The sequence below is a fragment of the Oncorhynchus kisutch genome, linkage group LG9, assembly GCF_002021735.2.
Source record: "Oncorhynchus kisutch isolate 150728-3 linkage group LG9, Okis_V2, whole genome shotgun sequence".
Taxonomy (NCBI): domain Eukaryota; kingdom Metazoa; phylum Chordata; class Actinopteri; order Salmoniformes; family Salmonidae; genus Oncorhynchus; species Oncorhynchus kisutch.
In genome coordinates this window covers 22,853,349-22,925,437 of record NC_034182.2, presented here as the reverse complement: position 1 = coordinate 22,925,437, position 72,089 = coordinate 22,853,349, and the positions used below count along the sequence as shown (strand labels likewise).

Sequence of the window (72,089 nt, the reverse complement as noted above, 5' to 3'; positions counted from 1 at the left end):
TAGTGGTTGTGGTCACTGGGGTGCCTGCAAATTTTCGCAGCCACGCAGATCCATGTCCCTGGCAACACTGGCAGAATTCTCAAAAGCTTCCCACGCTCATGCTTGTAATGAAGTTGCTGCTCGGGCTCATGCTTGCGGCTGCTCCATTACATAGTTACATAAGTAGGTAGCTGGTTGGTCAGCGGCATCGTTTCAGTCAAAGATGATTTCAGTGACTGGGTCAACTGTTGGATAAATTTATGCTAGCCAAACTTCCAAAATTCTGCTCATTGAAGCACAATAATGGGGTTCAGCAAAAGATGTTACCTAGGAAGACAGATTACTTTTGATCTATCACATTACCCTTTGCAATATAGGAGACAGATTGGTGCAGGTGGAATCGACACACTATCTAGTCTAAGACAATTGTAGGAGGACTGTTATTTGAGCAACACACATTCGGATAATGAAGTGGGAGTGGAGAGGTCGGCGTCGGTGACATTAACAACATGGACGTATGGATGGACCGTTCCAAAAGCTACCGGTTAAATAACTGATAAATGGTTTTATGGTTTTTTTTTATAGCCTTGTGCACGCACTCGCATGCACGGCCACACACACACACACACTGCACAGCTCTTTTTGTGTAACTGACACAGCTCTTTTGTTGACATTAGTGATTGTGCAGGGACTTGGCAAACTCGATGCTTTTTCCATTGTTGAGTTTCATACTGTTTCCAGTGAACGATATATGACCTGACCTGTGAGGGATGGGACACTCCCCTAAAATACACACACATTCCACTTCACACACTAACACACACTCTATGGCTGGGCGATATGGCCAAAATATCATATTACAATATTTTCTGGATGGTATTTGACAGTGTTATATAATAAAAGTTCTACATTTGCTTTATGAGTTGTGCATGACAAAAAGTTGATCTTATTTGAGATCATTGCCACACTGCCACATCGGGCTGCACAATATGGGCAAACAATCTAGGCCTTATTTATTTTTAACCAAATATTGCAACTGAGATTTGACTTGCAATTTAGATCAAAACACTTGGGTGAACTGTTGGAATCATGGAAACAGAAAGATTATTCTAATTCTATAGTTCAAATGTAATAGTGTTGTTTGACATGACAATTAATGAAAAGGCCTGGGAGGTGTTCATAGAATTAGGAATAAGAATACTAACATGATCTCTATGTAGGCTTTATTGTGACAGGGTAGAAACCAAAGTGTTGTTCGGTGTTTCCCAGGGGAGTGGGACCATATATTTGGTTATATAAAATCAAAGACAGTACAGTACGAAGATAGAAACCCAACAGAAATCCCTGATAACGCGGATCACACACGCAGGCAATGTCATGGCGATGTTGGCTAGCGAAACACATAACATGTTCAACTATTTAAGACATTGGCTCAAATATAGGTTTTGCCTTTAGATTGTTAGAAAATTAACTTGACTTCTCAAACCCTGGGCTGGGCTGTTTGGGCTGTTTCGCAAGCATGTTTCGCAAGAAATGTTATCTCTTACTTCATGGAGCTAACATAGTCATGCTTCGCCTATTCCTCTCTGATATAGAAGATACTGTTGCACCAACAACATGATGATGTAGGCCTACGCTAGAACTGGTTGCCTCGTTTCTAGTCCTTAGGAAGTCCTTCTAGTCCTTTGCATTATTTCATTTTTTTATGTATAATTTCTTACATTGTTAGCCCAGAAAATCTTAAGTGTTATAACATACAGCGGGAATAACTATTGGATATCAGAGTGACGTGAACTTACCAGCACTATGACCAGGAATACCACTTACCCAAAGTCGATCGTTTGTCCTCAACACCCAGGGCATTTAAATTTTTGGAAGAGGTCGACCCAAAACAACTCCGCCGGAGGAGAGGGAGTCAAAGTGGTCTTCTAGTCAGACTTCGGAGGCGCAAACACCACACACCGCTTCTGAGTATATTACTAGCTAATGTCCAGTCCCTAGATGACAAAGTTGACGAAATCCGGGCAAGGGTGGCCGAACCAGCGAGACATCAGGAATTGTAACATACTCCGTTTCACGGAAACATGGCTCTCTCGGGATATGCTGTCAGAGTCGGTACAGCCACTGGGATTCTCAGTGCATCGCACCAAAAGGAATAAACATATCTCAGGGAAGAAGACGAGCGAGGGTGTATGTTTCATGATTAACGAGTCATGGTGTAATTGTAACAACATACAGTAACTCAAGTCCTTTTGTTCACCCGACCTAGAATTCTTCACAATCAAATGCTGACCGTATAATCTCCCAAGAGAATTCTCTTCGGTTATTGTCACAGCCATGTACATACCCCTCAAGCCGATACCACGACGGCCCTCAAGGAACTTCATTGGACTTTGTGCAAACTGGAAGCCATACAGTGGGGAGAACAAGTATTTGATACACTGCCGATTCTGCAGGTTTTCCTACTTAAAAAGCATGTAGAGGTCTGCAATTTTTATCATAGGTACACTTCAACTGTGAGAGACGGAATCTAAAATAAAAATCCAGAAAATCACATTGTATGATTTTAAAGTAATTAATTTGCATTTTATTGCATGACAAGTATTTGATCACCTACCAACCAGTAAGAATTCCAGCTCTCACAGACCTGTTAGTTTTTCATTAAGAAGCCCTCCTGTTCTCCACTCATTACCTATATTAACTGCACCTGTTTGAACTCGTTACCTGTATAAAAGACACCTGTCCACACACTCAATCAAACAGACTCTAACCTCTCCACAATGGCCAAGACCAGAGAGCTGTGTAAGGACATCAGGGATAAAATTGTAGACCTGCATAAGGCTGGGATGGGCTACAGGACAATAGGCAAGCAGCTTGGTGAGAAGGCAACAACTGTTGGCGTAATTATTAAGAAGTTCAAGATGACGGTCAATCACCCTCGGTCTGGGGCTCCATGCAAGATCTCACCCCGTGGGGCATCAATGATCATGAGGAAGGTGAGGGATCAGGCCAGAACTACACGGCAGGACCTGGTCAATGACCTGAAGAGAGCTGGGACCACAGTTTCAAAGAAAACCATTAGTAACACACTACGCCCTCATGGATTAAAATCCTGCAGCGCACGCAAGGTCCCCCTGCTCAAGCCAGCGCATGTCCAGGCCCATCTGAAGTTTGCCAATGACCATCTGGATGATCCAGAGGAGGAACGGGAGAAGGTCATGTGGTCTGATGAGCCAAAAATAAAGCCTTTTGGTCTAAACTCCACTCGCCGTGTTTGGAGGAAGAAGAAGGATGAGTACAACCTCAAGTCCTGTGGCGGACTGCAATAGCATCGAATAGTCCCCGTGATATGCAACTGTTCAGGGAAGTCCGGAACCAATACACACAGTCAGTCAGGAAAGCTAAGGCCAGCTTCTTCAGGCAGAAGTTTGCATCCTGTAGCTCCAACTCCAAAAAGTTATGGGACACTGTGAAGTCCATGGAGAACAAGAGCACCTCCTCCCAGCTGCCCACTGCACTGAGGCTAGGTAACACGGTCACCACTGATAAATCCATGATTATCGAAAACTTCAATAAGCATTTCTCAACGGCTGGCCATGCCTTCTGCCTGGCTACTTCAACCTCGGCCAACAGCTACGCCCCCCCCGCAGCTCCTCGCCCAAGCCTCTCCAGGTTCTCCTTTACCCAAATCCAGATAGCAGATGTTCTGAAAGAGCTGCAAAACCTGGACCCGTACAAATCAGCTGGGCTTGACAATCTGGACCCTCTATTTCTGAAACTATCTGCCACCATTGTCGCAACCCCTATTACCAGCCTGTTCAACCTCTCTTTCATCTCGTCTGAGATCCCCAAGGATTGGAAAGCTGCCGCAGTCATCCCCCTCTTCAAAGGGGGAGACACCCTGGACCCAAACTGTTACAGACCTATATCCATCCTGCCCTGCCTATCTAAGGTCTTCGAAAGCCAAGTCAACAAACAGGTCACTGACCATCTCGAATCCCACCGTACCTTCTCCGCTGTGCAATCTGGTTTCCGAGCCGGTCATGGGTGCACCTCAGCCACACTCAAGGTACTAAACGATATCATAACCGCCATCGATAAAAGACAGTACTGTGCAGCCGTCTTCATCGACCTTGCCAAGGCTTTCGACTCTGTCAATCACCATATTCTTATCGGCAGACTCAGTAGCCTCGGTTTTTCGGATGACTGCCTTGCCTGGTTCACCAATTACTTTGCAGACAGAGTTCAGTGTGTCAAATCGGAGGGCATGCTGTCCGGTCCTCTGGCAGTCTCTATGGGGGTGCCACAGGGTTCAATTCTCGGGCCGACTCTTTTCTCTGTGTATATCAATGATGTTGCTCTTGCTGCGGGCGATTCCCTGATCCACCTCTACGCAGACGACACCATTCTATATACTTTCGGCCCGTCTTTGGACACTGTGCTATCTAACCTCCAAACAAGCTTCAATGCCATACAACACTCCTTCCGTGGCCTCCAACTGCTCTTAAACGCTAGTAAAACCAAATGCATGCTTTTCAACCGGTCGCTGCCTGCACCTGCATGCTCGACTAGCATCACCACCCTGGATGGTTCCGACCTAGAATATGTGGACGTCTATAAGTACCTAGGTGTCTGGCTAGACTGCAAACTCTCCTTCCAGACTCATATCAAACATCTCCAATCGAAAATCTAATCAAGAGTCGGCTTTCTATTCCGCAACAAAGCCTCCTTCACTCACGCCGCCAAGCTTACCCTAGTAAAACTGACTATCCTACCGATCCTCGACTTCGGCGATGTCATCTACAAAATGGCTTCCAACACTCTACTCAGCAAACTGGATGCAGTCTATCACAGTGCCATCCGTTTTGTCACTAAAGCACCTTATACCACCCACCACTGCGACTTGTATGCTCTAGTCGGCTGGCCCTCGCTACATATTCGTCGCCAGACCCACTGGCTCCAGGTCATCTACAAGTCTATGCTAGGTAAAGCTCCGCCTTATCTCAGCTCACTGGTCACGATGGCAACACCCATCCGTAGCACGCGCTCCAGCAGGTGTATCTCACTGATCATCCCTAAAGCCAACACCTCATTTGGCCGCCTTTCGTTCCAGTACTCTGCTGCCTGTGACTGGAACGAATTGCAAAAATTGCTGAAGTTGGAGACTTTTCTCTCCCTCACCAACTTCAAACATCAGCTATCTGAGCAGCTAACCGATCGCTGCAGCTGTACATAGTCTATTGGTAAATAGCCCACCCTTTTCACCTACCTCATCCCCATACTGTTTTTATTTATTTACTTTTCTGCTCTTCTGCACACCAATATCTCTACCTGTACATGACCATCTGATCATTTATCACTCCAGTGTTAATCTGCAAAATTGTAATTATTTGCCTACCTCCTCATGCCTTTTGCACACATTGTATATATACCCCCCCTTTGTTTTCTACTGTGTTATTGACTTGTTAATTGTTTACTCCATGTGTAACTCTTTGTTGTATGCTCACACTGCTATGCTTTATCTTGGCCAGGTCGCAGTTGCAAATGAGAACTTGTTCTCAACTAGCCTACCTGGTTAAATAAAGGTGAAATAAAAATAAAAAAAAATAAAAAAGAACACCATCCCAACCATGAAGCATGGGGGTGGAAACATCATTCTTTGGGGATGCTTTTCTGCAAATGGGGACAGGAGCACTGCACCATATTGAGGGGGAGAAGGGGCCATATATCGTGAGATCTTGGCCAACAACCTCCTTCCCTCAGTAAGAGCATTGAAGATGGGTCGTGGCTGGCTCTTCCAGCATGACAACGACCCGAAACACACAGCCAGGGCAACTAAGGAGTGGCTCCGTAAGAAGCATTTCAAGGTCCTGGAGTGGCCTAGCCAGTCTCCAGACCTGAACCCAATATAAAATATTTGGAGGGAGCTGAAAGTCCGTATTGCCCAGCGATAGCCCCGAAACCTGAAGGATCTGGAGAAGGTCTGTATGGAGGAGTGGGACAAAATCCCTGCTGCAGTGTGTGCAAACCTGGTCAAGAACTACAGGAAACGTATGATGATCTCTGTAATTGCAAACAAAGGTTTCTGTACCAAATATTAAGTTCTGCTTTTCTGATGTATCAAATACTTATGTCATGCAATAAAATGCAAATAAATTACTTAAAAATCATACCATGCAAAACAAATTTAAGGAAAGGCAAACCAAATTGTATCATCATATTGATTGTAGCACTCGCACTGGAAAACACTGGACCATTGTTACTAACTTCTGCGATGCATACAAGGCCCTCCCCTCCTTTCGGCAAATCTGACCATGACTTCACTTTGCTCCCTCCCTTCCTGTAGGCAGAAACTCAAACGGGAAGTACCCATGCTAAGAACTATTCAATGTTGACCAATCAGAATCCACGCTTCAAGATTGTTTTGATCACGCGGACTAGGATATGTTCCGGGTAGCTTGAGAATAATATCGACGTATATGCTGATTCGGTGAGTGAGTTTATAAGGAAGTGTAAAGGAGATGTTGTACCTACTGTGACGATTAAAACCTACCCTAGCCAGTACCATGGATAGATGGCAGCATTCGCACAAAACTGAAAGCACGTACCACCTCATTTAACCATGGCAAGGTGACTGGCAATATAGCAGAATACAAACAGAGTAATCATTCCCTCCACAAGGCAATTAAACAAACAAAATGTCAGTATAGAGACAAAGTGGAGTCGCAATTCAACGGCTCAGAAACAAGCTGTATGTTGCAAGGTCTACAGACAATCACGGACTACAAAAGGAAATCCAGCCACGTACGGACACAAACGTCTTGCTTCCAGACAAACTAAACACCTTCTTTGCCCACTGTTGTCACGCCCTGACCATAGAGAGCATTTTTATTCTCTATTTTGGTTAGGTCAGGGTGTGACTAGGGTGGGTAATCTAGGTTGTTTTATTTCTATGTTGGCCTGGTATGGTTCACAATTAGAGGCAGCTGTTTAGCGTTGTCTCTGATTGGGGATCATATTTAGGCAGCCATTTCCCCACTGTTTTTTTGTGGGATCTTGTTTATGTGTAGTTGCCTGTGAGCACTCCATAGCTTCACGTTTCGAATGCTTTTTTATTTGTTTTGTGCGTTTCACTAAATTAAAGATGGAACCCATATCCTTGGTCCGAATGTTATTTTGACGATTGTGACAACTGTAGGATAATATAGTGCCACCGACAAGGCCCGCTACCAAGGATCGTGGGCTCTCCTTCTCAGTGGCCGACATGAGTAAGACATTTAAACCTGTTAACCCTCGAAAGGCATCCCTAGCCGCGTCCTCAGAGCATGCGCAGACCAGCTGGCTGGTATTTTTACAAACATATTCAATCTCTCCCTATCCCAGTCTAATGTCCCCACATGCTTCAAGATGGCCACCATTGTTCCTGTATCCAAGAATGCAAATGTAACTGAACTAAATGACTATCGCTCAGTAGCACTCATTTCTGTCATCATGAAGTGCTTTGAGAGACTAGTCAAGGATCATATCACCTCCACCTTACCTGTCAACCTAGACCCACTTCAATTTGCTTACTGTTTCAATAAGTCCACAGACAACGCAATCGCCATCGCACTGCCCTATCCCATTTGGATAAGATGAATACCTATGTAAGAATGCTGTTCATTGACTATAGCTCACCATAGTACCCTCCAAGCTCATCATTAAGCTCGAAGCCTGGGGTCCCAACCCCTTTGCAATTGGGTCCTGGCCTTCCTCACGGGCCTCCCCCGGTGGGTAAAGGTAGGAAACAACATCTCCACTTCGCTGATCCTCAACACTGGGGCCCCACAAGGGTGTGTGCTCAGCCTCCTCCTGTACTCCCTGTTCACCCATCACTGTGTGGCCATGCATGCCTCCAACTCAATCATCAAGTTTGCAGATGACACAACAGTAGTAGGCTTGATTCCCAACAACGTCGAGACAGCCTACAGAGAGAAGGTGAGCTCTCTGAGTGTGTTGTCAGGAAAATAACCTCTCACTCAACATAGACAAAGCAAAGATGATGATTGTGGACTTCATGAAACAGCAGAGGGAGCACCCCTCTATCCACATCGACTGGACAGCAGTGGAGAAGGTGAGGTTCCTCTGAGTACATATCACTGACAAACTGAAATGGTCCACCCACACAGGCAGTGTGGTGAAGAAGGCACAACAGCGCCTCTTCAACCTCAGGAGGAGAAATTTAGCTTTTGACCTAAAACCCTCACAAACTTTTACAGATGCACAATTGAGAGCATCCTGTCGGGCTGTATCACTGCCTGGTATGGCAACTGCACCACCCACAACCGCAGGGCTCTCCACAGGGTGGTGCGGTATGCACAACACACCACTGTGGGCAAACTACCTGTCCTCCAGGACACATACAGCACCTGATGTCACAGGAAGGCCAAAACGATCATCAAGGACAACAACCACCTGAGCCACTACCTGTTTACCCCGCTACCATCCAGAAGGCGAGGTCAGTACAGGTTAGAGGTCGACCGATTTATGATTTTTTTCAACGCCGATACCGATTATTAGAGGACAAAAATGCCAATACCGATTAATCGGACGATTTAAAAAAAAATTATGTGTTAAACAGCCATCACTAGCACAGTGAGGCTGCTGCCTACATACAGACTTGTAATCACTGGCCACTTTAATAACTGGAACGCTAGTCACTTTAATAATGCCACTTCAATAATGTTTACATATCTTGCATTACTCATCTCACATGTATATACTGTATTCTATACTATCTATTGCACTTTAGCCTATGCCGCTCTGACATTTCTCATCCATAGATTTATATTTATATATTCTTATACCATTCCTTACTTAGATTTATGTGTATTAGGTATTTGTTGTGGAATTGTTATATATTACTTGTTAGATATTGCTACACTGTCAGAACTAGAAGGACAAGTATTTCCCCATACTCGCAATAACATCCGCTAACCATGTGTATGTGACCAGTAAAATTTGATTTGACCTATGTTTGCTCTGATGCAGTACATGTATTAGTTAGCTAGCTAGCTAGTCAGCTAACAAGCGATTAGTATTAGCGGCTAACACAATTTATTTTAGCCAGACAAACTAGCTGTTTGCAGACAGTAAGATAAACAAACTAATAGTGTATAATTATAGAACGTTTGTAGATTTGTATTAAGAAGCTAAATGGAAAGCCGCATCGTTGTCATCAACATATTGTTGCATCTGCTGCATTGACCATGCAGACTGAAGAATGAACGGTCAAGCAACAACAAATGGTCTCGTGGTCGACCAACGACAACTGTGCTCCTTGAGTGACAGGGGGCGGGCTTGATGAGAGAGATGACTCAAGTAGCAGAGTAAACTATAAAAACTGAGTTGCGTATCACATTTAACAAACAAAACATTGAAATGCAATTATATAAGGTCAAGTAAAAAACCAAACTGGTCTGTGCATCAATACCGGTATATAGTAAAATACGATAAACCGCCCAGCCCTTACACACAAACACTCCACTTCATGCAAACACAAACGCACACATTGAGTGCTAAGCATGGTGCTGTATTGTATGGCTGCCGTCTTGAGAGCTCCAACACCGACTTTGCTATTTTGTGCCTCTTTTGGCGTTTTATCTGAATAATTGGACTAAATGTAACCACTATCATTGTCTATGATCAACAAAAATTGGCAGTACTAACCTCAATTTAGGCTTTGACTTTGACTCATCGCCCTGCGCTCTTTATGTACCTCCAATTCAATCTTCGGGCTACCTAAGAGGAAACACAGATGAAGAAGAGGCAAAAGATCAGGTGGCCTGTCGAGTTTAAGGCGAAGGGAAAACCGCTCCCCACTTCCCTCCATTCTATTGGCGAATGTACAGTCACTTGATAACATGATGGATGACTTCCAATCGCAGATTTTCTATCAACGGGACTCTTGTAACTGCAATATTCTAATATTCTGAAACATGGCTTTGGGCAGGATATCCCTCATTGCTATCCAGCTTTATGAATTTTCCATTTACCGAGCGGACAGGACTCGGATTCATGGAAATCCAGAGGGGGAGGCGTATGTCTCTTCATCAACAACAACAACGGATGGTGTGCAAACTCTAGGAATACTTGGTGGTCAATCGCAGACCCTTCTACCTCAGTTTTCATCTGTTATTGTGATTGCTGTATATATATATATCCACCTCAGGACAACAACAACAATCTGACACTTAACGAACTGTACAAGGCTATAAACAAGCAGGAAACCATGCACCCGGAGGCTGCTTTTCACGATGACATGATGGCCAACTTTTATCAACACACCGCCTTTGCCGCAAGGGGCTAGGCTGTAACACAACAATATGTGGAAAAACTCAAGGGATGTGAATTGTGTACTGTGTATTCGGAAAGTATTCAGACCCCTTGACAATTTTTCCACATTTTGTTACGTTACAAACTTATTCTGAAATGTATTAAATGAAAATAAATCCTCATGAATCTGCACAAAATACCCCATAATGACAAGCAAAAAAACAGAAATACCTTATTTACATAAGTATTCAGACTCTTTGCTATGAGACTTGAAACTGAGCTCAGGAGCATCCTGTTTCCATTGATCCTCTTTGAGATGTTTTTACAACTTGATTGTAGTCCACCTGTGGTCAATTTAATTGATTGGACATGATTTGGAAAGGCACACCAGTCTATATAAGGTCTCACAGTTGACAATGCATGTCAGAGCAAAAACCAAGACATGAGGTCGAAGGAATTGTCCGTAGAGCTCCAAGACAGGATTTTGTCGAGGCACAGATCTGGGGAAGGGTACCAAAAAATATTGGCAGCATTGAAGGTTCCCAAGAACACAACGGCCTCCATCATTCTTAAGCGGAAGAAGTTTGAAACCACCAAGACTCTTCCTAGAGCTGGCTGCCTGGTCAAACTGAACAATCGAGGGAGAAGGGAGGCTTAGTCAGGGAGGTGACCAAGAACTCGATGGTCACTCTAACAGAGCTCCGGAGTTCTTCTGTGGAGATGGTTGTCCTTCTGGAAGTTTCTCCCATCTCTGCAGCACTAGAGTGGCCAGATGGAAGCAACTATTCTGTAAAATGCACATGACAGCCCGCTTGGAGTTTGCCTAAAGGACTCTCAGACCATGAGAAACAAGATTCTGTGGTCTGATGAAACCAAAATTGAACAATTTGGACTGAATACCAAGCGTCACAACAGGAGGAAACCTGGCACCATCCCTACGGGGGAAACATGGTGGTGGCAGCATCTTGCTGTGGGGATGTTTTTCAGCGGCATTGACTAGGAGACTAGTCAGGATTGAGGAAAAGATGAACGGATCAAAGTACAGAGATCCTTGATGAAAACCTGATCCAGAGCGCTCAGGACCTCAGACTAGGGTGAAGGGTCACCTTCCACCAGGACAATGACTCTAAGCACACAGCCAAGACAATGCGGGAGTGGCTTTGGGACTAGTCTCTGGATGTCCTTTAGTGGCCCAGTCAGAGCCCGGACTTGAACCCGATCGAACATCTCTGGAGAGACCTGAAAAAGCTGTGCAGCGACGCTTGTAGCGTCCTACCCAAGAAGACTCAAGGCTGTAGTCGCTGCCAAAGGTGCTTCATCAATGTTCTGAGTAAATGGTCTGAATACTTAAGGAAATGTGATATTTCTGTTTTTGTTTGAAATAGATTTGCAAACATTTCTAAAAAAACAACTGTTTTTGCTTTGTGTGTAGATTGGTGAGGGGGGAAAAAATGATTTAATACATTTTAGAGTAAGGCTGTAACATAACAATATGGAAAAATTCAAGGGGTCTGAGTACTTTCCGAATGGACTGTTTATAATATATTTATAATTATATTATAACTCTAATGGACTGTCAGCCCCTTCATCTCTGTGTATGTGTTTGAGTGGTTACATTTCTCAGTTGCTGTTGTTGAAACAAATCTATGTCACACTTATAAAACAAACCTATTTTTGTATTAGTTTAGAGCGGTGCATCGTAAGCCTACCACACACACACTATACGATGCATTTATTAAACATAAGAATGACTGAGTTTTTGTCACATCCCGGCTCGTGGGAAGTGACGAAGAGCTCTTATTGACCAGGGCACAAATAATAATATTATAATAATCAAACATTTTGCTCTTTATTTAACCATCTTACATATAAAACCTTATTTGTTCATCGAAAATTGTGAATAATTGTGAATAACTTCTCTAATGAGAAGGGTGTGCTTGACAGGATGCACATAACTCTTTTTTTAATTTAACCTTTATTTATCTAGGCAAGTCAGTTAAGAACAAATTCTTATTTACAATGACGGCCTAGGAAATGAACTGCCTTTTTCAGGGGTAGAACAACAGATTTTAACCTTGTGTCACACCCTTATCTGTTTCACCTGTCCTTCTGATTGTCTCCACCCTCTCCAGGTGTCGCTTATTTTCCCAAGTGCATTTATCCCTGTGTTTCCTGTCTCTCTGTGCTAGTTTGTGTTGTCTTGTTTCAAGTCAACCAGTGTTTTTCCCGTGCTCCTGCTTTTGCTATTCTCTCTTTTGCTAGTCCTCCCGGTTTTGACCGTTGCCTGTTTTCTGGAGTCTGTACCTGTCTGCCTGCCTGCCATTCTGCACCTCCTGGACTCTGATCTGATTTTGAACTTTTGCCTATCCACTACTATTCTCTTGCCTATCCCTGTAGGAACTAATAAATATCAAACACTCAAACCATCTGCATCTGGCCCTGAGCCCTTATACCTTGTCAGCTTGGGGATTCAATCAGCAACTTTTCGGTTACTGGCCCAACACTCTAACCACTAGGCTACCTGCCACCCCGATTGGAGAGAGGTCTTAAATCATTTTCCACACACAGTCTGTGCCTGTATTTAGTTTTCAGGGCTGAGAATCCACTCTCCAATAGGTAGTGGTTGCAAAGGGCATCAGTGTCTTAACAGCGCGATTTGCCAAGGCAGGCTACTCTTAGCGCGGCCCAATCCGGAAATATGGCAGTGGCTTCTGATTGAATAAAATTTGCACAGAACCGCTTGTTGCAATTTCGATGAGGCTCTCTTGTTCAGATATCGGGAAGTGGACTGGAGGTAGGGCATGAAAGGGATAATGAATCCAGTTGTTTGTGTCATCCGTTTCAGGAAAGTACCTTGGTAATTGCGCACCCAACTCACTCAGATTTTTCGCTATATCACATTTGACATTGTCCATAAGCTTGAGTTCATTTTCACACAAAAAAATCATACAATAAATCAAAGACCTGTGTGTTGTCCTTGTTAATGCAGAGAGAGAAAAGCTCCAACTTCTTAATCATAGCCTCAATTTTGTCCCTCACAATGAATATAGTTGCCGAGAGTCCCTGTAATCCTAGATTCAGATCATTCAGGTGAGAAGAAACATCACCCAGCTAGGCCAGTCGTTTGAGAAACTTGTCATCATGCAAGCGGTCAGACAAGGGAAAATTATGATCAGTAAAGTGAACTTTAAGCTTCTCTCTCAATTCAAAATAACGTGTCAATACTTTGCCCCTTGATAACCGATAAGAGGTCATACAATGTGTTTTGTAGTGATTCCTAAGTTGTTGATTTAAATAATGTTTTTGATTGCAAATATGCAGAGGGAGTCTAAAAGAGAACACACAGAAGACTGTATAAAACACCTGTCTCCGGATTACATCTTCAAACTAAGGGCAAAAATGGCATCTGTGACAGAGGGAGAAGTGTCCATCCATGTATTGTCTAACTAGCTACATTTTCATACATTAAATGTTTCTAATTTTGTCAGAAAGTTGTTTTCATTTCAAGTTAAAACATACAGTTAGGTAGCTAGCTAACGTTACGTGTATGATCTGTGTAGTAAAATTATTCTTATCTCAGAGCAATTTGTATTGCTAGGTATAGCCTAATGTTAGCTAGCTAACATTGAACCTGGTTGGTTAGCTACCTGCAGATTCATGCAAGGTAGTATCATTATGAGTTGGGAGTATGGTTCATTGTTTAGCTAGCTAGCTACATGTCTAAACAAAACACTCCACTATGCAAGTAACCATTTCAATAGAATGTTCATGATGGCACTGTGACAACTGTCAATAGACTGGTAAATTCCCTCTGGCTCGTGTGAGTATGCCAGAGCGCAGAATAACTGACAAATTTACGATCACTCAACCCTCATTGAATATGATAATAATCTAAAAAAACATAATTAAATTGTTTCCAGAAGCACAGTTACAGTTACCAACACTCTGAATAACATAAAAACAGCCTAACCAGCTCTGCTAGGGCGAGTAACATGGTCAGAGTGAGCTGTTTTCTCATGTGTCTGTAAGTAGCTAGCAAGCTAGCCAACGTTAGCCTGTTAGCTTGGGAGCTTGACTGCCGTTATTAGGTCAGAACGCTCGGATCAACCCTACTCCTCGGCCAGAGCATCCAGTGTGCACTCTGAACACTCCAAAACCGAAACACTCTAAATTTATGAACGGACAATCTATCAATGCTCTCTGGCGCTCCAGATTGAATTTACGAATACACCGATAGTATAAACCACTCTTGAGTCTTGAAATCTTTAGTTGTTTAGTGCATGGCCTCACATGTGAATCGTTAAAGAGGGGCTAAGGCTTAAGAGGGTGTGAACGATGCTGAGTGGGTGTACACAAAGACGAGCTCTCCAATACGTTGACCAAAACATTCAAGGGACATTTTCTCAAAAGTGAGGTTACAAGTTTATCAACTTTCAAAGCAGAATTACTTTCCCATTGTTCCTCAGCTGTAGTGTATGATATACCCTTTTCTAGCACTGAGTCTTTACTTTTATCCAATGTAAAAAAACACCATTGCAAATTTAGCTACATAAGACCGAATCGAGCCGGTCGGTCACATTTGTTGGTCTGTGGTGTGTAATGGGGAGGAACCAGACTCTGCACTTGACACATTTATGAAATGACTTATCCCAGTTATTAACAAGTATTCACCCATTAGGAAATTGACTGTAAAATCTGTTAAATCCCTGTGGATTGATGAGGCAAAAGGAATGGCAAATAAGTTTGGCTGCACAACCGATTGGCAAACATACTGCAAATTGAGAAATCATGTTACTATACTGAATAAACTACACTAGGAAACAAAGATAAATTAAATCAAGACTTATAGTAAGAAGCTTAAATGAACTTTTGGGTAAAAAGGCTAACTCAGCTCCATTATTCATTGAATCAGTTGGCTCATTCTTCACAAAACCCACTGATATTGCCAACTACTTCAATTATTTTGTTAATTGGCAAGATTAGCAAATTTAGGCATAACATGCCAGCAACAAACGCTGACACTATACATCTACGTATCGAAGTGTAACATTGCATTGTAATTTTGAATTCCGTAAATTGAGTGTGGAAGAAGTGAAAAAAGGATTGTTGTCTATCAACAATGACAAGTCACCAGGGTTTGACAACTTGGATGGAAAATGACTGAGGATAATAGCGGAAGATATTGCCACATCTTCAATCTTAGCCTACTAGAAAGTGTGCGCTCTCAGGCCTGGAAGGGAGCAAAAGTAATTTTGGTACCCAAGAATAGTAAAGCCCCCTTTACTGGATCAAATAGCCAACCAATCAGCCTGTAAACCAACCCTTAGTAAAGTTTTGGAAAAAAATGTGTTTGACCAGATACAATGCTATTTTACTATAAATAAATTGACAACAGATTTTCAGCACGCTTGTAGGGAAAGTCATTCAAAAACCACAGCATTTACACACATGACTAATGATTGGCTGCGAGAAATTGATGATAAAAAGATTGTGGGACCTGTTTTGTTAGATTTTAGTCAGGCTTTTGACATTATTGATCATAGTCTGCTGATGGAAAAACGTATGTGTTATGGCTTTACACCCCCTGCTATACTGTGGATAAAGAGTTACCTGTATAACAGAACACAGAGGGTGTTCTTTAATGGAAGCCTCTCCAACATAATCCAGTTAGAATCAGGAATTCCCCAGGGAAGCTGTCTAGGCCCCTTACTTTTTTCAATCTTTACTAATGACATGTCACTGGCCTTGAGTAAAGCCAGTGTGACTATGTATGCAGATGACTCAACACTAAACAGTGAGTGAAGTCACTGCAACACTTAACAAACCTGCAGTTAGTTTCAGAATGGGTGGCAAGGAATAAGTTAGTCCTAAATATTCCAAAACTAAAAGCATTGTATTTGGGACAAATCATTCACTAAAGTATGAACCATAGCTAAATCTTGTCATAAAACATGTGGAAATTGAGCAAGATGAGTAGACTTAACTGCCTGGAGTAACCCTGGATTGTACACTGTTATGGTCAAAACATGTTGACACAACAATAGCTAAGATGGGGGGGAGTCTGTCCATAATAAAGCACTTCTGCCTTTTTAACAACACTATCAACACTATCAACAAGGCAGGTCCTAGTCATGTCATCAGGTGCCACAAAGAGGAGGAGGCTCAGAACAGGGCAGCACGGCTGGCCCTTAAATGTACACATATAGCTAACATTGATAATATGCATGCAAATCACTCATGGCTCAAAGTGGAAGAGAGATTGACATCATCATTACTTGTTTTTGTAAGAAGTGTTGACATGCTGAATGCGCAGAGATGTCTGTTTAAAACTACTAGCACCCAGATTGGACAGCCATGCATACCCCACAAGACATGCCACCAAAGGTCTCTTCACAATCCCCAAGTCAAGAACAGACATGGGAGGTGCACAGTACAACATAGAGCCATGGCTACATGGAACTATATTCTACATCAGGTAACTGATGCAAACAGTAGAATTACATTTTTTTTTAAAGATACAAAAACACTTTATGGAACAACGGTGACTGTGAAGAGACACACACACACAAGCACAGACACATACAGTAAACATGACAACACATGCCCTCTACACACAAGTGCACATGGATGTTGTATGGTAAATATGTGGTGGCCTGAGGGAACACACTGAATGTGTTGGGTAAGGTGTTATGAAATGTAATGTCATGTAGTATTTTAAACTGTATGTAACTGGCTTATGTTGCTGGACCCCAGGAAGAGTAGCTGCTGCCTTGGCAGGAACTAATGGGGATCCATAATAGATAGAAATACAAATGGGATGTTGAATGGTTTGAAAGATGTAGGCTGCATATACTGTAGCTTCCCTTTTCCATGTGGTCTACGCTTCACGGTTGATCATGTTAATGGCCTGCAAATTCTAATGCATGGACATGACTTATGGATATCAAATTGAACCCTTTCAACCAAATCATTGCTGCTTGAGGCTGATAAGACCAGTTACAGTTTTTTTTAAAGTTTTTTTTTTTACAATTGCTAGGACCCATTTCTCAGTGCTTATGTAACTTTTTCAAAACTCTTCAAACAGTGAGCACAACAGCAGTCTATGTGGGTTAAACTGTGGATCATTTTACATTGCTTTGGCACAAAATGCATTCAATGACTACATCTTTCAAATTTCATGAATTCTTTTCTCACTCAGACACAACCACCACCAAAACTCTATGTACCTACAGGCCAATTTACACATGTTTACATACTCTTTTCAAAACCTAACATAACACAAAATTGAATAAGACAGCAATTTGCTACATTTCTACAGGCATACCGTATCGAAATATATTCCAAATCTAAAAAATGAAATACTATCAAAATAATTAGACCAACCACAGCTGATTCCCATTGTAGCTGAACACCTACCCAGGTGTTAGTCTTTCAATTTCATGACCATCTATACAAAAGGGGACATCTTCGGAATAATGCTGTACTGTAATGTAAACATGGACCCAGCCAGAGATAGAGAAGTGGCTGACAGAGGAAGAAGATTGCCAGGGATGAACCAGGCATGCCAAAAGATGATTTCCTAGGTGTATTGCCCAAGATGACATAAGACGTGATAAGAACCTGGAGAAGAACCTGTGGCCAACTGCAAAAGACAGGGTTGACTAGCAATGCTACGGTATCTGTATCGGTAGATGGTGTATATACAAATTATTGTATTTTGGAATCACTCAAAGCCAAAAAATGACATAAAACATATTGAAGCATATTCATTCCTGATTTATTCCTGTAACATATACTGCAGTGAATTCTAAACAGTAGAGGTGTCATTCTTGTTTTTGTAAAGACATTTTTACAAAAGAAAACATTGTAATGCTACCTGTTGTTAGGGTTGTTTAGGTCATTGTTGTATGAGTGACAAAGTGTGTGTAACAGCGTTCTTCGTTTGTAGAAAGAGAGTCGGACCGAAATGCAGCGTGGTGGTTACTCATGTCTTTAATGAAGAAAAGTGACGATACATGAAATAACTATAATAAATACAAAACAACAAACGGAACGTGAAACCTAATTACAGCCTATCTGGTGAAACTACACAGAGACAGGAACAATCACCCACGAAAGACAAAGTGAAACTCAGGCTACCTAAATACGGTTCCCAATCAGAGGCAACGAGAATCACCTGACTGCTGATTGAGAACCGCCTCAGGCAGCCAAGCCTATACAACACCCCTAATCAGCCACGATCCCAAATACTCCAAACCCCAATACGAAATACAATAACATAAACCCATGTCACACCCTGGCCTGACCAAAATATATAACGAAAACACAAAACACTAAGACCAAGGCGTGACAGAACCCCCCCCCCCCAAGGTGCGGACTCCCGGACGCACCTCAAAACCATAGGGAGGGTCCGGGTGGGCGTCTGTCATTGGTGGCGGCTCCGGCTCGGGACGTGGACCCCACTTCATTAATGTCATAGTTTCTCCCCTTCGCGTCCTGGGATAATCCACCCTCGCCGCCGACCATGGCCTAATAGTCCTCACCCAGAACCCCACAGAACTGAGGAGCAGCTCGTGACTGAGGGGCATCTCGGGACTGAGGGACAGCTCGGGACTGAGGGGCAGCTCGGGACTGAGGGGCAGCTCGGGACTGAGGGGCAGCTCGGGACTGAGGGGCAGCTCGGGACTGAGGCAGCTCGGGACTGAGGGGCAGCCCGGAACTGAGGGGCAGCCCGGGACTGAGGCAGCTCGGGACTGAGGGGCAGCCCGGAACTGAGGGGCAGCCCGGAACTGAGGGGCAGCCCGGAACTGAGGGGAAGCCCAGTACTGAGAGGAAGCCCAGTACTGAGAGGAAGCCCAGTACTGAGATGAAGCTCAGGTAGGTAGTAGGCTCCGGTAGATCCTGGCTGGCTGGCGGATCTGGAAGATTCAGGTTGACTAGCAGATCTGGAAGATTCTGGTTGACTAGCAGATCTGGAAGATTCTGGTTGACTGGCGGATCTAGCTGCTCTATGCAGACTGACAGCTCTGACTGCTCCATGCAGGCTGACAGCTCCTTGCAGACTGACAGCTCCTTGCAGACTGACAGCTCCCTGCAGACTGGCAGCTCCTTGCAGACTGTCAGCTCTGACTGCTCCTTGCAGACTGGCAGCTCCTTGCAGACTGACAGCTCCTTGCAGACTGACAGCTCCCTGCAGACTGGCAGCTCCTTGCAGACTGGCAGCGCCTTGCAGACTGACAGCTCTGGCTGCTTCATGCAGACTGACAGCTCCTTGCAGACTGGCAGCTCCTTGCAGACTGACAGTTCCTTGCAGACTGACAGCTCCTTGCAGACTGACAGCTCTGACTGCTCCATGCAGGCTGACAGCTCCTTGCAGACTGACAGCTCCTTGCAGACTGACAGCTCCCTGCAGACTGGCAGTTCCTTGCAGACTGACAGCTCTGACTGCTCCATGCAGGCTGACAGCTCCTTGCAGACTGACAGCTCCTTGCAGACTGGCAGCTCCTTGCAGACTGGCAGCTCCTTGCAGACTGGCAGCTCCTTGCAGACTGACAGCTCCTTGCAGACTGACATCTCTGGCTGCTTCATGCAGACTGACAGCTCCTTGCAGACGGGCAGCTCCTTGCAGACTGACAGTTCCTTGCAGACTGGCAGCTCCTTGCAGACTGACATCTCTGGCTGCTTCATGCAGACTGACAGCTCCTTGCAGACGGGCAGCTCCTTGCAGACTGACAGTTCCTTGCAGACTGACAGCTCCTTGCAGACTGACAGCTCTGACTGCTTCATGCAGGCTGACAGCTCCTTGCAGACTGACAGCTCCTTGCAGACTGACAGCTCCCTGCAGACTGGCCGCTCCTTGCAGACTGACAGCTCTGACTGCTCCATGCAGGCTGACAGCTCCTTGCAGACTGGCAGCTCCTTGCAGACTGGCAGCTCCTTGCAGACTGACAGCTCCTTGCAGACTGACAGCTCCTTGCAGACTGACAGTTCCCTGCAGACTGGCAGCTCCTTGCAGGCTGACAGCTCCTTGCAGACTGGCAGCTCCTTGCAGACTGACAGCTCTGGCTGCTTCATGCAGACTGGCAGCCCCTTGCAGACTGGCAGCTCCTTGCAGACTGACAGCACCTTGCAGACTGACAATTCCCTGCAGACTGGCAGCTCCTTGCAGGCTGACAGCTCCCTGCAGACTGGCAGCTCCTTGCAGACTGGCAGCTCCTTGCAGACTGGCAGCTCCTTGCAGACTGACATCTCTGGCTGCTTCATGCAGACTGACAGCTCCTTGCAGACTGGCAACTCCTTGCAGACTGACAGTTCCTTGCAGACTGGCAGCTCAGGCTGCTTCAAACAGGCAGGAGGCTCCGGCAGCGCTGTAGAGAGAGAAGGCTCTGATAGCGCTGAACAGGCGGGAGACTCCGACAGCGCAGGAGGGAAGGAAGGCTCTGGCTGTGCTGAACAGGCGGGAGACTCCGACAGAGCAGGAGAGGCGAGGCGCACTGTAGGCCTGATGCGTGGTGCGGGCACTGGTAATACTGGAGCGAGGACACGCACAGGAAGCCTGGTGCGGGGAGCTGCTACCGGAGGACTGGTGTGTGGAGGTGGCTCTGGATAGACCGGACCGTGCAGGCGCACTGGAGCTCTTGAGCACCGAGCCTGCCCAAGCTTACCTGGCTCGATGCCCACTCTAGCCCGGCCAATACGAAGGGCTGGTATGAACCGTACCGGGCTATGCACCCGCACTGGAGACACCGTGCGCTCACTAGCATAACACGGTGCCTGCCCGGTCTCTTTAGCCCCCCGGTAAGCACAGGGAGTTTGCGCAGGTCTCCTACCTGGCATAGCCATACTCCCTGTAAGCCCCCCCCCAATACATTTTTGGGGCCGACTCTCAGGCTTCAATCCGCGTCGCCGTGCTGCCTCTTCATACCAGCGTCTCTCTGCTTTAGCCGCCTCTAGTTCTTCCTTGGGACGGCGATATTCTCCAGGCTGAGCCCAGGGTCCTTTTCCGTCCAGTTCCTCCTCCCATGTCCAATTCTCCAAGTGATGCAGCCTCTCCCACTGCAACTGCTCTTCACGATTAGCAGGGAGAGTTGGCTCAGGTCTGACACCCGACTCAGCCACTCTCCCTCTGAGCCCCCCCCCCAATACATTTTTGGGGCTGCTTTTCGGGTTTCCTTGCCAACCGTGTTCCCTCGTATCGTCGACTCTTATCTTCGGCTGCCTCTGCTCTCCTCAGTGCTTCCACCTGTTCCCATGGGAGGCGATCTCTTCCAGCCAGTATCTCCTCCCAAGTGTAACAACCTTTGCCATCCAATACGTCTTCCCATGTCCATTCCTCCGTTCGCTTTTCCTGCGGTCGCTGGCTGTTTCCACGCTGCTCGGTCCGTGTGTGGTGGGTGATTCTGTAACGGCGTTCTTCGTTTGTAGAAAGAGAGTCGGACCGAAATGCAGCGTGGTGGTTACTCATGTCTTTAATGAAGAAAAGTGACGATACATGAAATAACTATAATAAATACAAAACAACAAACGGAACGTGAAACCTAATTACAGCCTATCTGGTGAAACTACACAGAGACAGGAACAATCACCCACGAAAGACAAAGTGAAACTCAGGCTACCTAAATACGGTTCCCAATCAGAGGCAACGAGAATCACCTGACTGCTGATTGAGAACCGCCTCAGGCAGCCAAGCCTATACAACACCCCTAATCAGCCGCGATCCCAAATACTCCAAACCCCAATACGAAATACAATAACATAAACCCATGTCACACCCTGGCCTGACCAAAATATATAACGAAAACACAAAACACTAAGACCAAGGCGTGACAGAACCCCCCCCCCCAAGGTGCGGACTCCCGGACGCACCTCAAAACCATAGGGAGGGTCCGGGTGGGCGTCTGTCATTGGTGGCGGCTCCGGCTCGGGACGTGGACCCCACTTCATTAATGTCCTAGTTCCTCCCCTTCGCGTCCTGGGATAATCCACCCTCGCCGCCGACCATGGCCTAATAGTCCTCACCCAGAACCCCACAGAACTGAGGAGCAGCTCGTGACTGAGGGGCATCTCGGGACTGAGGGACAGCTCGGGACTGAGGGGCAGCTCGGGACTGAGGGGCAGCTCGGGACTGAGGCAGCTCGGGACTGAGGGGCAGCCCGGAACTGAGGGGCAGCCCGGAACTGAGGGGCAGCCCGGGACTGAGGCAGCTCGGGACTGAGGGGCAGCCCGGAACTGAGGGGCAGCCCGGAACTGAGGGGAAGCCCAGTACTGAGAGGAAGCCCAGTACTGAGAGGAAGCCCAGTACTGAGATGAAGCTCAGGTAGGTAGTAGGCTCCGGTAGATCCTGGCTGGCTGGCGGATCTGGAAGATTCAGGTTGACTAGCAGATCTGGAAGATTCTGGTTGACTAGCAGATCTGGAAGATTCTGGTTGACTGGCGGATCTAGCTGCTCTATGCAGACTGACAGCTCTGACTGCTCCATGCAGGCTGACAGCTCCTTGCAGACTGGCATCTCTTTGCAGACTGACAGCTCTGACTGCTCCATGCAGGCTGACAGCTCCTTGCAGACTGACAGCTCCTTGCAGACTGACAGCTCCCTGCAGACTGGCAGCTCCTTGCAGACTGACAGCTCTGACTGCTCCTTGCAGACTGGCAGCTCCTTGCAGACTGACAGCTCCTTGCAGACTGACAGCTCCTTGCAGACTGACAGCTCTGGCTGCTTCATGCAGACTGACAGCTCCTTGCAGACTGGCAGCTCCTTGCAGACTGACAGTTCCTTGCAGACTGACAGCTCCTTGCAGACTGACATCTCTGACTGCTCCATGCAGGCTGACAGCTCCTTGCAGACTGACAGCTCCTTGCAGACTGACAGCTCCCTGCAGACTGGCAGTTCCTTGCAGACTGACAGCTCTGACTGCTCCATGCAGGCTGACAGCTCCTTGCAGACTGACAGCTCCTTGCAGACTGGCAGCTCCTTGCAGACTGGCAGCTCCTTGCAGACTGGCAGCTCCTTGCAGACTGACAGCTCCTTGCAGACTGACAGCTCCCTGCAGACTGGCAGCTCCTTGCAGACTGGCAGCTCCTTGCAGACTGGCAGCTCCTTGCAGACTGACATCTCTGGCTGCTTCATGCAGACTGACAGCTCCTTGCAGACGGGCAGCTCCTTGCAGACTGACAGTTCCTTGCAGACTGACAGCTCCTTGCAGACTGACAGCTCTGACTGCTTCATGCAGGCTGACAGCTCCTTGCAGACTGACAGCTCCTTGCAGACTGACAGCTCCCTGCAGACTGGCAGCTCCTTGCAGACTGACAGCTCTGACTGCTCCATGCAGGCTGACAGCTCCTTGCAGACTGGCAGCTCCTTGCAGACTGGCAGCTCCTTGCAGACTGACAGCTCCTTGCAGACTGACAGCTCCTTGCAGACTGACAGTTCCCTGCAGACTGGCAGCTCCTTGCAGGCTGACAGCTCCTTGCAGACTGGCAGCTCCTTGCAGACTGACAGCTCTGGCTGCTTCATGCAGACTGGCAGCTCCTTGCAGACTGGCAGCTCCTTGCAGACTGACAGCACCTTGCAGACTGACAATTCCCTGCAGACTGGCAGCTCCTTGCAGGCTGACAGCTCCCTGCAGACTGGCAGCTCCTTGCAGACTGGCAGCTCCTTGCAGACTGGCAGCTCCTTGCAGACTGACATCTCTGGCTGCTTCATGCAGACTGACAGCTCCTTGCAGACTGGCAACTCCTTGCAGACTGACAGTTCCTTGCAGACTGGCAGCTCAGGCTGCTTCAAACAGGCAGGAGGCTCCGGCAGCGCTGTAGAGAGAGAAGGCTCTGATAGCGCTGAACAGGCGGGAGACTCCGACAGCGCAGGAGGGAAGGAAGGCTCTGGCTGTGCTGAACAGGCGGGAGACTCCGACAGAGCAGGAGAGGCGAGGCGCACTGTAGGCCTGATGCGTGGTGCGGGCACTGGTAATACTGGAGCGAGGACACGCACAGGAAGCCTGGTGCGGGGAGCTGCTACCGGAGGACTGGTGTGTGGAGGTGGCTCTGGATAGACCGGACCGTGCAGGCGCACTGGAGCTCTTGAGCACCGAGCCTGCCCAAGCTTACCTGGCTCGATGCCCACTCTAGCCCGGCCAATACGAAGGGCTGGTATGAACCGTACCGGGCTATGCACCCGCACTGGAGACACCGTGCGCTCACTAGCATAACACGGTGCCTGCCCGGTCTCTTTAGCCCCCCGGTAAGCACAGGGAGTTTGCGCAGGTCTCCTACCTGGCATAGCCATACTCCCTGTAAGCCCCCCCCCCAATACATTTTTGGGGCCGACTCTCAGGCTTCAATCCGCGTCGCCGTGCTGCCTCTTCATACCAGCGTCTCTCTGCTTTAGCCGCCTCTAGTTCTTCCTTGGGATGGCGATATTCTCCAGGCTGAGCCCAGGGTCCTTTTCCGTCCAGTTCCTCCTCCCATGTCCAATTCTCCAAGTGATGCAGCCTCTCCCACTGCAACTGCTCTTCACGATTAGCAGGGAGAGTTGGCTCAGGTCTGACACCCGACTCAGCCACTCTCCCTCTGAGCCCCCCCCCCAATACATTTTTGGGGCTGCTTTTCGGGTTTCCTTGCCAACCGTGTTCCCTCGTATCGTCGACTCTTATCTTCGGCTGCCTCTGCTCTCCTCAGTGCTTCCACCTGTTCCCATGGGAGGCGATCTCTTCCAGCCAGTATCTCCTCCCAAGTGTAACAACCTTTGCCATCCAATACGTCTTCCCATGTCCATTCCTCCGTTCGCTTTTCCTGCGGTCGCTGCCTGTTTCCACGCTGCTCGGTCCGTGTGTGGTGGGTGATTCTGTAACGGCGTTCTTCGTTTGTAGAAAGAGAGTCGGACCGAAATGCAGCGTGGTGGTTACTCATGTCTTTAATGAAGAAAAGTGACGATACATGAAATAACTATAATAAATACAAAACAACAAACGGAACGTGAAACCTAATTACAGCCTATCTGGTGAAACTACACAGAGACAGGAACAATCACCCACGAAAGACAAAGCGAAACTCAGGCTACCTAAATACGGTTCCCAATCAGAGGCAACGAGAATCACCTGACTGCTGATTGAGAACCGCCTCAGGCAGCCAAGCCTATACAACACCCCTAATCAGCCACGATCCCAAATACTCCAAACCCCAATACGAAATACAATAACATAAACCCATGTCACACCCTGGCCTGACCAAAATATATAACGAAAACACAAAACACTAAGATCAAGGCGTGACAGTGTGCTTGTTGGGTGACAACCTTTGCTAATGTTATGGAAGAATGAGTTGATTTGAGACATATATGAAGTGTTTTTTGATAGTTTTAGTGCATTTTGGATGTGAAATGAACTGCTTTGCCAAGCTAAAAGTTGGTTAGGAGAACTATGTTTTGAAAAAGTGGCTTAAGTATTGAGAAATGGGTCCTAGCGACTGTAAAAAAAAAAAATTCAAACTTAAACTAAACGGTCCACATGGATTTACAACAGTAAGTGAACATTTACTGTGTTAGTTGTTTTTTATTGTATTCACTTTTTTGAGAACTGAAAGGATGTCTCGTCAGATGGTGCTGTTGGCTGGTGTTTGTGTTGCGCCCTGGAAACAGAACTGAGAGTATGTGGTGTGTCACTAACTTAATTGTGTGTGTGTGAGAGAAATGTCTTGGGTTTTGGTAACCCAACTGTAATCACACAAATAAATAATGTTTTCTCTCTCCAAGGAGAGAAAGGTTGTGTAGCCTAACCGTTAATACATGATCTCAAACTGTTCCGATACCACCACCACCTCTGTAGGCCTACTATCAGGCTGCGAATTATGGGGGATCCAAGGGGGGCTCAGCTCCCCTGAATGAGACATTAGCTCCCCTAAATGCAACACAAATCAAACTTTGGGGGTGGTCTCTAAATAATGCTAATTTAATCATTCTCCTATTTGTTTAAATGCAGTGGTAAATATGTTTTACAGTGGTAAATATGTTTTACAGTGGTAAATATGTTTTACAGTGGTAAATATGAAAATAAAAGCTTCCAGATTAAACAAACACACCCCCACCTCTCTGTCATGTGATAACGATTTTCTTTTTTTTAATGGTCGCACAAACGTCTTCCCTGTCCACCATCCTATCCATTCAGTAGTGCTGAATTTCGGCCTTAGCGGAGCTCCTTTAAACGCATAGATTTCCCTTCGTACTTGCTTATTTTTGCCACTTGTTTGCCAAGCGCCCTTGATAAAAATAGCCTTTTTCCAATTTATCCGTTGATTTATCATTGTTTGCTCGTCCGTCAACTGTTTAGCACGCTCATTGCTTTGTTTTTCACGTGCGCACGCACGGGTATTGGTGTTCTCTGTTCCGTGGCCAGCACTACTAAACCATTTATTTATCTTTATTATTTTCTATCAACATTTGTTTTCTTTCCTGGATCAGCTGATGATGGTTGACAACATCGCTAGAGAACTAGCCTACAGCCAGACACCAATGCTCATCTAATCCATCCAACATTAATGACAGTAGGCCTATAGTTGACTCTCTCGGTTAGAAGGATTCGATTTTGCAATGGCATAGCCCGACATTAATTGGGATTTGTTTGCCCATGAGAACTGTTTTCACGGCAGAACATAATTACATTTTATGTAGGCATAGTTACACTTACAGTGCATGTTCAGAGTTTTTCAAGATCCAGGAATCATACAGGGTTTAAGTTCAGTGTTCTGATTAAATTGTTAAATGCTTAATAATTACAAATAACTCAGTCATAAATGTAATTTATGTAAGGAAAGAAAGGTAGTGTTTTATGTCACATGATCTGTGAAGACTCCAAGCATTGAACTCATGAATTAGGGTGTAAACATGTTTTGATTCAACTCGTGCCTTGATTGTATTACTCTTGTATTACTCTTTCTCAGATTATCACCAATCCCACAAGGTATGACTCCAAACACCCAGAAAAGGCTACTCTGCTCGATGTTATCCTCACAAATAATCCTGATAGGTATCAGTCGGGTGTTTTCTGTAATGACCTTAGTGATCACAGTTTTACAGCCTGTATTCGTAATGGCTGCTCAGTGAAACGACCTGTCCTGGTTTGTCATAGACACTTGCTAAAAAACTTGAATGAGCAAGCCTTCCTTCATGAACTGGCCTCTGTAAAATGGTATAGAATCAGCTTGATCCCCCTTGTCGAAGACGCTTGGATATTCTTTTTTGATATTTTCAGTGAAGTAAATGAGAATTAAAAACAAGTTCAGCCCCTGGTTCGACCGTGATCTTGCAGAGTTACTCCACCTCAAGAATTGCATTTGGCGAAAGGCTCAGCACATGCTGACTGGCTATCGTTCAGGCAAATGAGAAATAAGTGCACTCAGGCTATCCGGAAGGCCAAAAGTAGTTACTTTAAGGAGCAGTTCTCTCTCTGTGGCTCTAACCCTGAGAAGTTCTGGAAAACGATTAAAACCTGGAGACTAAACCCTACTCCTCACAGCTGCCCATGTCCCTTAATGTTGATGATGTGGTTGTTACTGACAAGAAGCACATGGCTGAGCTCTTTAATCGCCACTTCATTAAGTCAGGATTCCTATTTGACTCAGCCATGCCTCCTTGCCCGTCCAACATTTCCTAATCTCCCACCCCTTCTATTTTTTAAAATCCCAGGCCCCCGTCCCTGCAGGAGGCCTTTTGGTAGGCCGTCATTGTGAATAAGAATTTGTTCTTAACTGAATTTCCCAGTTAAATAAAGGTTCAATAAAATACAAATAAAATAAAAATGATATTGAATATAGGCTACCTGTTATGCGTGTGTTCATTTGTGTCAAATTGCTTCATCTGAGAGGGTAGGCTCCTGGCAGTGGTGTAGGCCTATTAGAGGGTAAAGCAACTAAACGCATTTTTACCGTTAAATAATGTATTTATTATTAGGCCCCTAAACCTTTTTCGTGCAATGTACACAATAGAGACCCCCAAATGTCACTGTAATTAGCACTCTTAAGCTTTCTTTCAAACCCCATTCCCTGTCTTTGTCACACCTGCCCCCACTCTTCCTTCCTCTGGCGCTCGACGGCGCCAGACTCTCCAACATTACGCACTCAAGCCACCTTTAGTACATACACCTGCCTTTCCCCGTCACGCGCATCAGCACTCATTGGACTCACGTGGATTCAATTACTTGTGCAATTTCCTTCCCTATATCTGTCTGTTTCCTACCTCTTCCCTGCTTCGGGATTGTTTGTCATATGTCCTTGTTTTCCCGTGTGCTGACGCTGTTCCTGTCGTGTTCTATGTCCGTTCCTGAATAAATGTTTGACTCCCCGAAGGCATCGGGGAGTACTGGCATTCTGGTTGGTGGTGAGTCGGTTCTGGGTCACCGCCAATGGAACCGGGGGTGCCTAGCCAGCTCGTCGGGCTTCCACACCCTAGCTGGCTCGAGAGGTTTCCTTGCCCCGGTTGGCTCGGGAAGGCGCTCATCCCACGTCGGGCCTCAGCCGGATCGTCAGGTCCTGTTCGCCCACCTGGCTCGTCAGACTGTCACGTCTCCGTTGGCTCATCGGGCTTCCACGTCGCAGCGAGATCGTCAGGCTCCCATGCCTCAGCCAGCTCGCCAGGCTCCCACACCCCTCCCGGTTCGTCGGGAGTTTAACCCCAGCCGGCTAGCCTAGAGGGGGGTACTGTCACGCCTGCCCCCGCTCTTTCTTCCTCTGGCACTCGAGGGCGCCAGACTCCCCAACATTACGCACTCAAGCCACCTTCAGTACGCACACGTGCCTTTCCCCGTCTCTTGCATCAGCGCTCATTTGACTCACGGTGACTCAATTACTTGCGTAATTTCCTTCCCTATATCTGTCTGTTTCCTAGCTCTGTTCCCTGCTTCGGGATTGTTTGTCATATGTTCTTGTTTTCCTGTGTGCTGATGCTGTTCCTGTCGTGTTCTATGTCCGTTCCTGAATAAATGTTTGACTCCCCGTACCTGCTTCTCCTGTCTGGCGTCGGTCTTTACAGTCTCGCTTTCCAACCGGGTATCCCTTGACATCCTTCCTGAAATCCTTTGTCTTTCTTTCTCTGTTTTACTTAAGTTGTGTATCCTTTGGCAATCCCCAAATAGCACGCTGCTTTTCCCCTCAACATATCTGCATCTGTAGTAGTGATGGGTCATTCGCGAACGAGTCGGCTCTAAGACCCGGCTCTTGTAGGTGAACATTGGGAGCCGGCTCGCATATCAGAAGAGTCAAATCTATTTATAAAACTACTTAAAAAATTACTTAAAAAATTAAGATATGAATATTCAGATATGAATATTCAAAAGATTTAAATGAATAGAATTAACTAATTCAAAGAACAAAAAATAAATAAAAGAATTTAGGCCTAAATGCTCAAGCATACACACATTCGTTCTGACTGTCTGCTCAGACTAACAGCCTGTTGTTCCTGTCAATCAGACACACGGTGTCAACCAATGAAGCAAAGATGCATGAGGGAGGGCCGAGCCAACTCACTCACAGTCACACACTTAGCAGCCGAGGAGAGAGAGGAAGGACAGCTGTGGAAACAACCACTGGAAAATGAGTCGGAAGCACAGAAGTGTTTGGATGCATTTTAATAATGTAGACAATGCTAAAGCACAGTGTAGCATTTTCCAAAACTAAATCTCATATAAAACCAGTTCTACGCACAACCTACACAGGCATATGGGAACTGTGCACCCAACTGTGAAGCTACGTAGCTGTAGCGGAGCTTCGAGAAACTAGCGGGCCTGCTAGTGATAGTGGTGGAGCCAGCACCTCCACACGAGGAAATGTATCCACTCAGTCAAGTAGGCCTACTCCGCGACCCACAGCAACGCAGTCTTCTGTGGATCAGTTTATGCCAAAGTCTATGTCTGTAGCAAAACAAGGCCAAATTGATATTGCATTGGCTAAATGATTGCCACCGATTTCCAGCCATTTTTAATCGTGGAGGACCGAGGTTTTAGAAATTACAGCAATAGTCTAAATCCAACGTACACAATTCCAAGCAGGAAAACCCTTTCAAAAACACGTATTCCATAACTGTACGAGAGCACACAGGTTTCAGTGAGGGAAAGAGTCCAAAAAGCTACTGCAGTTTGCCTTACCACTGACTGCTGGACATCAAGGGTAACCACTTCTTAAATGTCGGTTACATGTCACTTCATTGAATATTTTTCGATGTCTAGCTGTCTTCTGGACTGCTTTGAGTTCAGCGACAGACACACCTCAGAGAACTTGCCAGAGGAACTGTTGAGAGTGGCCAGAGTAGATGGAAGTAGATGGAAAAGTGGTCTGTTGTGTTAGCGACAATGCAGCTAACAACCAAAACCATTAACATTTTAAAATGGACCCATCATCCATGTCTTGCCCACACAATCAACCTGATTGTAAGAGATGCTCTGAAGGTGATGAAGCCCACTGTGGACAAAGTGAAAGCAGCTGTGGAATACTTCCACAGGAGCACAGTAGATGCTGAAAAACTTAAGTCTACACAACGCCAGATGGGGATGCCTGAGCTGAGGCCTAAACAAGACTGCACTGTGGAATTCAACATTTTATATGTTGAAGCCGTTTCTTGAGTCAAAGGATGCCATCATCTCTACCCTGGCCAATGTCAATGCACCTGTTGATGCTCTGACCCAAGAGGAATGGGAGGTGGTGGAGGAGGTGCGCAGAGTCCTGGAACCCTTTGAGCAGGTCACTGTGGAGATCAGAGGAGTGAGGTACAGTAAGCAGTTATTACTACATCATTATTTAATCCAGTATTATATATGTATATGAGCAGTAGATGAGAATGTAGTATCCGTAGACAAAACATGAACTGTTCTCTTTTCAGCTATGTGACAGCCTCAAAAATGATACACCTGTTTAAGGGTCTGCTGCGAATCACAGCCAGCCGCCAGAGAGAAGCAAATGTAACCACAGGACATGTGACAGAGTTGATGGACACCCTATGTTCATCAATGGACACAAAGTTCCACAGAATGGAATATAATCACGTGCTATCAGAAACCGCTGCACTTGACCCCTAGGTTTAAGAAGTTAGTGGTGCCAGAGAGATTTATGAGCCTCTTCAAAGAATAACCTCAGCAGCAGGGAGGGACAGCCCCAGCAGTCAGCTGGCTCAGGCACCAGGGCAACAGGAAGAAGAGGGATCAGATAGAGCAGAAGCACCAGCAGTAGTGCCACAAACATCTGCTGTTTGGATGCTGTTTGACGAGAGAGCAACTGGGGATGCAACACAAAGGAATCCCTCAGCAGATGCCATAATGGAGGTCCGATCCTATTTGGAGGAGCCCCTCAAAGCCCAAAGATCTGCAGATCCTCTAGGCTGGTGGAAGAACAAGGCCCCTTTCTACCCACGGCTTACTAAAGTCATAACAGGGAGATTCTGCATTGTGGCCACATCCTTGAAAACGGGACAAATAATTACTGAGAGAAGAAACCGCATCAGCCCCTCGAAAGTGAGGCAGCTTGCATTTCTGAAATGCAAATCTCTCATAAAAGCAAAATATGGTCAACATTGCTGTGTGCTGCTGGTTATAACATGGCAATAAAGAAGAGAGAAAAGAAGGACCAGTTTAATGTTTTAAGTGGGATGCTGCAGTTTTGCACATTGTTATTTATTTTTCTTTGATATGGTGCAATATTCTATTATTATGTTCAGATTGTATTGTTTTGAATTGTTACATTTATATGCACTTTGTTTATATATATTTTAAAAAGTCATACTTTAAATACACGTGTAACAGCATCCATTTTTACATTTAGTTCAATTTGTGGGATGCTGCAGTTTTGCAAATTGTTATTTATTTTTCTTTGGCATGGTGCAATATTATATTATGCTGTTCAGGTTGTATTAAAGAGCCGTTTGGAAGCCAAAAGAGCCGGCTCTTTTTAGTGAGCTTAGACGAAGGAGCCGGTTCACTGAAAAGAGCCGGAATGCCCATCACTAACCAGAACCTTGGAATGCGTTCGCGTTTCCTTCCACAAGTAATTTCAACAACGGGCGCCTACCATAACCGAGAGAGGGGGAGCCGAGGGTGAGACGAAGAGTTTTCGCCAATATCACATCGCCATTTAGTCGTTAGATAACCGTTGTAGTTATCCGTTTAGGATACAGTCCTGCAGTTTGAAGCTTTTATTGAAATATATTCTAAATATTGGCAGCCTAACGGATATGCCTGATATCAACATAGTTGTCCTCCCCTAATATCATAGTAAAGTAACTTGTCGCTTGATTGACGGGTCCATATTATTGTAGGATTTTTCTTCCTACTGGAGAAAGGACTGTAAAAAAAACGATCAGCGAAAAATAAACGTGGACGAAAGTGAAATATCAAGAAAGACTGTCGGGAGCTTCCGACGAGGTACACGTGTGAAAAACAAGAAATAACTAAAGAAGAGATAGGAGTTGTGTCGTTTGCATATATTTTATAAATAAGTCCTTATTTTGGCTGAACATTTTTGTTAATTTAGGGTAAGTAGCCTATTTTATTACATGTAATAGATGTTAATAACATTGTCTGTTGGTGTATTTTTTTCTCATGTTATTTTAGGCAAGTATTTTGTCTTAATTTTCAAATAACATATCAGCAATCGTGCAACAATGCAAGTAAAAAACAACCCGTTTAGGACAAGATTGGACAAAACTAGAACGTCTTGCAATTTATTCACCAAATTCAGATGTAGATGCATTTTTTTTTCAATTCTGTAAAAGTGTACATGGTGAGAATGTTACAGTTTGTTATGATCATTTGAGTTGTGACCCCAATCTTTACCCAGCTGAGTCAAACCATGCAATTGTCTAGTCTACTAAACATTGCAGTGTCTGGTCAAATCAAATCAAAGTTAATTTGTCGTTTACACAGATTGGCAGATGTTAACGTAGGTGCAGCGAAATGCTTACGTTTCTAGCTCCATCTGTGCAGTAAGTGTCTAACAGCGCAATACTAATACACAAATACCCCCCCTCGAGAATGAAATGGTTTAGCAGACGCTCTGTATCATCACAAACAATGGGATAGGCATAAAAAAAAATCTTATTTTCACGACGGTTAATAGGTAAAGCCATTTTGTGGTGTTGGTGAGAGTGTGTTCCCGTGGTGCTGCAATTGATGGTCTTTGTTCATAGTTTTCACTCCCCAGACAGAACAGAAAACCCGATAAGACCAGACTGAAACCACTGGAAGCTTGTTTCCGAATACTGACATTGATTGAATTACACGAAATAAGCATGAACTTGAACTCTGAAGGGACATTAGCCTACTATATGCCCCCGCCCCCCTCTACCCCTTCCTCATATTCCAATCAGACGGTCTTGTTTTTTTAAATGTCAAAATGTTGGCCAAAATGTAAATCTATAGGCTTGTAACGGTGTTCAAGTCATATTGATATACCTTATGCGTTTGTATTTGTGTGTGTCTCGGGCTGGGAGATGGGGATCGACCCCAGGCTGCGAGGCTGTTGGTGCGCGCGAGCGCCACGGGGGAAATGTGTGTCAATGTCAAACGGAGGTGTGTCGCACAGCTCGCGCTGCATGTGGACTCATCGACGTTGATGTTGTTTTCCGTACATTTCAAACATCTCAGATATGTAGGCTACAGCAAATAGCTTACAGTGCACACACAAACACACACACCTGGTTGTAAACATATTTATCATGTAAATATTGTGTGATTGTCATTCCAAGCAGTTTGTGGGTGGGGTGCTGAAGGTCCTTTTGGAGTGGCATATTTTAAGTAGGTCATGTAGGTCTACCCTGCTGTTATTGGACGTTAAGGCATTGGGAATCTCTACCAAGCCCACTACTGATGTCTCCAGTTTCCACTAATGGGGGATGTGTCTATTCTTATGCTGGCCATGGTATTTGGAATGGTGTTGTGTTGACTGTGCTATTGTATGTGTCTCCTTGAGTATCTTCACTATGTTAGGGTGCAGTGTGTCTCCTTTTGCTTTGACTGTGGTTGTCACTGAACAGTACAGTATTCCGCAATGGTACCCTATTCGCTACATGGTCGAGAATAATGCACTGTCTCTTCTTTAGCTCTATTGTTGACTGTGTCAGTGAGTTGACTGTGTGTGTCAGTATACAGCCTGTCCCTCCTTTAGTTGTGTTGGCTGTGCTTTTGAGTTGATTGTGTTCTTTTAGCAGTGTGGACTGTGTCATCGAGTTGACTGTGTTGTCATTGTACAATATGCCCCTCCTTTAGCTGTTTCTTTTATCTGTGTTCACTGTGATAGTGAGTTGCTTGTGTTCTTATAGCTGTGTTGACTGTGTCAGTGAGTTGACTATAGCTGTGTTGACTGTGTTTGTGTGGTTGCTGTCAGTGAGCTGTCAGTATCCATGTACGATATGTCCCTCCTTTAGCTGTGTTGACTGTATCATTGCAGTTCTACAGTATGTCTCTCCAGCTGTGTTGTTGACTGTATGAATGCAGTTTTACAGTGTCTCTCTAGCTGTGTTGTTGACTGTATGAATGCAGTTTTACAGTGTCTCTCTAGCTGTGTTATTGACTGTATGAATGCAGTTCTACAGTATGTCTCTCTAGCCGTGTTGTTGACTGTATCAGTGAGTTGTCAGTCTCTATCCATGTACAGCATGTCTCTTTTAGCTGTGGCTCAGGGCCAGACACAGATAGGCCAGGCAGGACAATACTCTGTCTGTTCCCACACCGCCCTCACACACACACACACACACACACACACAGCGCTCACAGCCACTCAGCACAACCATATTTATAAACATCAAAACCCTCTGTGCTTCCCTCCCTCATTCATGTTTCTATCGCTGGGTCCATTTAGCTATGGGTGGTAGGGTGGTACCTTATGGTGTTTCGGTGGGAAGCCCTCAGATATGTGTGTGTGTGTGTGTGTGTGTGTGTGTGTGTGTGTGTGTGTGTGTGTGTGTGTGTGTGTGTGTGTGTGACAGAGGCTGGTTTAGTGCTGTAAGATATGTATTGTTTTTGGTGTGTGGGTGGATCCATTTTAGATCCCCAAATGTATAAAATGGTCTCTTTCACAACTCGTACTGACTCATGTTTTGCAACCCAGTCTCAACGAGCGATGTATTCCATTTTCAAATCAAAGGTTATTTGTCACGTGCACAGGATACAGCAGGTGTAAAAAGTACAGTGAAATGCTTACTTGCAAGCTCTTTCCCAACAATGCAATACTCAATATCAAAGTTAAGAAAGTAAGATAAATACAAACACACAACAAATAAAAACACACGAGAATGTATGCTATATACAGGGTCACTACCAGTACCATATCAATTTGCAGGGACACTTAGAAAATAGCATCAACATTTAACTAAGGTGATTTAATTTTTTTATTTGACCAGTACCATATCAATTTGCAGGGACACTTAGAAAATACCATCAAAATTTAACTAAGGTGATAAAAAAATTTTATTTGACCAGTACCATATCAATTTGCAGGGACACTTAGAAAATACAATCAAAATTTTACTTAAGGTGATTTAATTTTTTTATTTGATTTAATTATTATTTAAAAAAAATGTATCCAGTCTTGTCCCATCGCTGCAATATTCGGACTCGGAACAGGCGAAGGTCAAGGGCTATGCATTCTCCAAAACACAATCAGCCAAGCCGCACTGCTTTTTGACACAACGCCCGCTTAACCCAGAAGCCAGCCACACCAATGTGTCAGGAAACACTGTACACCTGGCAACCGTGTCAGCATGCATTGTGCCTAGCCCACCACACTAGTGGACGATGGGACAAGAACATCCCTGCCGGCCAACCCCTCCCCTAATCCGGACGACGATGCTGGGCCAATTTGTGCGCTGCCCCATGGGTCTCCTGGTTGCAGCCGGCTGCGCCTGGACTCGAACCGGGATCTCTAGTGGCACAGCTAGCCACACCACTGCGATGCAGTGCCTTAGACCACTGCACCACTCAGGAGTCCCACATTTGGTGATTTACAATACAACATAGGCTACTGTAATAATATCCATTAGTTACTGTATCTGTTATGGCTCTTCAGTCAGGCCACACAATCTGTTGTTGTGTACATGCACATCTCCTTTTCATTTACATGTGAATCTCTTCATTAGTTCATTTAGAGGCTTTACTGGCAATTGGTGTCCATGACTACACACACACACATACACGCGCTGGCATGTGCGCACACTGGCGCACACGTCTGCTTGAATTAACAACATGAATGTAGATTTTTGCCATCCAGAACAACAACAACAACCACTCACTACCCCAATGCTTTGAACTAAAGCATTTTCAAATATATCTGGAAGTAAAATGGGTTTTGTTGGTGCATCTGCTAGTCAACAGACAGTAATGCAAAGTGACTTTGGGAAAGGGAGACTCCATCTTAATCAGAAAACAGTCAAATGTTCCACATTTGGTCTTAGAAACAAGGTTAATGTCTTACTACTCACTATTTGCTACTTTTTATGCTCTCTGGTTTAGATGTCCAGATTTACTCTCATTGTATTGTCTCTGCATGTCACCTGCCCTATACTCCTGTAACAAACAGGGAATTGAACCCAGGTCTTCTGCCTAGCACAAGACTGTGTTAGCCCACTAAGCTAAATCCCCATCCTCTGAAAGGGGATCAAAAGGATAAAGTCAAGTCTAATGTCTTTCCCATCAGCCTTGTCATTGGCTACTGAACCAGCAGTCCATAATCCTAGCTCTCTGTAATTTAATGCTTTTCCTGTACAGTCAACAGTAGTGGTGCAACTTCAACATTTCAACATCATCAAATCCCCTACGCTTAGTCTAATACAGTGACAACTGAAAGATACCAAAAGCGATTTAATCCAATCAACGTAAACTAAATATGATTTGACCATGGTTCTGATTTCTCTATCTCTGTGTGTGTGTGTGTGTGTGTGTGTGTATGTGCACTACCGGTCACATGTTTTTCTACTTGCACACACACACACACACACACACACACACACACGCACTACCGGTAAAACATTTTTCTTTATTTTTACTATTTTCTACATTGTAGAATAATAGTGAAGACATCCAAACTATGAAATAACACATATGGAATCAAATCAAAGTGTAACCAAATCAAAGTGTATTTTATATTTGAGATTCTACAAAAAGCATTCCTTTGCCTTGATTACAGTTTTGCACACTCTTGCATTCTCTCAACCAGCTTCACCTGGAATGCTTTTCCAACAGTCTTGAAGAAGTTCTGACATATGCTGAGCACTTGTTGGATGTTTTCCTTCACTCTGCGGTCCGACTCATCCCAAACCATCTCAATTTGGTTGAGGTCAGGGGATTGTGGAGGCCAGGTCATCTGATTCAGCACTCCATCACTCTCCTTCTTGGTTAAATAGCTCTTACACAGCATTGAGGTGTGTTGGGTTATTGTCCTGCTGAAAAACAAATGATAGTCCCACTAAACCCAAACCAGAAGGGATGGCGTATCTCTGCAGAATGCTGTGGTTAAGTGTGCCTTGAATTCTAAATAATTCACAGACAGTGTCAACAGCAAAGAACCCCCACACCGTAACACCTCCGCCTCCATGCTTTACGGTGGGAACTACATATGCAGAGATCATCCGTTCACCCACACCGCGTCTCACAAAGACACAGCGGTTGGAACCAGACCAAAGGACAAATTTCCACCGGTCTAATGTCCATTGCTCGTGTTTCTTGGCCCAAGCAAGTCTCTTCTTCTTATTGGTGTCCTTTAGTAGTTTCTTTGCAGCAATTCAACCATGAATGCCTGATTCACACAGCCACCTCTGAACAGTTTATGTTGAGATGTGTCTCTTACTTGAACTCTGTGATACATTTATTTGGGCTGCAATTTCTGAGGCTGGTAACTCTAATGAACTTATCCTCTGCAGCAGAGGTAACTCTGTGTCTGCCATTCCTTTGGCGGTACTCATGAGAGCCAGTTTCATCATAGCGCCTGATGGTTTTTGCGACTGCACTTGAAGAAACTTTTAAAGTTCTTGAAATGTTCCTGATTGACTGACCTTCATGTCTTAAAGTAATGATTGACTGTTGTTTCTCTTTGTTTATTTAAGCTGTTCTTGCCATAATATGGACTTGGACTTTTATCAAATAAGGCTATCTTCTTTATACACCCCTACCTTGTCACAACACAACTGATTGGCTCAAACGCATTAAGAAGGAAATAAATTACACAAATTAACTTTGAAGAAGGCACACCTGTTAACTGAAATGCATTCCAGGTGACTACCCCATGAAGTTGGTTGAGAGAATGCTAAGAGTGTGTGTGTGTTTGTGTGTGTGCGTGCAAGTAGAAAAACATGTTGACTCATCCTATTTGATGAGAAACGGCAATGTCATCCTCCTCTCTTTCACGTTGACAAAACAGTCAGACTTTTTTTTAAATTTAACCTTTTTTTAACTAGGCAAGTCAGTTAAGAACAAATTATTATTTACAATGACGACCTAAACCGGCCAATTGTCTGCCGCTCTATGGGACTCCCAATCGTGGCCGGATGTGATTCAGCCTGGATACAGTCATACAGTACACACTTTTATTTTCTATTGTCCTAGGCTACCTTTCCAAAATGCTTTCTCGCTAGCCTAACTTCCTTTCATTGGCAATGTTAGCTAGTTAACATAAGCCTTCATAAGCCTAGCTACGTATTGAACTTCCATCCTGTCAGGCCAGGGGCACAATGTATGAATTTATGGTTGGATTAGAATCGCTGTTCTAATCATTGGCCAGTAAGGAGAATTAAGTAAAACCACAAGTCCAAATCCCTATCTCCATCCGTGGCTAATTTAGGGATGGGCCAATTTTAGCTAGCTAGCTAGCTAGCCAGCCACTAGAGGACAACAAGAGAACGAGATGCAACAATTCAAGTTGTTTCTGTCAATGATGTATTGCTCTCGATGTGATGTGATTGGAGTGAAGCCAAATTCAAACTGGCTTCCCTTGACACTTTGTTTTGGTGTGCCAGGACCATTCACAGTTGAGCTCACTCAGTTTAGCTCAACACTGACCAGCTATTATTTTATACATTTGTTTTTCAAGGTAGGCCAAATTCTTGCTGGCTGCCCTTGCATTCTGTGCTACGGCCAGCAGCAATGTCAAACTCTTTTTGACCAAGCAGCATCAAATGGGTGGCCTACACATACAGAGACAGAAGGGTGCTGTTTCGCTCGCTCGGATGCTTTCTCCGGTGAGATGCATTCAGCCTCTTGCGCATTGAAGAAACATTATGAAACACAGAGAGACGAAATATACATTATTTAATATTTGTTTTCTTTATTTCTTGGTACATTTTTGGGGGGGAAGTCTGGCTTCCCTTAGCATCCATGATACACACCACTGCCAGTCAATAACTAACAAGACCTGGCAGTAGATAACCGATAACCCATTGCAGTTGAGCATTTCTGAAATGTTGTTGTGATGCCACTGTCTGATGTAAGCTACAGTTGATTGGTAGATAACTGATTGAAGTTGTGGTTTGCACTACAGGTACATGGTTGGTATTGGACTTGGTGTCTTTGACTTCGTCACTGATAACCGAATAACATTATACAACTCTGATGTGCATTTGATTTGTAGAGATGTTTAAGGTATGATTCCTCTTGTTTTATTGTTTTAGATTCAAGTTTGCTATTCACACAGCGGGTAGGCGTTGGATTAATGTTGGCTTTGCTGACCTCCTCGTTGAAAACTGAATGCAGCCAAGACATCTTGCTGCTCCACGGTGGCCTCCTACAGTTACTGGTCATATCTTGATCAGCTCTTGCCTAGCGATATCCCCTAGCTTGAAGGTCAAATTTGTGTGTGTGCGTTGGGCGTAGGGGTGTGTGTGTGTGTGTGCAAGTGTTTGAGTGTGTAGTATTGTAGCACAGTGGTTAGCCCTGATTTTAATCACTGTGAACTACTGAGTCATATTCATGAACAGGTGCACCATTATGGTCTCAGAGAAAAACAGGGGGAAAAAACTGTGTAAAGAGTTGAGAGAAAAAGTTGGGAGAGGAAAGAAAAACAGCTTGGAGAGCTTTGGCACCTCTTGTTATCTCCATGGTGGCTAGAGTTGCTCATTATTTTCCTTTAGAAATGTTATCCTTCTTTCTTTCTCTCGGTCTCTCTGCTTTTTCGCTCTCTGTTAGCCTCTTCTCAAAGTTATACTAGGGCCCTATAAAATCTGCGTTGAGGAACACGTGGACGGACGCACGGAATCCATACATTAAAACAGAGTTTAACAATATTCAGAAATGTGTTGAAAATGTGTTGAACTTAGTAGGGAATCAACTAAATATATTGAAAATGAATGATCTGTTCATGTCTTATGATAAACTTGGGCAAATGTATTGGTATGCATCAGTGATTCGTATTTCCTGCAACTTTCTGAAGAGCCAACAAGAATTCCCACTCTGTGTATGTGCGGTGTGCTAAGGGCTACCACTTTGTGCAGCTATTAGCGAAGATGCTAATGAAAAGCATTCTGTTAGATGGAAAGGCTTTTTTTTACCATCACATGTTTGCAAAAAAACCCACCACTAAACAACAGCCTTGCTAGATGTACACAGGAATTAAAGGTTAACTAAACCCCAAAATGTGTATACATATAAAAAAAATCCCAGACCTCAAAAGTGGTCTGCTGGTGTGGTTTAAGCATTGTTGCTTAGAACATCCAATTAGAACATCCAATTAGAACATCCAATTGAGTTGTCTTTCTATTAAAAAAGTATGCTTCTGAGAGTGGAAAAACCTGGAAAAAACCCAGGGGAAAACCAAAACCTGGAAAAAACCCAGGGGAAAACCAAAACCTGGAAAAAAGGGCCCTGGGCATACATGTTCAAAACCAAACAGATGTTTTACTGACACACATTCACACACAGAGATACGCTTATTCATACACACAGTATTGGGAACAATAACAGCACATCAGTTGCTCATTTGACTAACTACTTAAAACATGAATAAGACACCAGATCTTCTACTCCTACTATACATCATGGCTACAACAGCAAAAACAACCACAAAACAACATGTTGTTGCAGTGCAGAGTCTCGTCTTGCAGTGCTTCCATGTATCATGTTCAGTTTCCTTGTGCAATGTTGTTTTAAGCACAGCACATAGCTATTGTTATGAACCCAATAACTAGCCAACAGATGTTGTTGCACTCGCTTTGTCACATTCTGAATGAATGTGTGCATTTATGTGAGAAATCAGCGTATGCGCCCATCAATTGTCATACTTGAGCAAAAGTAAAGATACCTTAATAGAAAATGACTCAATTAAAAGTGAAAGTCACCCAGTAAAATATTACTTCAGCAAAAGTCTGAAAGTATTTGGTTTAAAATATACTTACTGTAAGAATCAAAAGTAAATATAATTGCTAAAATATACTCAAGTACACTATATATACGAAAGTATGTAGACACCCTTTCAAATTTGAGGATTCGGCTATTTCAGCCACACCCGTTGCTGACAGGTGTATACAACCGAGCACACAGCCATGCAATCTCCATAGAAAAACATTGGCAGTCGAATGGCCTTACCGAGAGCTCAGTAACTTTCAATGTGGCACTGTTATAGGATGTCACCTTTCTAAACAAGTCAATTCGTCAAATTTCTGCCCTGCTAGAGCTTCCCTGGTCAACTGTAAGTGCTGTTATTTTGAAGTGGAAACTTCTAGGATTACCATGTGCAATGCCAAGCACCGGCTGGAGTGGTGTTAAGCTCGCAGCCATTGGAGCAGTGCAAACACGTTTTCTGGAGTGATGAATCACGCTTCACCATCTGGCATTCCAACAGACTCATCTGGGTTTGGTGGATGCCAGGATAACGCTACCTGCCCCAATGCATAGTGCCAACTGTAAAGTTTGGTGGAGGAGGGATAATGGTGTGGGGCTGTTTTTCGTGGTTCAGGCTAGGCCCCTTACTTCAATTGAAATGAAATCTGAACGCTACAGCATACAACAACATTCTAGACAATTCTGTGCTTCCAACTTTGTGGCAACAGTTTGGAGAAGGCTCTTTCCTGTTTCGGCATGACATTGCCCCAGTGCACAAAGCAAGGTCCACACAGAAATGGTTTGTTGCGATCGGTGTGAAAGAACTTGACTGGCCTGCACGGAGCCCTAACCTCAACCCCATCGAACACCTTTTGGGATGATTTGGAACCTTGACTGCGAGCCAGGCCTAATCGGCCAACATCAGTGCCCGGCCTCACTAATGCTGTTGTGGCTGAATGGAAGCAAGTCCCCGCAGCAATGTTCCAACGTAGTAGAAAGCCTTACCAGTAGAGTGGAGGCTGTTATAGCTGCAAAGTGGGGACCAATTCCATATTAATTTTGGAATGAGATGTTCGACGAGCATGTACTTTTGGTCATGTAGTGTATCAAAAGTAAAAGAAGAAGTATAAACAATTTCAAATCCCTTATATTAAGGTAACCAGACAGCACCATTTTATTTGTATTTATTTGGTTACTGATAGCCAGACATTACAAGGCAGAAGATGGCCAGGGATGTTTGTGAACTGGATCCTTGTCTGCTAAGCATTCAAAATGCAAATAATACTTTTGGGTGTCAGGGAAAACGTATGGGCTAAAAAGTACATGATTTTCTTTCGGAATGTAGTGGAGTAAAAGTAAAAAAATTCAAAAATATAAATAGTAATGTAAAGTACAGATACCCCTCAAAACTACTTAAGAAGTACTTTAAAGTATTTTTACTTACTTTACACCACTGTATGCACCTAGGTGTTTAATATGCATGTTCCCATGGAGAAGCGACATGGGAACACAACAACCTTGGTCGGCCAATCCCAGCGGATTATTATTTGTGCCATGATTCTTCAAACTGGGTGTATAATGTATTTTCCTACTTCATAGAAGAAGCTTTTTGAACATGTGAACTTTCATGTGCCTTAATAACAAAACTGTAAATTTAAATAAAATGTGAAATCACAAAGCTGTTTAGCAACAGAAAAAATACAGAATCTTGCCTAGCCATGATTGGTTGAGATAAGGAGGGGGCTGTGAGATTCGCGAGAAAGACAGATCATTCTGTCACTCAAGGCTTCTCTGTCAAATGACACTTCCTGCTCTCTGCTACTGCGGGTATTTGAAAGATCCATAGATTATTGGATTTACTCGTATTTTCACCATGGACAACATGCAATGTGTAGCTACAGCTTTCAATAACAGCGTTGGTCTGAATACAGCTGCTGGTATCGACACAGCCTTGTCTTCTGTGGCAAAAGCAGTCTGGTTGAAGCCGAGTGGGAAGGATTATTTTGAAAGTGTTTCAGTCTGCCGTGAATCATCAATCCATACAAGGGTAAGAGTATACAGTTAAAATTGTGCATATGTTATTATGTGCATATGTTATTGGCTCAACTGCATCAAAAAGTAATTTTCATTGCTACCTAGTGTTAGCTAGATAGCTAGCTAGACAGTTGCATACAGGTAACATACTAGCCAGCCAGCTAGCTGAGCTGGCCAATTGTATTCTGCTGTTAATGTTTATTGCTGGTGTGCTAACGTTAAGCCATCCTGATCTTCATCATGTTTGTCAATTTGACATGTTTAACTAGCTAGCGTACTGTAAATAGCCACTGTGGTGCGAATGATAATCAATTAGCAAGATAATCAATCCCCATGTTAAGTGATAGGGATACATGCTAAGTTGGCTAGCTACCTAACCATAATGACATTATAGCTAAATAGCTAGCTATCTACAATAGATAATAGATTGCAAGGTAGTTTTTTTTTGCATGTTCAACTAGCTGGCTAACTAGATTAATACAATTGACATCTAATTTAGCCAGCTGGTAATTATAAAGTTACATGTTTTACAAATCTAGCTAGTTCTTAGTGTCTGCGTTGTAATAGTTTGGCTGGAAGTAGGTTGAGTGTGTACAGGGTATTTTAGTACAGAGCTCTGTAGCGGTCAACAAGCAATAACAGACTAGAGGAGATTAATTCATTCATGTTTTAAGCTATGTTTCTGGATTTTGTATTTCAGCATAATAAAAACCTGCTCTCCACCACCAGTACAAGGAGATGAACAATGTGGTGAACAAGCAGTACTTTGGGTGTTTTGTAATCAGGTTTCAGCTGCAGTTCAACGCTGATGTCCTTCCTCCCAGAGATGTGCAAGCATCACCTGGACTGGACAAAATACAGCAAACATTTGAGAAGACTTGAGAGGACTTTTGCAAATGAAAAGGCCATCGACATTACATGGACATGAATATACTCGCAGGCTAGATTCCTTTGTTTATATCATATCATAGCATGACCTGAACCATGACCTGAGATCTAAGGATCTCAAGATATAGGCCTAGGTCTAGATAGGGTTTTTACTTTTGTGTTTTTCATTTTTCCTAATTGTAGGCTACAATCTTTAGCACTAGACGTTAATAATAAAGTCTTTTAATCTGAATCTTTTGTTTTTTAAGCACTACCTTACTGCTTTAGCACATGAACGGCAGTCACGTGTTCACATGTCAATTCTTTAAGAGATCTTAAGAGGTTCTAATGCTTAAGAGTGTGAACGATGCTAAATGGGCATAAACAAAGTGCACTAAACTACCTAACCTATTCCATAACACCTCCCCCAACAAGAAAATAAAATAAGAAATGTCACAGTCACATATCTATTTTTCTGAATTTCCATAAAACCTCCTTACCTGAAGAGACAATATGTCCAACATAAACACTAAAGCTGCAGTTACACAACCTGACTACAGAAACCCTCTACTCTGAGATAAGGTCATTCTCAAAACCGGAAACCAGTCAAAACCCCAAACCATCAAATTCTCTGCTCTGCGCTCAGGTAATTTCTTCCTGCCAAAAGTATCTGACATTATCAAACCAAGGGATAGCCTGTAAGCCCTCTGGTTTTAAACTGAGAGAACAAGTCCATTCACTCGTCCTATGGACAAGCACCATCTGATGTAGCCAGCGATGTGAGACTTGGAACAACATCACCTGAGACAAGTGAACATCAACCGCGACTGCAGCAAACTCACTAGGAACACAATACATGTTCCCCAATGCCTTTTCCTCCAGCCCTGAGCACTCACTGGAGGGTAACTGTTATCCTTATCACATTCCTCCACCTTAACAGGAGACACACTAGGTCAACATACAGCAGGAACTGTCAACTGCTCTTCAAGAACCGGAAATGACAAAAATCGCTGGATCTGGCTCAGGGATGGGCAACTCGGGGGGCCTGATTGGTGTCACAGTTTTGCCTCAGCTCCAGCTAACACACCTGACTCCAATAATCAAGTAATAATGATCTTCAGTTTAGAATGGAATATGTTAAATCAACTGTGTTTGCTAGGGATGGGGGAAAAGTGTGACACCACTCCGGCTTCCGAGGACTGGAGTTGCCCAACCCTGGCAGCCCTGATCTGGATTTTCCACCAAACTCACTTCAAGTTCCTGATTCTCTTCACAAGACACAGCCGTGTCACTCGTAAACCTCCCAGTGAATCCTCACTAACCTGAACTCATGACTGGGAAAAATCTCCTCCCTTTTATAGCTCAATTAGAATTGGGTCAGCTAAATCAAAATCTGACATCCAAACAACAATAGTGCAGGAGTGGGTGGCTAACTTCTGGACATCAGAACAGCGGTTACTTACCTAGAACTGGAAGAAGCTTTTTCCTTTAACGAGTCCGAGTAAGTCCGAGTTCCTGCTTTACCAGGAACAGGCCCAAATCCCTGTCATTTGCATGAAGAAAAAGGGGGCGGAGGGCGGGCTTCCTTCTGAGAATTCTTAGGCGAGTGAGTAACTGCCCACTGCCATCTATTCTATTGGCCAACGTGCAATCATTGGAAAATAAAATCGAAAATCAAGATTATCCTACCAACGGGACATTAAAAACTGTAATATCTTATGTTTCACCAAGTCGTGGCTGAACGACGACATGAATAATATAGAGCTGGTGGGATTTTCCATGCACCGCCAGAACAGAGAAGCTACGAGCGGTGGGGGTGTGTGTCTATTTGTCAATAACAGCTGGTGTGCGATGTCTAATATTAAAGAAGTCTCAAGGTATTGCTTGCCTGAGGTAGAGTACCTTATGATAAGCTGTAGACCACACTATCTACAGTTGAAGTCGGAAGTTTACTTAATATACTGAGGTTGGAGTCATTAAAACTCGTTTTTCAACCTCTCCACAAATTTCTTGTTAACGAACTATAGTTTTGGCAAGTCGGTTAGGACATCTACTTTGTGAATGACACAAGTAATTTTTCAAACAATTGTTTATAGACAGATTATTTCACCTATAATTCACTGTATCACAATTCCAGTGGGTCAGAAGTTTACATGCACTAAGTTGACTGTGCCTTTAAACAGCTTGAAAAATTCCAGAAAATTATGTCATGGCTTTAGAAGCTTCTGATAGGCTAATTGACATCATTTGAGTCAATTGGAGGTCTACCTGTGGATGTATTTCAAGGCCTACCATCAAACTCAGTGCCTCTTTGCTTGACATCATGGGAAAATACAAAGAAATCAGCCAAGACCTCAGAAAAGAATTGTAGACCTCCACAAGTCTGGTTCATCCTTGGAGGCAATTTCCAAACGCCTGAAGGTACCACGTTCATCTGTACAAACAATAGTACGCAAGTATAAACTCCATGGGACCACACAGCCGTCATACCGCTCAGGAAGGAGACACGTTCTGTCTCCTAGAGATGAACGTACTTTGGTGTGAAAAGTGCAAATCAATCCCAGAACAACAGCAAAGGACCTTGTGAAGATGCTGGAGGAAACCGGTGAAAAAGTATCTATATCCACAGTAAAACGAGTCCTATATCGACAACCTGAAAGGCTGCTCTGCAAGGAAGAAGCCACTGCTCAAAAACCGCCATAAAAAAACAGACTACAGTTTGCAAATGCACATGGGGACAAAGATCATACTTTTTGGAGAAATTTCCTCTGGTCTGGTAAAACAAAAATATAACTATTTGGCCATAATGACCATTGTTATGTTTGGAAGAAAAAGGGTGAGGTTTGCAAGCCGAAGAACACCATCCCAACCATGAAGCAGGGGGGTGGCAGAATCATGTTGTGGTGGTGCTTTGCTGGAGGAGGGACTGGTGCAATTCACAAAGTAGATGGCTTCATGAGGAACGAAAATTACGTGGATATATTGAAGCAACATCTCAAGACATCAGTCAGGAAGTTAAAGCTTTGTCGCAAATGGGTCTTCCAAGTGGACAATGACCCCAAGCATACTTCCAAAGTTGTGTCAGAATGGCTTAAGGACAACAAAGTCAAGGTATTGGAGTGGCCATCACAAAGCCCTGACCTCAATCCTATAGAAAATGTGGGCAGAACTGAAAAAGGGTGTGCGAGCATTTCTGACGGCCAAAGCCATCAGCTATCTTGCTAACTTGCACCTTGAAACTCACACTAGCGCTGCTGCAAACCTCACCTAGCATACTTGCTCGACACAAACTCGTGCAACAAACTTTCTCAGCAAATGCACAACCACACTGCCGAACCACACCAGTTCACAGCCATCTACAACCATAAATGCTAACATCTGTTAACATTTATGACGGACGAGCTCCTATACAGTATGTTACAAACCCAATAACTAGCCTACGTATATTGTTGCCCTCGCAATTGTCTAGGGGTCCTAGGCCTAGTTACAGAGTCTGTAACCTGAATGAATGTGTGCATGTATTTGAGAAATCAGAGTATGCGCCAAAGGTGTTGAATGTACTGTGCCCAGAGAGACAGCAAACTTACCTTGGTCCATGGCCAACTCTGTCTCTCTTGACCTCTTGGTTGGCCAGTCTAAGTAAGTTATCATTTGTTCAGATGGTGACGAAACACAAATATGTACAAAAAAGGACACTACAAACAGGCAAGCCCAAACTAAAGATTCGAAACAAAATCAACCCGTGAGGGCCACCAAACCAACTCTGCACCTGATGTGCTTATCAACCAGGCTCAGCACTTGGACCAACCCATCAGCACCTCATGTTATGACTTACAATGTCTCTGCATAAAGCTTTCATAATGCATCTAGAAGCATCTGAACGGACTTCATACACATGACATAACAGCTACTTAAGCTACTTAACCACTGAATACTTAGCCATTCGCCACGTCTCATGTTGCATACCCGCGAACACACACACAAACACGCACGCACACACACCTACCACAACACATCGTTTAATATTTATCATCTCAACCTTTCAGCCTACATTCCAGATTTAGACTCCACTTTGTGTGTGTGTGTGTGTGTGTTTTTGTCTGGCGCTTGGGCAATAGAGAGAGAGGGGCCAAATGAGAGAGGGGAGCTCCTGCCAACATGGTTGTTTACCCTGTTTCCCTTTTCACTGCACGCTTGTTGTTGGATGGAGAGAGATAGTCTGAGAGAGATGAAAAGGAAAAGAGAGGGAGTGAATGAGAGAAAAACGGAATAAAGATTGAGCGAGATGTGAATAGTTGGGGCAGTGTAATAGAAAGAGATTGACAAGAGACAGAGAAAGGTGAAGAGAGACCGAATGGAAAACAACAAAGAAAAACAGACAAAGCTAGTAAAGAGAGGAGAGAGAAAGATAGAAGTAGAGGGAAAAAGAGAGAGAGAGAGAGCTATACAGACAGAGACAAAACAGAGACCGAAGTAGAGAGACGAAACCGAGAGAACTAGATAAGAAAGATATATTATTGAGAAAAAGAGGGAGAAATATATCAATGTGAACTGATAGTTATTCAGCTCATGTCCGACTGCAGGTGTGTTAGAGACGGATTGGCCTCTCAGAGGGGCACCGCAGGGTGAGTAGGCCACACACACACACAGTAGTGTTAGCACTCAGCACAGGAACACAGTAACACTGGACACACCTCAGTGAGCAGCAGGATGTGAGCTATAGATCCTGAATATCCTGAAGCCACCCAGAAATAAGACATATGGAGAAAGTAATATCCGACTCCACAACTGATATTCTACCACAGGGATTCACTTACTGTAACAGTGCTTTTTCATAGAAATAAGATGTATCTTCTATTTTATCGCAAGCTTTTAGAGCAGGTGTCCCTAATTCAGGTCCTTGAGGGGTCTGTAGAGTCCAGAGGTTTTCATGATGCTCTGTTGACTATGGCCTGTAGTTGGCAGTGTGTATGTTGCTGACTATAGACTAGGTGTCTAGAGTGGAGTGGAGTAGACTCTGGTCAGTCAGTCAATGATTGATCAATGAAGGGTGGACAGAGAACCAACAGAGACCAGAGAGGCACAAAGCAGATATAAAAGGCACTGACCTGTATTAGCCTTGCATCAGAGAAAGATGGGTCTCTGTGTAAAGGATAGCGGCCAGAAGGATGTTTCCTCGAATAACTTGCTAATCCTTTAGCTATGCTTCTGTGTTTGTTATCAAATCAACTCATGATCATCTTCTATTCACAGAGACAATAGAGAGAGCAGGGCTTGTGTTAATGAAAAAAAAAGTTTTAGTGTCTTAGAGAAAAAGTAACTGATCCTAGATCAGCACTCCTACTCATGAGGCACATGATGAATACAGGCCCATATCTGTGTCAATACTGTAACACTTGGTAGTCTCTGTAGTGTAATAAGTCTATCCATCAGTCACAGCAGGGAGGAAGAAAAATTGTTGACGTTTTGTAAAGTGATCCAAGACCGATTGATAGCAGTTCAAAGCTAGCAATCAAAGCTCACTTGAAGTAGAGCGCTGAACTATGTTAATATCGAGAAATATCAGTGTATTTGATGGTGAATCCATGAGTTACTCTGATACTGTACCTCATACCTGGGTTGCATTTTCAGAACGATGAGATATAAATCAATTATATAGAACAATAATGATTCTGTGTCAAGGGTAGAGCTGTGGCGGTATCGAGATTTCATCAGCCGGTGATTGTCAAGCAAATAACTGTCGATCTCACGGTAATTGACCGTTAATTAACATGAACACATTTAGAATCTCCTGTCTTCCACACATAGCCTACAAGCCACTGATACAGACCTTTGGAACATCTACACAGTAGTCTAATAAATCCATGTAATATAGCCTACACCTTCACAATAAATCCATTATTTATTTTAGACAGGTCTAAAGAAACATGATATGAAGATAATGTAGTCTCTGAGTTGTCTTTATGTTTTGATCTGACTATGCTATATGGATGTGGCTACACTAGTTCATTTAGCAGACACGATTTGGTTAGAATTATTTTATATTATTTTATAGTATGAAGAATAGAATTTAACAAAGCTTGAATAAAATAGAAAGTATATTTTCTCCAAAAGAGGGAGTGTGCACATGCATCTATTCTGTGTTGAGTGATTAACAAAGAAATAGGTACTCCTATATGCTTAATTTAGAGTTATTAATGTAACTTTAGTTGTGATACAAACGTAGGGCTATATGTTTTTATTTTTAATACATTGTAAGGCTGTATGATGCAGCTCTAATGATGATTTGAAAAAAGTTGCTTGAAAGGCATAAGTTCTGTTTGTTTTTTCTGCAGGCTGTACACACTTCATCAGTCTCTCATTCACAATTTGACAAGCACTTGATAATGCCTTGAATTTCCCAGGGCCATCCCCTTTGTGTGGCCGTAAATGCACCCTAAAAAAATCTGTGCCTTTTGCGTCCAGTGGCCGTTGTTCACTTCTCCCTGAGTACTGTGTGCTCCGAAGCACCTCTCACGCACATGGCTCTCCATCACATGATCGGGTCATTCTCACAGGCTACAAGTGAAGACAGACACTTCGGGGATGCACTGCATGCGTCTTTATCCAATTCCGAGGTGCATATTGAAGATATTGTAAGAACTGTCCACATTTATTTCATCAGCCAACAAGATGAGTAGGCCTAACGAACAGCAAAAGCACTAATCTATGTCAATCTACTATCCCCCATAGTACAAAAAGTTACCTATTCGGTGCGAGAAGTAAATATTCCAAACATAGTCTGGGACAGTTGTGGGATGTGATAGATCCCAAATTAATGCGACCACTTTTTTTAAGCAATGAGGCTCACGCAACAGATCAGAATTTAGCTTAAAATGTGATCAACTATTTGGCAATTTTTTTCACATTATAAGCGCATTAGGCTTATGGGGAAAACACACCATTTTTAAAAGTGACCGCAAATGCGATTATGCATTGTAATGCTTTTATTATAAAGGTGCATTTTTATGGTGAAATTGATCTTCCCCAAAATTGTAACTCACGCGATGCTTATGCCAGTTAGGCTACTATGATTCGAAAAAGTCACAAAAAAGGATTTTTTTCTTGCCTTACGCTGGGCATCATTCACAAGTGATAATATATCATTCACAAGTGATAGGCTAATATTGTTACCCATCAGACTATTGTTGATTTAATCTTGTCTTTACATATACTAAATAATATATGTGTGAAATTTGTTTTGATTTAGAATGGACCATTTTAATGCACCTGTCTCGAAACGGGCAGAGGAAAAAATATATATCTTATCTATGCACTTAAATAGTGAATGTAGGACACTTTTCCCGTAGTTCATTTTCATGAAAGCCAGGTAGGCTATACTCCTGTTGTAAAGATAAGCAATGGGCTTATTAGTAGGAAAGTTGAGAAATAAATATAGTAGGCCTAGCCTAAAGAAAGCTGATAGGACCTTACTCTTTTTAGTAGAGGCCAATACTCTGTTTTCTCGCGCAGTTGCATAGCCTATAGAAATATTGCGCATCGTGAGCTCATGGGCTCTCATGAAGTGTTTGATTAAATTTTCAATTATATTTGTATTGACGTCAGAGTGATTAGAGGGACAATAGAGTGCTGAGTTCCAGACAGTTAGCATGTTCACTAATGACCAGCAGCAGCATCAAAGCTTGGAGAAGCCTAATTACCGTGACTAAATAGTCACGTGGAATTTGACTGCCTTCATGACTGGCGGTAATACGGTCACCGCAACAGCCATAGTCAAGGGTGATATGGAAACTTGACAGCGTACACCAAAATTGTATCTACAGTGTTTAGAATGTTGCACCCTCCTAAACACAACCATGCCTCCTACCTAAGCCTCGTGATTTTCAACCGAACATATTGAATGACACATGGCAGCTATTCTGACTACTCCACCGAACAGTGTATGAAAAGCTTGTGTATACACAATTATCCAGTGAGAGTTAATTTCTGGTGCTTAAAAGCTGATTAGCGTGTCAGCCTGCCCATCGCTTCAAGAAATGATAACAGAAGCTAAGCAGCGGTTGAAAAACATCCATAATACCAAGAGGGTATTATGAGAAGGAGAGGGAGTAGGAAAGGGAGATAGAGGAGGGAGAGAGACTGTGTGTGTGTTGTTTTTCAGCTGGCAACAGTCTCTTAGCCCTCCCCTCTCTCAATCTCCCCTCTCTGTAGTGACATATTCCCTGAGCAGTTTAACAGTTATTACATGCTCTAAAACGCACTGACTCACTGAAAAAGAGAGATAGACGGAAAAAGGGGGAGAGAGGTAGAGAGAGTGTGTGTGTTTGAGAGAGGGAGAGAGAAAGGAAGAGAGTTTGTTGGAGAGAGAAGGATAGGGCAAAAGAGAGGGAGGGAAAGGGAGATGGATGTATAGAGGTAGGGAGGGACTTAGGGAGGATTCAAGTCGACATGGAGATGATGTGTAATGGAGTGGTACAGTATGTGTGAAATATTGGTGTTAAGTGAATTATTTTCTCTGTCCAGTCGATACCTAACTAACAATCCCTAGCAGTAGATAACACATTGTTGCTGATCATTTGCAGAGAGCTGATATATAGTGCCTTCGGAAATAATTAATACCCCTTGACTTTTTCCTAAATGTGTTACGTTACAGCCTTATTCTAAAATTGATTAAATAAATAAAAATCCTCAGCAATCTACACACAATACCCCATTATGACAAAGTGCAAAAAGTTTTTTGAAATTTTTGCAAATGTTTTTCAATAAAATACTGAAATACCTTATTTACATAAATATTCAGACATTTTGCTATGAGACAAGAAATTGAGTTACAGGTGCATCCTGTTTCCATTGATCATCCTTGAGATGTTTCTTGATTGGAGGCCACCTGTGGTAAATTCAATTGATTTGACATGATTTAGAAAGGCACACACCTGTCTATATAAGGTCCCACAGTTGACAGTGCATGTCAGCAAAAACCATGTTTTTCAGGAGCAGGGACTAAGAGACTAGTCAGAATCAAGGCAAAGATGAACAGAGCAGAGAGATCCTTGATCAAATAAAAACCTGCTCCAGAGCGCTCAGGACCTCAGGCTGGGGGCGAAGGTTCACCTTCCAACAGGACAACAACCCTAAGCACACAACCAAGACAACACAGGAGTGGCTTCAGGACAAGTCTTTGAATGTCCTTGAGTGGCCCAGCCAGAGCCCGGACTTGAATCCTATCGAACATCTCTGGAGAGACTTGAAAGTAGCTGTGCAGCAACGCTCCCCATCCAATCTGTCAGAGCTTGAGAGGATCTGCAGAGATGAATGGGAGAAACTTCCCAAATACGGGTGTGCCAAACTTGTAGCGCCATATCCAAGAAGAATCTATGCTGTAATCGCTGCCAAAGGTGCTACAACAAAGTTCTGAGTAAAGGAATACTTATGTAAATATGACATTTAAAAAAAAAAACTGTTTTTGCTTTGTCATCATGGGGTATTGTGTGTAGATTGATGAGGGAAAAAAAGGATGTAACGAAACAAAATGTGGAAAAAGTCAAGGGGTCTGAACTTTCCAACTTTCACATTGTTATTTATCATTATGGTTTGTATTGTGTATAACCCATTGGTTTGATGATTTTCTCTCTGATGGCCAAGTCCTTCCATGTAATGAGTTTGCTGTAATGTGGCCTTTGACATCCAGTCGCTTGCTAACATGCTAATTAACATGCTAATTTCAGGTTTTCATAATAATGTGCATCTACATTACATTAGCTATGCTAATACTATTACGAAGGGAAAACAGGTTATAGTTTAGTTTTCACCACTATCTCACAATAACAGAGTACAACACTGACAGTGTGTTACAGTCAATATTGCAAGACGAAATGTATTTAAAAAAATATATATAACTGGCTGGTTCATTCTGATATGATGGATGAGTTTCTTATTCTTCTTTTTCTCTGCTTCTGAGGGATATCCTGTTTCTAAATGTCCACAGCCTGACAGAATAGGCTAGATAATTCTAGGGGAGGGATTCTCTACTAGTTAGCCACAAGTTACAATTTCGGACATGGCCGATTTGACACAACCAAATGAAAATAAAAAGTATATGGCACAAGTTGATTATGTGGTATTGTCAACCTGAAATATTGATTCTTATATCTAGGATGCTTATATTTGAGATTTAGGAGTATTCAATTATTGTGGAAGGTGTATTTCTAGTGTGTGTGTACGTGTGACTGTGTGTCTTTGTCTGTGTGTTACTGATAAGTAATGAAGTCATTTTTTCCAAATTGTGGCACCAAAATCCTTGCCAAGACCACAGTACTCCAATGAGCCTGATAAGACCAAGTCGCTGTGAAGAGAGAAATATACAGGGGGAGAGAGCAGGAGAGAAATAGAGAGGGGGGAGAGAGCAGGAGAGAAATAGAGAAAGGGACAGAGACAAACAGAGAGAGGGGGGGGGGAGTGAAGGAAAAAGAGGAAAGGACGAGAGAACGACAGATGTGTGCAGACTGTGTGTCGGGGTGACGCTCTCTGATGACTAATCACAGGCACCCTAGGGGCCACACAAACACCAATACACACACACACACACACACACACACACAGCTCTAGCTATGAACAGTCAACACACACCCGCACACAGGGAGGAGTCAGGCTATTGGTTTCTAAACAAGGTCCCCCAGCCAATGTTCAGGTCAAATGTAAACGTCTGTATGTGAAGAGAAAGTAGTTAAGGGTTTGGTTAACTTGGTTATGGTAAGGGTTACGTTTTGGGATAAAAAGACCTTAAAAATTATGAAACGTGCTGTTTAGGCCCATCCTCTGTCTTCATCAACAACTCCCTAGCAAGCCACGAGTCTACTAGATGGTAATAGGTGCTCACGTTGCCCCTAGTCTGTCTGCCTGCCTGCCTGCCTGCCTGCCTGCCTGCCTGCCTGCCTGCCTGTCTCTACCACTTTATCTCTATCCCTTCATTATTTTTCTTCCTCTTGTCTTCCCAGTTAATTATTTTAATTTGAACTAATTATTAATTCACTTCTAGAGTCCCATAGAACTGTGAAGGTCCCAGATTAGTAAAACAATATATTTAGGCTGTGTGTGTGTGTGTGTGTGTGGGGGGGGGGGGGGGGGGGGGGGGGATTCTTCTATGCTTGTGTTGACCTAAAGTCCATGACGACAAAGGCTATTTTAAGTTTAGGGATTAGGGTAAGGGTTGCAATTAGGGTAAGGGGTTAGGTTTAGGGTTAGGGTTAGGTTTAAGGTTTGGGTTAGGGTTGAGGGAAAATAGGATTTTGAATGGAAATCCATTTTTAGGTCCCCATGAGGATAGAAGATCAAATAGGTGTGTGGATGTGCACTGTGTGCGTGAGTGAGCGTGCGTGTCTAGTTCATGTGTGTCTATGTTCATGTGTGTCTATGTTCATGTGTGTCTATGTTCATGTGTGTCTATGTTCATGTGTGTCTATGTTCATGTGTGTCTATGTTCATGTGTGTCTATGTTCATGTGTGTCTAGTTCATGTGTGTCTATGTTCATGTGTGTCTATGTTCATGTGTTTCTAGTTCATGTGTGTCTATGTTCATGTGTGTCTGTGTTCATGTGTGTCTATGTTCATATGTGTTCATGTGTGTCTATTCATGTGTGTCTATATTCGTGTGTGTGAGACAAAAAGAGAGAGATGCTATAATATTAGAATATATTTTCATGTATATATTCATTTATCTTTCTAGGACGTGAACAAGTGACGCCATGACGACTGAGATGCAGGAGATCGCCATTACGGAGGAGAAGCCTTTACTTCCGGGTCAGCCCGATCCTGCAAAGGTCAGTGAGTGTACTTACATACATAACCCCTCATCCTGCCTCATACATACATGCTGTCACACCCTATCTCCACATGCCACATACATGCATATACTGTATTTTGTGTGTGTACATGTATGTGTGTAGTTGCTAGGCTGGCTCAGATATGAGCGCTCGGTTGATGTCACCCTGAGGGTGTGAGAGATGAGGCTCCTCTCTCTCTGATGTTGTTATATACTGCAGAGCTGGAGAGTATGGTTGAGATCTGTACTCTCACTGCTGCCAACTGCAGGCGGTGGACAGGGAACTGCAGACTCAAAGGCATATTCAGAAAATGGCTCGTGGTAGGAGTGCTGATCTAGGATCAGGCCCCACCTGTCCATATAATCACAATGAATATAGTAACTGATCCTAAATCAGCACTCCCACTGAGTCTTTGTGAATACGGGCTCAGGACTCATGTTAGTGGGTTGATTCTGGGTTGATTCTGTGAAATGTCTTTGCCAATGAACAGCTGCACAATTAGCTTCCCAGAGAGGTTCCAGATGTATTTGACTATGGTTTTGTGTGGCCGGAAATGTGTCTTGTTTTGGCTGCTTCATGGTTTCTATCCATCTTGCTAGGATGCTGAGGCTGCAGCTCGAATACTGTTGGACCAGGGCCAGGTAAGGTTGTTTAGTTTCCTGTTACTGTACGTACATTATGTGTGTGCATGTGTCTCGTGTCACGTGAAAGTATGTTTTCTCAACATATATTTGTGTGCGTACGTGTTACATACGTGTATGCGTGTATTAGTGCCTGAATGTTCATATGTGCACGTGTCTGTAACTCTCTCTCTCTCTGTCATCCTCCAGGAACACAGTATTGAGACACCTCATGGTCTCCTCCACGTGACTCTCCATGGAACCTCTAACACACGCCGTCCCGCCATCCTCACCTTCCACGATGTGGGCCTGGACAGTGAGTCTCTCTCTCTCTCTCTCTCTTTACGTCTTAATATTTATCTCTCTCTGTCTTTCTCTTTCATCTCACTTTTTTTGTATACCTTTCCCCGCTCATCCCCTCCAGCAACTTCCCCTCTTTCATTTTGAGTTTCCCCTTCAGCTCAGCGCCTGCCCTTTCTTCATTTATGCTTTTCATTTATGCTTGTAATTCTCTCACTTTCTCTTTCTCACTCTTGCTTTCTCTCTCTCGATTTCTCTTTCTCTCTCTCCCATTTTCTCTCCCTTATCTCTGTCTCTCTCTCGCTCTTTCTCTCTCTCTCTCTCTCCCTCTCCCACAGGTAAAAGCTGCTTCTCTCCTCTGTTTACATTTGAGGAGATGCAGGAGATAGTGAAAAACTTCACTCTGGTCCACATTGATGCTCCTGGCCAAGAGGAGGGGGCCGCCAGCTATCCTATGGGGTATGCATATCATGTGTGTGCGTGCGTGCGTTTGTGTGTGTTAGGGTTGGACTGTATACAGATTTTCATAACTTAATATCATTCCTGTACCATACTGCTAACAAATGCTAAGAAAGTACTAGGGAATTCCCATAGCGGACACTAGCTTAATGCTAACAAGCGCAAGCAAATATCAACTAAATGCAAGGACAGACATCCCAGCTCATAATGTTATACAGCCGTCTCAAAAGGCTAATCACACTTGATCCAGGAGGGGATTGATTGTCTCTGCTGTTACCATTAAGCTTGATCTTGCAAGCTAGCCACCTATAGCTGGCAAGTTAGCAAACCAAATGCATAGCTGGAGCCCTGAGCTGGAGAAAATGTATTTGGCACATCTTAGAAAGCTGGTTAACTTATAAGACGTTTCGCTGGCAAACATTAGTATTGAATTTCAAGTTTAACATGAAACTTCCGTTTGCTCCATGTGAGCAAACATCCCATGTGACTGGCTCAATTGATTTAGTATATCTTTGTTGACGGTATTGAAAATCATACCGTCACTATTTCAAGATACCCCGGTATGTACAGTATACCGCCCAAGCCTAGTGTGTGTGTGCGTGTTTGTATTTAAGTGTTCATAATAAACATATGTTCCCGCTCATGTTTTTAAGATACCAGTATCCGTCCATGGAGCAAATTGCAGAGATGATCCCTGCAGTCCTGACATATTTCAAGTGAGTCAGACTTATGTCACCGTCATTACGTAATACTCGCTTGTTTAGCCAGCATGTCCACTATAAAGCAAACTAGTGTTTTATAATGTAGTTTCAAAAACATCTACTGGAGTCCACAACACTGAAACACAGACATATTGGCGCTAATAGAACATCTGTCACTAAGTTTGTTCTCTCGCTCACTGTTCTAGTTTCCGTTCTGTCATCGGAGTTGGAGTGGGAGCTGGGGCGTACATTCTCTCCAGGTTCACAGTGAGTGTCTGATTTCTCCTTGTTATGTTTACTGCCCCCTGTATCGGTTTATACAGCTGCCCTGGGAAAAAATCACAGTATACCATTCTGTTAGCTTCTGTTAGGCAGTCTCTTGGCAGTCTGTGCATTGGACTAGCGTGGGTTAGCATATATTTGCTATATGGTTCTCTCCACAGTGTATACCAATGCTCGCTTCTTTTTTCAATTTCTACAATTCAACAGTCTCAACATACAGTTGACCAATTTTTTTTTTCTCTCTCTCTCTCTCTCTCTTTCCTTCTCTCTCCTCCGTCCTCTCAGATGGCCCACCCAGACTCAGTTGAAGGTCTCGTTCTCGTCAACATTGACCCTCAGGCTAGAGGGTGGATGGACTGGGCTGCCCAGAAGGTTACTGTCTCTTCAATATGCTCACAGATGTAGGATCTTAATTTGAGCCACTTTGCTATAGCAGGAAAATAATCATTTCCGCAACAGGAAATGTCAAACTGGAAATGACAAACTTTAGCCTTTTGAAAACACAAATTTACTACAAGTTTGCATTTCCTGCCGTGCAGGAAAATTCTCAGCAAAAAAAAGAGTGATTAAATTAAGATCCTACATCTGTATAATACTGGCAACATTAGTATGAAATATTATTATTATTATCATCACTCAGAAGCCCAAAAGATTTTGGACTATATTCATGAGTACTAGCAGCATTTCCATCAATTTGACAATATCAATCCCATATCCTATTCAATATCACCATTACTCTTCTGTGTTGTTGTGTTGACATCTACATTACCATTCAAGTAGATACTCAATTACCAGTACGTATATCCATTACTCTTGATCTAGCAGTTAATAAACAGTCATTACTGTCTCAGACAATGGGATATTTTGACTATGTTGGCAATTTCATAAAGTAACATATAGATGAGGAAAATAGATAGTGGAATTGTATTCATGGTGGTTTTACTGTATACATGATATTGACTAAGCTGTTATTGATTTGTCCTAACTATACCTCTCTCTCTCTCGCTATTTCTCTATCTCTCTCTCCCTCTCTCTTTCTGTCTCCCTTTATTTCTCAATCTCTTTCTTTCTTTCTTTCTTTCTTTCTTTCTTTCTTTCTTTCTTTCTTTCTTTCTTTCTTTCTTTCTTTCTTTCTTTCTTTCTTTCTTTCTTTCTGTTTCCAGATCACTACCCTGACATCCTCTCTCACAGAGCAGATCTTGAGTCATCTCTTCAGTCAGGTGTGTGTGTGTGTGTGTGTGTGTGTGTGTGTGTGGTATCATAGACTGGAACCCGATGTGGGTTTATTGACACATTGTTATTGTATCATTTCTGTCTTGGTTTGTAGGAGGAGATGTCAGCTAACGCAGACCTGGTGAAGTCACACAGAGATCGCATCTCTAAAGCCCCCAACCTGATCAACATCGAGCTTTTCTGGAGGGGCTACAACAGGTACACACAGGCACACACACATGCACGCGTGCACACATACACACTAACAAACCTACAATCGTGTAACCTTTCCTTTCCTCTTTTCCAGCCGTAGGGATCTGATCCTTGACCGTACCAGCAACTTCAAGTAAGCATTTCACCATCAGACCACTTACATCAGCTGTGACAATAGTACACAATAGGTCTCTCACTCTTTCCATTGAATATACCTAAGAGTCTCGCTGTTTCTCTCAATCTTTGTCTTTGTCTCTCTCTGTCCATCTCTCTCTCTTTTCTTTCTCAGGTGTCCTGTGATGCTGGTGGTCGGGGATCAGGCACCGTATGAGGAGGCTGCTGTACGTTTTGGCTTTATATCTTAATGTAGGCCTACCACGTAGGCACCGAACACACCCAGGTGAGGTGAATGTGGTGATGTGGTTTAATTCCAAGTTTTTCCCTCCATGTCCACCAGGTGGAGTGCAACAGCAAACTGGACCCAACAACAACCTCATTCCTCAAGGTACTCAAGCTTTCTTCATCACCCCCTCAGTCATCAAAACAAACCACAGACACAAGCCATTTCCCTCAGACATTCAGTTGCTACTAAACACAAAATTGTCATCTTCTTCTTCAGATGGCAGATGCTGGCGGTCTTCCCCAGCTTACCCAGGTAAGACACATTAAACATGCCTAGTTGTTAAATACATATATTTTTAGTTCATACAAGCTGTGAATTTAACATGTGTTTTGGTGCTAATACAGAAATACAGCACTTATCATAATGAATACAACTAACCATCCAGTAACTATTGTAATTCCTGCATGTCCATGTCATAGTACAAATATCGATTTTATATGACGTATTTTATGGATAAAATCGAATGTACCTTCTGTGTTTACTTAAAGCCCAGCAAATTGACCGAGGCTTTCAAGTACTTCATTCAGGGGATGGGCTACAGTAAGTTTGCCTTAGTTTGTAATATGTGGCTATGACGACCTACTGTGACCTTTGTGCTACTGTCTCTCTGTATCAATCTAATTATCCTCCCTCTTGCTCCCTCTCCCACAGTGGCATCATCCGTCATGACCCGTCTGTCTCGTTCGCGCACCACCTCGCTGTCTTCCTCTTACTCCATGGAGGGGGAGCGCGAGCGTTCTCGTACCCTGTCTCAGAGCTCTCAGGGTGGGCAGATGCCCCCCAGCCCCTCCCATACCATGGAGGTGTCCTGCTGAAGAGAGAGAGAGAGACAGAGAATGAGTGTGTGTGAGAGAGGGGGATGGAGGATGGAATGGAGAGAGAGGGGGATGGAGAGAGAGAGAGAGAGTGAGGGATGGGTAGAGGGCAGAGGACCAGCTGAGAGAGAGAAGGTTTTATGGGAACATGGATGTAAAGGAGAGGTAGAGGGACAGAGGGAGAATGAAAGACAGTTACTTAAACACTGTCATCTATTAATCTCTTCACACAGACAGCGAAGGGTAAAGGGAATGATAAACGAAAAACGGGAATGGAAGAAAGGAAGTTTTTAGGAACAAGGGAGGGAATATAAGGAAAAGGGTAGCAAGGAACGTGTGTTTTAGGGGCGCCGGCAGTCCTCTCTCCCCCTCTATCAGAACATCTGTTAGCCAATAGAGCCTATTAACCTAGAGAGTGGAAGTGGCCTGTAGTGATCTCACCTTAGTGTTCACCAGTAGAAATAATTATGATAATGAGAAAGATTATGATGATATTAACACAATTAATAATGACAATGACAATAATGTCATAGTAATATTATTTAAAAAATGATCTTTATTTTTAAAGCATGAAATACAAGGGAAAAAAGACTATAGTAGAAGTACTTCAAATGAAAATGTGTGTCTGTCAACTCTTTTAATAAAACATGTTTGGCCTTTTTCATTTTTTCTTTTTGTAACCTGCCTCAGTGAAGGGTTGAAGTTTCTCATTGGTCACTTGATCCTTAACCATAGCAATGGCCAGTGAGAATCTACTTCCTCCTCTCTGTTGCCAGGTAGATACTTTCTTCCATTGGCCCTGTTTAAAAGTGTATCTGATTTCAGCTCATGTGAAAATTGATGTTTCCTTTTTCTTTTATGTGAAGATGAGTTTGTTGGTACATGTGTGTTTGTGATGTAGCTGATGAGGAATAGCAGAGGATGATAATGAAGATGGGGATGGCTGATGAAGAGTGACATTGTATGAGTGAGTGAACTATGCCATTAAATCAGTGCGTCCAATGCTGATGGCAGTTCCAGACTTGACCATCAACAAGGTGAAAAATCTGTTGATGTGCCCTTGAGGAAGGCACTTACCCCTAATTTGCTTCAGGGGCGCTGTACTACTATGGCTGCCCCTGTAAAAAATAACATCTTCGGGGGTCACTGTGCTATGGGGGTTTATGATGACATACATTTACCTGCATACATACACTACTAACATACTTGAGTCTTTATCAAAGGGATAAGCTAGCTAATACCTTCTTGGACAAGCATACTATACATGTTTTGTGATCGCTAGATGTAGGCATTGCATAGCCCTAGAGTGATGCACTGATCATGACTGACAGCTGAAAGCACCAATCGCATGTCTGTGTGTCAGATTGACAGCCGAGAACCAATAGCATGTCTGAATTTGGAGCTATGAGGGTGCTTTTTGTTCCAGAAGATGTGAGCGGGAATTAATGCTATCTGTAATTCTGTCATGCAGTGGAAGGTACTGGATAGTGTACGTGAACAAGGCAATTTTTAGGTTGTGTGTGTTTGTTTCTGACTGTGTTTATGTGCAAGTGTGTGTATGTATTTGAAAGCTCTCATACCTTCTAAGCACAATTTAAGAGGAGAGGTGAGGAAAGGAGAGTCCACCCCATGTCCCATTGGACCTTCTTATGATCTAACAATGAACCAGCCCCTTCACTGCCAACAGGGAATAGCCAACTACTACACCCTAAACCTAGAAGCCTGACTGTCCACACTGATTTGACATTTTAGTCATTTAGCAGATGCTCTTATCCATAGAAATTAGGGTTAAGTGCCTTGCTTAAGGGCACAATAACAGATTTTCAGCTAGCCAGCTACAGGGTTCGAACCAGCAACCTTTCGGTTTCTGGCCCAACGCTCGTAACCACTAGGTTACCTGCCATCCAGCAGTTATACTATAGGAACTGTTCCCTGTGTGTACAAATTTGGGGTGGCAGGTAGCCTAGTGGTTAGAGCGTTGGGCCTGTAAACGAAAGGTTGCTAGATTGAATCCCTGAGCTGACAAGTTATAAATCTGTCTTTCTAACCCTGAGCAAGGCAGTTAACGCACTGTTCCTAGGCCAACATTGTAAATAGGAATTTGTTCTTAACAGCACATCCATGTGGAGCTCAACACTGCCCTGATCTGGATCAATGAACACACTGTTAAAGGCCCCGATTAAAACAGAACACACTTGGAGAGCTGTATGTGTGTGTGTGAGAGAGAGTGTGTCTTTTTGGTTTCTGTAGTTGCGTGCAATCATTCATAATGGCGTATGTCGCATTTTGATCACTTTGAACTTTACAAACCTGTTTGGGGTTTGCTTGTTTCTTTCCCATTCTCTTCAGATCTCCTCCCCATACATCACTTTGTTGTAGTAGAGCGGGTTGGATGGTTGATGATATTGAAGAATCCGAGGTTAAGTCGGTTTGATTAGGTGTATTTTGATGATGGTGGTGGTGGTGATATTTCTAGATAATAACAGGAATGTTATATTGATAATGAGGAGAAGGGTGATGAAGACTGAAGAACAGAAGGAATGATAAGGCTCCTCACAGTCTTGCAAGGGAGCCTCTTAACAAAAAAAATGAAAACGGATGAAGCTTAATAGTTTACCAGGAAAAGGGGGCGGAACTTATTGTTTGAGTTGAGAGTGGGCTAGGGTTGTGTGAATGTACACTTGTCCATTTCTTTTGTGTTTATTCTTGATTTACCTTCAATTATATTCTTTTATCCACCTTTACTTTGGACAATTTTGTTTTACTACGTGAAGTGTTAGTTTTACCGTCCCAGTTAGCTCAAAGGTTAGACAATAGTGTGTTAGTTCTTGTGTAACTTTTTTAGCATTAGCCCAAAAAAAAGGAAGAATAATACCAATAATTAACCTAAAGAAAGTTAAAGAATATCAACATACAATCAAAAGTACTTGTGTGGCTAATTGGTCTGTATAATACAATGAACAACCTAAAAAATTTCAAAAATATTAAAAGAAGAAAAAAATAATCAATCTTGACTATGTTTTTTTTCTTCATTATTAGTCAAATGGGTCGTATTCAAAATGGCATTGGAGTGAGTTTAAGTAAGAAAGAAGATTGGGAATTGCTTGTAAATATATAGATATGCACTGAACCAAAATATAAAAGCAACATGCAACAATTTCAAAGATTTTACTCGTATAAGAAAATCAGTCAATATAAATAAATTAATTAGGCCCTAATCTATGGATTTCACATGACTGGGCAGGGGTGCTGCCATGGGTGACCTGGCAGGGTATAGGCCTACCCCCTGTGGAGTCAGGCCTAGCCAATCAGAATGAGTTTTCCCCACAAAAGGGCTTTATTACAGACAGATATTTGAGAGAAATACGTTTTGTGGACCAACACTTTACATGTTGCATTTATTTTTTGCTCAGTATATATGAGTGAATGTCTATTGTATGTATGTTTATGTTCGAGAACAGCTATGACCAAGTCACAGTTTAGCCCTCTTCCGCTGTACTTATCCATATATAGTAACTTTCTGTTGCTGTTGCTCACTTCATTTGGGCTCCCGAGTGGCGCAGTGATCACTACAGACCCTGGTTCGATCCTGGGCTGTATCACAACCGGCCGTGATCGGGAGTCCCATAGTGTGGCGCACTATTGGTCCAGCCTCGTCCGGGTTAGGGGAGGGTTTGGCCGGGGTAGGCCGTCATTGTAAATAAGAATTTGTTCTTAACTGACTTGCCTAGTTAAACAAAGGTTAAAAAAAAGTCTAATCATTTGCTAACACACTACACACTGCAAATATTGAAATGTGGCTAAGAGTGTGCAAAGCTGTCATCAAGGCAAAGGGTGGCTACTTTGAAGAATCTCAAATATAAAATATATTTTGATTTGTTTCACACTTCTTTGGTTACCACATGATTCCATATGTGTTATTTCATAGTTGTGATGTCTTCACTATTATTCTACAATATATAAAATAGAAAAATAAAGGAAAACCCTTGAATGAGTAGGTGTGTCCAAATGTTTGACTGGTAATGTATGTATTCAAAATGCATCAAAATGAAATTGTATTTGTCACAAGCCCTTAACCAACAATTACCAAGAAAAATAAGTCTTGAAGTAAAATTGAAGTAAAAAAAAAAAAAAATGCATAGATAATAAACAGAGAGTAGCAGCAGCGTAAAAATATATATATATTTTTTTTTTGGGGGGGGGGGTTCAATGCAAATAGTCTGGGTAGCCATTTGATTTGATTAGCTGGTCAGGAGTCTTATGGCTTGGGGGTAGAAGCTGTTAAGAAGCCTTTTGGACCTAGACTTGGCTCTCCGGTACTGCGCGGTAGCAGAGAGAACAGTCTATGACTAGGGTGGCTGGAGTCTTTGGCAATTTTTAAGGCCTTCCTCTGACACCGCCTGGTATGGATGTCCTGGATGGCAGGAAACTTGTCCCCAGTGATGTACTAGGCCATATCCACTACCCGCTGTAGTGCCTTGCGGTCAGAGGCTGAGCAGTTGCAATACCAGGCAGTGATGCAACCAGTCAAGATGTTCCCGATGGGGCAGCTGTGGAACTTTTTGAGGATCTGAGGACACTTCCCAAATCTTTTCAGTCTCCTCATGCTCTCTTCATGACTGTCTTGGTGTGTTTGGACCATGATAGTTGTTGGTGATGTGGACACCAAGGAACTTGAAGCTCTCAATCTGCTCCACTACAGCCCGGTCGATGAGAATGGGGGTGTCCTCGGCACTCTTTTTTTCCTGTCGTCCACGATATTCTCCTTTGTCTTGATCACGTTGAGGGAGAGGTTGTTATCCTGGCACCACACTGCCAGGTCTCTGACCTCCTCCCTATACAGCTAGGTCCATAATTATTGGCAGCCTTGATAAAGATTAGTAAAAAAGACTGTATAAAATAAATAATACAAATGATGTGCTTCAGTATATTGTATGCAAAAAAAAAGGTACATTATATTATTTTATACTAATACAATTACTCAGAAATATATTTTGTTTAACAAGTTAAAATAAACTTTTTTTAAAAGATAAGGGGCATCATTATTGGCAGCCCTGTTTTCCATACTCTAGCACTGTCACACCCTGACCATAGTTTGCTTTGTATGTTTCTATGTTTTGGTTGGTCAGGGTGTGAGCTGAGTGGGCATTCTATGTTACATGTCTAGTTTGTCTATTTCTATGTCTGGCCTGATATGGTTCTCAATCAGAGACAGGTGTTAGTCATTGTCTCTGATGGGGAACCATATTTAGGTAGCCTGGGTTTCACTGTGTGTTTGTGGGTGATTGTTCCTGTCTCTGTGTTTGCCCCAGATAGGGCTGTTTCGGTTTTCACATTGCATTATTTTGTAGTTGCTTCATGTATAGTTTTTTTTCCTTCATTAAAATAACATGAATCATCACAACGCTGCATTTTGGTCCGACTCTCCTTCACATCAAGAGAACCGTTACAAGCACCCTCCCCTTGCGAGGATAACGACAGCTTTTTTTCTCAAATGTTTTATGAGATTTCAGAACATGTTGGGAGGGATCTTAGACCATTCTGCCATACAGAATCTTTCCAGATCCTTGATTTGGCTAAAATGTCCTGGTGCTTGGTAAAGTTCATAATGTCGTTGACCTTAACAAGGGCCCCAGGACCAGTGGACGCAAAATAGCCCCATAATATCAAAGATCCATCACAATTTTTTTTACTGTAGGTATGAGGTACTTTTCTGCATACAGTGTGCTTCTTTTTTTCAACACCACACCCACCACTGGTGCGCGTGGCCAAAGAGCTCTATGTTCATGTCATCTGACCATGGCACCTGGTTCCAATCCAAGTGCCAATGTCATTTATCAAAGTCCAGGCAGTGCTATGGTATTGAATCGTAATGTGTATGACAGACACCTACAATTTACAAGTACATTTAATTTAACACAAATACATTTAATCAATGTTCTTAATTCTCATATGAATTTAATATAATGATCTTAGATTGGTCTTACCTTCAAAGAAGCCCAAAATGAGGAGACTTTAGGGAAACAATCTTGACTAATTCCATGGAAATACTTGTTACATTAACAAATTGGGCTGTTAATTCAAGCCTTTCATTTTGGTTTCATTATATATTTTATACACTGAGTATACAAACATTAAGAACACCTGCTCTTTCCACGACATAAACTGACCAGGTGAATCCAGTTGATAGCCATGATCCCTTAATGATGTCGCTTGTTAAATCCAAGTCAATCAGTGTAGATGAACCGGAGGAGACAGGTTAAAGAAGGATTTTTAAGCCTTAAGACAATTGAGACTATAAAAATAACAAAAACAAAAACAGTTTAGCTTGGGCATACTGCATACCACAAACCATGCACAATCTTAAATCGCACAGATTTATATAAACAGGACATTTCAAATGTCCGGTTCTGGTTATGAAAAACACTAATATTGTTCCCTTCTTCAAGTTTTGTGACACTGACATGAATTAACAACATGAATATTGTTTAATAAATGTTTTGAGACAATTGAAACTAATTCTGTCTCGATTAAATGTCCAATGCAGCCATTATTATCTCATTACTGGGTAACAATTAATTAAGTACCTTATTGGGATTTTCAACAACAAAAAATCTAAAAGAAACAAAAATTTTAGCGAAGAACAATTTCTCAAGCAAGAACTTTGCTTGGACTGTCTGGCAGTGGTCTGGGTGGGGAGGGGAAAACTGAAAACTAGCTGTTATTGACAGAGAGGTTTGGAACTCACTTTCTCGTTGGTTTATTAACTAATGTACTGCTCCATCCCACCAAAACAGGCAGACATTTCAGACAATCTTTTCAAAGAGCTCTTACACTAAAAGGGCATTATCATAATTTTCAAGTTTTCAAAGTATTATTCTATATATATATATATATAAACAGGAAAACACGTTTTTGACTGCACTGAGCCGTTTTGACTGTACAGTATTAAGACGCTTCTCCAATAGAAATCCCCAATCACACTTGTAGGCGATGTCATGGTGACGTTGGCTAGCTAAACTCATGCGTAGAAAATGTCATCGGGGCTAATATACTGTAATATAAAAGTGGTACTTTATGTAGAGAACCAAATTATGTGACTTCATATTGCAATGCAAATTTACATTTTACTTCACCCAAGTTATTTGCAATACATAAAAATAATTGCATATTTTCAGAGATAGAGCTAGAATTCAATGATGTAATGACACTATGAAAACTGCCCTAAACAGGTTTCATTGAGAAATTATACAGGCATGCACGCACGCACGCACGCACGCACGCACACACACACACACACACACACACACACACACACACACACTCTCTCTCTCTCTCTGATAAATAATGCAGGCACACACACACACAGAGAACAACATGTATCTACACATCCATCCAACATCAACTTAAATCACTGACTCCATTTCAAATGAACACACGTTTGACCCCCCCTCCTAGACATAGGGACCATTAAAGACAGATGGAGAGACGGACAGACAGATGCGCACACACAGATGCGCACACACATGTACAAGCCCCCTGTAGTTTTAGGCGTACTAGCTAATAGGTATATACATTCTTTCACCAATGTATAGGAGCACAACACACCTGTGCGCGTCATTGACCGTACATTCTCCTTGTGGCGAGGACAACTGGTCCGGTCGCATTTTATCGCTTGGATGAAGAAGGGAAGGGGAGGGAAATCAAACACGCCTACGTATTCTGTCCATCAATCATCCAATCACCAGTACACGCAGCGTGGACCGCTTGCCAAGTCGCGCGGTTGGAAATACTAGTTTGGCAACTACCGAGTGCATTTCAGTGCAAACTTTCGTTTAGTGCAGACAATAGCTTACTGGATCGGATATCAACACAGCAACCATGGTGAGATCAAACTAATTTAAATGTTTTCATGATAAGTGATAGGCCTACCATGGAATTATTACGGACACGTGCGTTTGCGTCAAATCACAACTCTTCGAACTCTTGAATAATTCTAAAAGATGATTTCAGTTCAATAAGAGTAGAACGTCCAACACTTTACTTTTCTTACAAGAAGATCAAACTCCATTGTATGTTGATGTGTTCTTCTTTCTCTGTCAGGATAAGGAGGAGGAGAGGGAAGGGGCACAGAGTGAGCCGGTGGAGGGTTTTTTGGGGGAGAGAAGACCGGTGAGTAAGAATCTGGGACAGGTTTCCCAAAAGCATAATGAAGCGAAGTTTATCGTTAGAACCATATCGTGGTTCTAAAGATGAACTTAGCCTTGAGATGCGTTTGTTCAATACCTCAGTTGAACTCCTCTCACCTCTTGGTGCCCTAAAATAAAGCTTATTGACTATGCATATTTTAAACCTTGAACTTACTGTACAAAGTATGTCGTCAGGTTTTTAGCCACAAAGTACAGTAGTAGGCCCTACAGTATGTGAATACTTATTAATATAGAGAGCTCTTTTTAATCTCATGAGCTGTAGCTCAGGAACTGTGTTGGCATGGCATTCTGTCTGACATTCTTTCAGGGCAGTTGATTGAGAAATGATGTTGCTTGTGATGTCAGGTGTTTTTGATACCTATGTACTCTATCACCCTTTTAAGAATATTGCGAAACAGCCTGAGAAATCAACCCACCTCCCGATACTATCAGGGTGTGTAATTTGTACAGCTCCTTGTTAGGTTGTCTGGTGTAGTTTTCCTGACCATTTTTGTACACAACACAAGGTTAATTATCCACTGTAGACACAGTAGACAAGCAAGCACTGTATACACTTAGAGTATAGACAAACAAGAAAGCTTTACCTATAGGAATTCATTCATGGAGTCATATTTAATATTTGTTTTTAAATTATTTCAGAGCATCATGAGACTACAGGGGATGCTGAGGAGAGTTTCCCAGAGTCCCTTCCGCAAACAATACAGGGTAAACAACACTGACACACAATCTCAAATCAAAATCAAATGTATTTGTAAAGCTCTGTTTACATCAGCAGATGTCACAAAGTGCTAATACAGAAACCCAGCAAACAGCAGGCAATGGAGAGGCACGGTGGCTAAGAAAAACTCCCTGGAAACTAGGAATAAACGTAGAGAGGAACCAGGCTCTGAGGGCGGGCCAGTTCTTCTGGCTGTATCGGGGGGGGGGGGGGAAAGAGACCGGTCAGGGTTCCATAGCCGCAGGCAGAACAGTTTGAAACTGGAACAGCAGCATGACCAGGTGGACTGGGGACAGCCAGGAGTCATCAGGCCAGGTAGTCCTGAGGCATGTTCCTAGGGCTCAGGTCCTCCAGGAGGGAGGGAGAAAGAGAATTAGGAGGGAGCATACTTAAATTCACACAGGACACTAGTCTATTGCAGCATAGATACTTGAGGCTATTGCATCATAGATACTGGCGGCTGAGACGGGGCGGCTTGGGGGACACAAGCTCATAGAAGGGATATCATAACACTCTTTTTGAAATCTTCCACATTCTCTTTCAGACTCCTATCCCCTCCACTTCAGAATCCAGAGATTCCTCTGACACTCGCCTGAAGCAGGTTAGAATGAATTATTATAGGGCAACTGGCAATGGTAAATGTTTAAACAATGTCCATTTATTTGTTACCCAATTTTATGCTTTAATCTCGTTCTCTCTCAGAATGGAATCAATCGTAGCTTGTCAAAAGAGAATCCATTCTACTCTTATATGAAAGTGAGTCTTTATCAGCGACATTGCATTTCCACCAGATCTCTAGCCTTCCATTTGTATGGTGGTATGACACATATGTGCAATACTATTGACAATGACTGTTTTGTTTGACTGATGTGTCAAATTGCTTACACCATGAGTTCATTTTTAACCTACAGGAATCCAGCAGTGTGACTATTGACGGGGACACGAAGAATCAGGATTCAGAGGTTCTACGTGGGCAGAGTTTAGTCACCGTCTTTACTCCTCCGCCTGACGTCCGGAGCACACCAGATGGCCTCCAACCTGACAAACAGACAGGCGACAACCTTCAGACCACACCGTCTGACCAGCCTACGTATATCTTCAAAACCATGTCTGAAAGACGGTCACCGGATCTCTTCGAAACAACGGCCCTAACTCAAAACACACCAAATGTGAGCCACAGTCCTTTATTTGTCACACCTGCTGAAAGACTGGAGCTTTGGGCAACTCCTTCGAACCAACAGGACCTATTCAAAACTCAGCCTTCAAAAACACCAAACCCATTCCAAGCTCCTCCAACCAAGGGAGAGTTCCTATTCAATGCTCCTCCCACCAAGGGAGAGTCCCTATTCAATGCTCCTCCCACCAAGGGACATGACCTTTTCCAAGCCCCTTTGTCCATTCCAAAGGACCCCTTCCAATCCACTCCTTCTGACACTCCCAATCTCATTCAAGCCACGCCTATTAGGTCTAATGACCCTTTCCAAATTCCCTCTTCCAATGTGACACCAGACATCTTTCAGCCCCTGCCTTCCAGGACATGGGACATTTTCCATTCCTCACCCAGTGACATCTTTCAGAGTGCTTCTTTCAGTACTGACTCTACAGTCAAGCAGTCCACACCTTTATTCCAGACTTCGCCAGGGCAGAAAACAGACGTCTTCTCAGGGTCAGATTTTGAGAAGACTGCTGAGCTCTTCAATGCATCACTCTCCATCACGCAGGATTTCAACCTTGCAACACCCTCTGATGAACAGTATGATATCTTACTGATGACCCCTCACGGAACCAAACATGTTCTCCAACCCACCTCTACTGCCATGAAACATGGTACCCTCCATGCCAGATCCCTGTCCGCCACGCAGGCTTTCAATGGTA

At 43.4% G+C, this 72,089-nt stretch overlaps 2 protein-coding genes across 9 annotated transcripts in view; both read left to right on the top strand.

The window, feature by feature from the left end:
* The first annotated feature begins 32,207 nt into the window (after positions 1–32,207).
* On the top strand, positions 32,208–64,294 carry LOC109896904 (protein NDRG2). Of its 5 annotated transcripts, none has more exons than XM_031832171.1 (16): positions 32,208–32,357; positions 56,185–56,278; positions 56,881–56,922; positions 57,112–57,217; positions 57,540–57,660; positions 58,314–58,376; positions 58,568–58,628; positions 58,929–59,015; positions 59,807–59,863; positions 59,971–60,074; positions 60,163–60,201; positions 60,358–60,409; positions 60,526–60,573; positions 60,688–60,723; positions 60,960–61,011; positions 61,123–64,294. In XM_031832171.1, exons 2-16 carry the CDS (start codon positions 56,204–56,206, stop codon positions 61,284–61,286), a joined length of 1,107 nt encoding a protein of 368 aa, XP_031688031.1. In that variant the 5' UTR covers positions 32,208–32,357; positions 56,185–56,203; the 3' UTR covers positions 61,287–64,294. The 5 variants fall into 5 exon arrangements, with proteins under 5 accessions (XP_031688031.1, XP_031688026.1, XP_031688028.1 ...); XM_031832166.1 differs by having other exon boundaries at positions 32,263–32,794; XM_031832168.1 differs by having other exon boundaries at positions 32,335–32,684.
* Positions 64,295–68,907: 4,613 nt separating this feature from the next.
* Positions 68,908–72,089, top strand: part of si:cabz01007807.1 (uncharacterized) — a 10,279-nt gene continuing 7,097 nt past the window's right edge. For 2 of the 4 annotated variants that reach the window (XM_031832165.1, XM_031832164.1), the window contains exons 1-6: positions 68,908–69,170; positions 69,390–69,458; positions 70,136–70,201; positions 70,759–70,815; positions 70,917–70,970; positions 71,126–72,089. The exon at positions 71,126–72,089 is cut by the window's right edge and continues 8 nt beyond it. In XM_031832165.1, the coding sequence (XP_031688025.1) occupies positions 69,168–69,170; positions 69,390–69,458; positions 70,136–70,201; positions 70,759–70,815; positions 70,917–70,970; positions 71,126–72,089 (1,213 nt within the window). In that variant the 5' untranslated portion in view covers positions 68,908–69,167. The remainder of the gene's footprint in view (positions 69,171–69,389; positions 69,459–70,135; positions 70,202–70,758; positions 70,816–70,916; positions 70,971–71,125) is intronic. The other 2 variants (XM_020491347.2, XM_020491346.2) reach the window with 1 other exon arrangement.

Bases quoted from the DNA above. Each gene is read 5' to 3' on its own strand.
- LOC109896904 (XM_031832171.1), top strand. From the start codon at position 56,204: ATGACGACTGAGATGCAGGAGATCGCCATTACGGAGGAGAAGCCTTTA. The intron at 59,864-59,970 runs GTGTGTGTGTGT...CTTGGTTTGTAG, and splicing joins TGAGTCATCTCTTCAGTCAG to GAGGAGATGTCAGCTAACGC. The intron at 60,410-60,525 runs GTACGTTTTGGC...CATGTCCACCAG, and splicing joins CACCGTATGAGGAGGCTGCT to GTGGAGTGCAACAGCAAACT.